The 72,089-nt window shown below is 40.0% G+C and overlaps 1 long non-coding RNA gene across 1 annotated transcript; it reads right to left on the reverse strand.

Moving 5' to 3' along the window:
- Positions 1-13,549: 13,549 nt before the first annotated feature.
- LOC129057682 (uncharacterized) lies at positions 13,550-45,827 on the reverse strand. Its single transcript, XR_010136214.1, has 4 exons — positions 45,673-45,827; positions 45,193-45,310; positions 18,746-18,803; positions 13,550-14,560 (listed from the first exon to the last, which is right to left on the reverse strand). It is a non-coding gene; the product is annotated as an uncharacterized LOC129057682 (long non-coding RNA).
- Between the last annotated feature and the right edge of the window lie 26,262 nt (positions 45,828-72,089).

A 72,089-nucleotide genomic window follows, 5' to 3' on the forward strand; every position in this document is an offset into this window, starting at 1 on the left:
CTTAGGTCAAATGTTCTCTCTCCATAGAGGACTTCCCTGATTATCCTATGCAAAGTAGCATGCTTTGTCACTCTCTATCCACTTACCCTGCTTAATTTTTCTTCATAGAACTCATTTTTACTCCATAATGATATACACATATAGCCTTAACCTATACATATGTTTCTTCTTTCATTATTCACTTCTCCCACTGAAATGTGAGCTCCATGAAAGCAGGGACTTTTTCTGGTTTTTAAATATTCTGTGTAGAACAGTATTTCTAGAATGAGTAAACAGATGAATAAAGGAATAAAATACATGTTAAACTGAAATTTTTACTATGTATTTTCCTAAATTATTAGCACGAAGTTTTCCTTGAATAAAATTCTGGTATTTTCCCCCAAGTGATTACAACACAAACACATTCATCTTTGAAAACTCATGCCTCAGTTTGCAACAAGCCTTTACAGACAAAGGCTGACCAACAGGAGCTGCTGGTTGTAGCTGTGCTGGAGGGGTGGTAGTGCTTAAGCAAGGTGTGGTATGTGACCTAAAACATGGGACATTCATGGCTACTGTGATCACTCATCCGTTTATTCTGCAAACACTACTTGAGTACCCTGTATGTGCTGAGGCTTCCACTAGTCACTGGGGAGACACAGATGATCAATACTCCCTACACATTCACTGTCCCCATGGGGCTTACAGTCTGATTGTTTCCTTCAGAATCTTGGGTACAAAGTGGAATGAAATTTCTGGGTTTCTGTACCCACAGCCACACACATACTTGTGTCAGTCAAAGGGCCAAGGCTGAAGCTACTTTTGCTTTTTGCATTTGGAGAAAATAAAATCCCACTTTATCTCTCCCTCCCCCACCGCCCACCAAAGCATGCTAATAGCACACATGCACTTAACTTCTCTCATGGCCACACTTGATGCATGTCCCCATTCATTAAAAACAAATTCCTCCCGTACCCTTGCCAGTGAGGGACCACCAAGGACATTGCGGGGTGGAGGGTCACACTGAAACTGCCGTGGAAGGACCCTAAACCCCTATCAGACATCCTGACTCCCAGGCCGGCACACACACACACCATGCCCATGACCCGTCTCCGGCTCAGGACTGGCCAGAGCTCTGTGGAAACCCGAGCTAAGTGAGGACAGCCCCCCTCCAGGTGATCCACTTCTTTCCCCCCCCCTCCTTTTTTTTCCATGGTTTCTGACACTTCTTGGCCCCACCATCATTTTCCATTTAGTTGCGGGCAGTCTTCTTATCTTCAAAATGTTTTTCTTCACTTGCAGAGGGAAGCCTACTTCTGAATCAAGTCGTTGGTTTTCTGTGTGTGCAGGGAACCTCTGCCAGGAGCCCAGCTGCTTTCGGACCCTTGCCACCCAGCCTCAGCTTGCATTTCCGAGTTTCCGCTACGGGAATAGATTCCTTGGAAGGAGGCTTGCTTCTTTTGGGCCGTGAGACCTTTTTTTTTCTGCGAGGGAAGACAGAGTGAGAAAGCCCAGGGGATGGCTGGCTCGGAGGTTCCATGAAAAAGGTTCTTCAGGGCTGGCTTGAACGCTGTTTTTGTGTGACAGAAGAATCCCTCAGTTTTTCGGGTTTTGGCCAAGGCCCCCTGCTTCTTCGTGAGATGTTGATGAATTTGTGCCTGGCTCCTCTCTTACGATTACCTCTGTGTTTACACGGTACCGACTCGGAGTCGCTGCTGTATCTTGAATGCTCATTCAAGGAGAGTAACTCAAGGGCTGACAGCTGGTGAGGTCATTCCGCAGTCTAGCCAGGGCCCGTGTGCCATTACAATGAAGTAATAATGTATTTATAACACACCTAACCACTGATGGCTTCTATTGCTGTGGCTTTCCCTCTGCGTTTGCACAGATGTTTTTTGAGAACTCAAGAATTGGCCTCCAGAAACAACCTCCTAGCAAACAAACTCTGCTTGTTGACTCTGGCGGGTGCTTATAACGAGAGTTGTTAGCACTCGGGATTTATGTTTCAAATATCATTTTAATTTCTCAGGCAGCATTTTTACCACAAGATGTTAATTCACTGGTGCACTTGAGTCCCATAGCTTCTCTCTCTCCCACTTTCTCTCTCTCTCACTCGAGTGTGCACTCTCTCTCTTAATGAAAATATGGACTTGGTTTCTAAGGAAATATTCTCAGTGCCTGATTCATCGAAACACAGTGCATTCATTTTCCATGGAATTTACTCTGAAATGTCATACTCTTTTTATTTGATAAATTATGTACCTTTGTGATTCATTAAGCCCCTCTTCTTATTCCCGAGTAGCACCCTCTTCATCATGCCCAAGGTCTATGCAATTAGTCCCCACAGGGGCAGTTAGTCTTTCTGAGAGGCACAAGCTGCTTTTAACATTTGTCAGAAAACATGGGAAAGCATTTAAAGATGACGGCGCACACACTAGGTTGACATCTAGAGGGGATTCCTATGAGAACTGTTATGTCAATTTTGTAAACCTTAATGTTTCCTGATAGAGGTGAGTTAGAGATAACATTCCAGCTGATTCCATGATTAGCATTCCAGATATTTTAAAAAAAATAAAAACAGTTGGGGACTTCTGTTCAGAATATCTCCTGTTTTTCCTTTCTTCTCTTTCCTCTCCTGCAATCTCCATGCATTTTATCTTTGCTGCTTCATCATCTGGCTGAAATCCTCTCAGAAGACATTGCATTAAGTAAAGGCATTCCCATTGGCTCACACACCTCCTCCCAAACCCCAGTGCAAGAGTACATATTTCTAAATTCACAAACATCATTCCTGTTTTTTCACCAGCCCTGAAACAGGTGATATCAACTCTGGGATTTAAGACACGACAGTAAAAGCCCTTCTTCTCTCTCTCATCCCCTAAGTCCTCCATAATCCACTAGAACTGGCTTCTAAAAAACGGATACATAATATTTTACATATTTATGGGGTACATGTGATATTTTGTTACACACATAGAATGTGTAATGTTAAGTCAGAGCATCTGGGGTATCCATTGCCTTGTGTCATTTTGTCATTTCTATGTGATGGGAACATTTCAGATTCTCTCTTTTAGCTACTTTGAAATACACGATACATTTTGCTAACTGTAGTCATCTGACTCTGCTATGGAACATTTTGACATACGGTTTCTCCATTGATGCCTCCCAGTGGAGTTGTCCTCCATTGACAACTCTGAAGCTTTTGCTTCATCCTCCCTAGACCCTTAGACTACATCCTCCACAAACTTTCTCCCCCTTTAGTTTCTGTTACCGTCCCCATGCTGGCTCCCCTCCCATTTCTCTCATCACTCTGCTCTTTTGTCCCCTGGTAAATCTTGGGGGCTGCCTTCTGCCTGCACAGCACTATGCTGTGTTGTCTTTTCCAACACCCCCTGCCCATGGTTCCCACAGCATTTTTGGTTCCAGCTCGGACCTTCACTTCCAGCTGCTAAACCTGCTCACATCTGGGTGCCTGGGAAGGGATGGATTTCATATCCACTGCTGGACATGTCCTTTCTTCTCCTGGGGTAAGTTCTGGCTGAGCTAATGTTCCTACCATTCTGCAGGAGGCTCAACTAGCAATCTTAGTGTCATGGCGGTCATCTCCTCTGCTTTTGCCCCTGCCTGCCTTGCAGACTCCTTCACTGAGTCTTGTTGACTCTTCCTTATTACTGTATTACCTTGGCATTTCTAAAACATACACTTGCTGGGCACCAGCCCTGGGGATTGTGACTGAGTTTGTCTGGGGTGGGGCCAGGCCTTTCTCTGGCTTTTGCTGAAGCTCTGAGGGGATTTGGAGACACAGTTGGGTAGAGAGCAATGCTGGTGACCCTGACTCCTCTTCTCCATCCGCCGGAGAGGCTGGCCCTCATACCCACCACCTGGCCTTGCCCCTGCCTCCCTGACTTCCTCCTTCCAACCAGACACCCTACTGCAGCAGAGGTTCCAGTCTACACTCCTTATCGTGATTGGTCATTTCCTTTTTTTTTTAGTGTTTCCTGCCTTTCTCCTTCCCAGTGCCTTTTCCACAGCAAGGAAGGTGCCCTACTCTTTTCTGGGCCCCATGGATCTTTCTTGCAGTACAGACATTGGAGCTGGAGTAATTATTCCAAGTCTGGTTCCAAAGCCAGCTCTCTTACCTACTGGGGGAAGCCCATCTTGGCCAGGGACACTCCCTTCCCCATGTCGCCACAGCACTGTGCATCACCCTTGCCCCAGGCCTGGCACTTACTGGGTGCCTGCTCCTCTCCCCTCCACACACAAGGAGGGGTTCCTAATGGGCAGAGCCTGCATCCCTCTGCTCATCTCGCTCCTCCCAGTGCCTGTCTGGCACCCAGTACTTATACAGTTCATGATAGACAAATGGACAACAGTTTTCTCAGAGACGTATGTAGTGTTGCTTTAAGATAAGGGATTAGGGTAGAGTTTTCAACACAAATCACTTAGAAATAATGAACACCTTTTTCCTTTGGTAGGAACTCCCCTGCTTTAATAGCATACTCAGTCCACAGTAACTATGGTGTCTATGCTGTTTCCTATGGGAGTCACACTGGTGTGGGACACAGACAAGGGCTCAGAGACAACAGAGTGCAAATACCAGCCCTACTCTTCCCTGCCATGTGACCCTGAGCCAGGCATTTCGCATCTTTGTGCCTTAGCACCGTCTGAAAAATGATTAATTATACCTACTTCACAGGGTCAGAGTGTGAATGAAACAGGATAACCTACAAGAAACACTTGGCCTGGAGAGGACACCTCACAAATGTCATTTTACCTTTCCTGTCTAGGAGCGAGGGTGCATTTTACTCAGTCTAGGGGTCCCCAAAGGCCAGTCCTCAACTCCCAGAGCTGACCTGTCTGCTTTCTCTTGCTTTGTTCAGCCTCTCACCACTTCTGCCATCACTCTCTCCTTCCTTCAGAGCTGTGTGTGTGGCAGTAAAGCCATAAATGGATGGCACAATTTGGAGTTAGAATGTTTTAGTAACTGTCTGACCTCAGAGAAATTACTTCATCAGTGGAGACCTCAGCTTTCTCTTCTGCAAAATTGGATAATAATAATACCCATCTCACAGTTTTATAGTGGGGACTTTATGATGTAATACACATAGGGTATTTAGTATGGTGCCTGACACAGAAGGGCTTAGTGTCTACAGCTGTTAATATTAGGAAAAAGGGCCGGGCATGGTGGCTCACTCCTGTAATCCCAGAACTTTGGGAGGCTGAGGCAGGCAGATGACTTGAGGCCAGGAGTTCGAGACTAGCCTGGCCAACATGGTGAAACCCCGTCTCTACTTAAAAAACAAAAAAATTAGCCGGGCATGATGGTGGGCACCTGTAATCCCAGCTACTCAAGAGGCTGAGGCAGGAGAATCATTTTAACCTGGGAGGCAGAGGTTGAAGGATGACAAGAGTGTTATGAAGTCCTAACCAAGTATCAATATTTTGGAGCATAATCAAGAAAAGATATTCCTCTTCCAGTGAGATTTCTTTTTAGGTTGTTGCTCAGTACACTGGAGTTTCCATTTCACCACCTTAAACCTCTGCCATTTTGGTAAGTTTTCAATGGGCTATGCAATGTAATGTAATTAATTATAGGATTTAATATAATTATACTTACATAATTAATTTAATAATCCAATTCAATTTCAATTGTCCTTTTTTTTTAATGCATTGAGTGTGCACCTCCTCATTCAAGCCATTGCCTTAGGCTCCTAGGAAAGAAGTTGGCTTTTTGCCTTTCTTTAGTGTTTTAGAAAACAGGAGGGGAGAGCCCTTAAGGTGTTGCTGGGTCACCTCCCTTCTTAGATAATTCACATTTGAGGCTGCAAAGTAGCTTGTGTTTCTGACTCAATTCCTTCACTGGGTGTTCCTACCTACGGGAAAAAAAAAAAAAACCAGAGCCAAGGTCTAGAGGTGGTCTGGGTGAAGTTTGAATGTCTGGGCTTGGTGGTAACGCCTACATAAGCCACAGTAATCTTCTCCTCTCCATGTAGACAAAGGCCATGTTGCTTGGGCCATTCTCTGTAAGATTTGAGATCCTGGAAAATTATTTTCAACTCAATATAGCATAGTAGAGTCTTGTGTTGTACTCATAGAGACCCAGTTTTCTCTTCTGCACAAAAGCTTAATAAACAGGGCCAGTCCCAGAGATATAAACAGGACATACAACCAGGAGTGAAGACATGCATGTGCCTCTCATGGACCTCAACTACTAAAGTTTTATTTACATAGATTAGAAATTTGCGGGGTTTCTATCTCAAGGGAGGGTGATTTTCTAATAGATGTTGTGGAGTGAAGAAGACAAAACACATACAAAACCTGCTGGTTATTGGAAACACAGAAAACAATCATTCTTGACGTTTTGACAGTAGATGCGGCATATTTATTTCTGTATCAGAAACTCTGCTTTAAAAAGAGTAAGCAAAGTTTATGATTTCATAGTAATGGAAGGATTACTCAGTAATCACTGAAAGTGATGACATGGAAGAAAGGTGGGCCCAGACTCTTAGAACACATTACACCACATTGCATGTTGAACAACCCCCACCCCCAAATCCCATCTTTTTTTTTTTTTTTAAAGCTGTGGGTTATTTTGTCCCTTAGATGGGGGTGAATTTGAAGTTGGAATATTTTTCTTCCTGATTCCTGTTTCTCTGAAGGAGCAATCAGGCCTTGCTTTTGTCATTAGTAGGGTCTAAAGCTTGTGTAACACTGCTACCTATTGGAAGAGAATCTTCTGTGTTCCAGAAGACTAAGGACACCCAGAAGTCTGGAGGATGGTTTATGGATTCTATCATTGTGAAGACTATTTTAAATATTTACCATGTTTCTAGCACTGTGATTAAATAGTTGTCAGTAAAAAGGACTATTCAGTCAAGGTAACCGAATCACTCAGAGACGTCTAATGATGTCTCATTTCTTCTCATTTATGCATCTGTGGATGAGCTTGCATTTAGCTGATTTATGCTCACTTTAGCTGAGCTTGGCTTCAAACTGCTGACTAGGTCAAGGTCTACTCTACTTGGCTCTGATCTATCTTAGTCCAGTTGTTACCCAAGGCACACAAGAACAAGTAGAACTAGGCAAGCCTACTTTGTGTCTATGCTTGGAGTCACATCTGTTAACATCCCATTGGCCAAGGAAGTAACAATGTCAAGGCCAAAGCTAAGTGGATGTAACACCACCCATTACGAGACCAAAGCAAGTCACAGGGTGAGGAATGGGGGTGGGGGAAGAGGAAGGGAGTGAACATTTGCTGGACAATAAGCTAAACTACCGGAATAAAACATTTATTTTGTATGTAGGTCAAGGCATTAAACCTTATTTAGTTATTTTAGTTAAATTGTATCTGAGCATAGGGAAAATTTATTACCTTAAATAATTTGCATTGTGAATCTTTAGGGAGAGGAGCATAAGAATTGGAGACAGAAGACCATATCCTAAGTCTGCAGCTTACTGAGAAGGTAAAATCTGTAGACAAGTGGGTTAACCACCCTGAGCCTCAGCCTCCCCATTATAAATGCAGACAATCCTTTAGGCTGCATCCCAGTATTTCCATGAGGATAAAGGGAAATAATGATGGAGGAAGTACTTTGACAACTGTAAATTGCTACTCAAATTATCAGTTTTTGTTCTAATTAACAGAATGTAAAACCCCTTAAAAGCCAAAATATTGCTCATGCTTTTTACATAGGGAAATGGGAGCTGGTCTCTGGTTGGAGAACTCAGGTTTGAATCTTGACTCCATCAATTATTTGGTCTTTATAAATCTCAGTTTCTTTCTGTGTAAAACAGGGATCATAATATCAGCTATATTCACTCCCAATGTTTGGGGTGCAAAGGATCGAAAACACTTCATAAAATGTAGAGTGTCATGCTATATGTAATGGGAGCTCAGAGCTTCATCATTAGTGACATTGATGCTTGTTGTCTGAATGGGGGAGTCACAAAGAATTGCAGGTTCAAAGTAGTTATTCTTTACATGCAAATGTGGGTTTGGAAGGAGAAGTGGTTTTTGAGATAAAAGTTTAAAGAGAACTGTCTTATAAATCTAATTAAAACTCTGGTGCTTGGCTGAAACTCTAGACCAATACTCTAAAACAGTACTTTCTTTCTTGAATCAAAGATTGTCAATCTGAGAAAGACTTTACAATTTACCTTCAATTGTGAAGGTACAACCCCTTCAATTTTACAAATGTGGCAAGTGAGGCTCATAGAGTTTAAACCACATGTGAAAGAAAGAGAAATCCAGTGATGGAAAGGGCAGCTTTTGGTGGAAAGTTGAAGGCTGAGATTCTCCTCTGGAGAAAGGTGAATATTGGGGCCACAGAAGTGTCAAGGGGTCTGTTGTGTAGGCACCTTCATGCAGAGAACTCGGGTTATTTCAACTGGCTTTTCTTTGGATTTCCATCAACTCTTGAGTTTAAACCAGGGAACTGAACCAAAATCAGGGAGATGAGGCTAGTGGTAAAGAGTTTGAGAAGACAGATTTACAATCCCAGTTCGGCTACTTACAGTGGAGCAATGCCACCTTGAGAAGGTTACTAAGCCTGTGTGTATCTGGGTTTTCTTGTCTGTGTAATAAGGATGAGCCTAAGTGTCTAGGAGTGTTCAGCATCGGCTTGAAGTATGGCGTGGCCACATGCACCTGTAACCTTTGTGTCAGTCCTGGCACTTCTGAAGGAAGAACAGAAATGAATGATGGGGCACTGTTTTTGGAGTAAGATGATGGGCTGGCTGGGGCCCCAGAGTGGACCATATATGTGATGATTCTGCATCTTAAGGAGCTTGTTCTAGGTTCTCAACTTAGCTCTCTTGGGCTGCCTCTAAATACTGAAACATTGAGACTACACTCGAGACTAAGCACATAACAATTGCTGGGGCTGGAGTCCAGGTGACAGCATCTTCTAACCCCCATGTGCACACAGGGCTGAGGACCACTGTTCCAGTGCAACAGGGGGCTTCGTCTCATGGGCCAGGTTAACATAGTGGCAGGAGCACAGGACTTTGGAATTAGATATATCTGGCTTTGGATCTTGGCTCTGCTGCCTGCTGGCTGTGGACCTTGGGCCTCAATTTCTTTCTTTCTTTTCTCTTTTCTTTTCTTTCTTTCTTTTCTTTTTTATTTATTTATTTATTTATTTATTTTTTGAGACAGGGTCTTGCCCTGTAGCTTAAGCCAAAGTGCAGCAGTGTGATCTCAGCTAACTGCAGCCTCTGCTCCCTTGGCTTAAGTGATCCTTCCTGAGTAGCTGGGACTACAGGGTGTAGTGTGCACCACTACACCCAGCTAACCTTTCTTTCTTTTTTCTTTCTTTCTTTCCTTCTTTCTTTCCTTTCTTTCTTTCCTTTCTTTCTTTCTTTCTTTCTTTCTTTCTTTCTTTCTTTCTTTCTTTCTTTCTTTCTTTCTTTCTTTCTTTCTTTCTCTCTTTCTCTCTTTCTTTCTTTTTCTTTCTTTATTTTGGTAGAGATGGGGTTTCACCATGTTGCCTGGGCTGGTCTCAAACTCTACGGCTCAAACAATTTTCCCTTCTCAGCCTCCCAAAGTGTTTGGATTACAGGTGTGATCCATTGTGCCCAGCTTCAATTTCTTAATCTCTAAAAGGGGACTACGACTCTTACTTCACAAGGCTGTTGCAAAGATGAAACCAAATAACAAATGTAACGTAATTGGCATATAATGAGTATTCACAATATGGTAGCTATTGTTATTAAAAGAGGCCGTCTCAGAGCAAACGGTCCATTTAATTTGTCTCCGCTGTACTCTCAGCCATATTACCTGGTTTTATTTCCTACATATCACATAAGAGGATCTGGAATCATTTTACTCACTTATTTATTGTTGGGCACTATCATGGCAGAGATCTTGTCTGTCCTCCATGTTCCCTCTGGGTTTCCTCTAAGTTCCCAGCACCTATAACAGTGCCTGCTATACAATAGGCCTTCTTATAAATACTGGATCGAAAGTATGAATACAGGAATCTTATCTCCCTTTGGAAAGTCTGATTCAAACCATTTCCCTTCCTGTTCAATTGCAAGTTTTAAATGATTGAGTCCCCTTTAAAAGAGATGATTGATTGCAACTGTAGAAAAAAAATCTAGAAACATGGTTAGTGGCATAGCATCATTCTGGAAGGAGTTCTGGGGGACGGTTGGTTTCAGTGAACCCTTCTCATTTTGCTGCCCTGGAGGCTGGAGAGAGCACACCTGCTTTTCTTTTTTTTCTGATTGATTGCAAGACAGGGAGATTTGAAAAAGGCTCCTCTCCCTGCAAAATGAACTCCATCCCAGGTCACTGGGAGCAGGAAGGAAGAAGCACACATTGTTTTTTTCCTTCCCTCTATATTGTCCGCCTGTCCCCTCAGGAGCCTGCCTAGGAGTCCATCTGTATCAAACATTCACTTACCTTTTGTTAACCCTTGAACTTTCCATAGCAAACAAGACTCCTAAGGAGGAAGACAGGCATCCAGGTAGTTTGTTGTAATACTTAAATGCTGACAAGTTTGCACTTGTTAGTAAACTCAGGTAGGTTACTTTTGTAGTCAATTTAACCACCCTCCACTACCCCCCCCCCCCAGTTCTGGGGAAGTCAAGACTATTGAATAATTACACTTTGAAGGTGGCTTCCATCCTTAGACTGGCAGTCTATGTGGTAGGCCCTGGTGCCTGGCTCAAACTCTAGACTGAAACTTTAAAACAGCACTTTCTTTTCTTGAATCAAAGGTTGTCAGTCTGACAAAGACTTCGAAATTTACCTTGTGAAGTACAACCCCCTCGATTTTACAAACGTGGAAGTTGAGGCTTATAGAGTTTAAACCACATGTGCACACTATCCTATCTGGTTACTGTGGACCCAAGACTGGAACCTCAGTATCTCAGATCCTGGCTCACTCAGTTGTCTACAAGCCCACATTCTGTCCTCTGCATTGACAAAGAAAGGAGCACAGAGGAACAATCACGTTTGATTTCTTGACTGCAACAGAGTGAGTAGAGGGCCTGGACCACCTAAAAGTTGAAGCTATAAAGTGGAGAGAAAGGACAAAGGTTTGAGCAAAGCAAACTGCTCCGATGTGTGAGTGTCTGAACCTTGAAGTGAATTTCCGGTCCACTAGAGCAGCAGAGAGTCTTTTTTTCCCTTTCTCCCTAACGAACATTCTAGGCTGTGTGCGAAAACATAGTTTATTGCTGTTATTTCTTTCTCTGTTGCCTAGAGCCATACTTGGGTATAGAGAGTTTGTACTTGTCAGAAATTTAATAGAACCTTTAATATTTCATTTGGGTGAATCTGTGAAGGGTGGGACACGAACAAGGGTGTGATAAAGATAATGTGAATTTAACCCACCTGTGTTCACTATCTGAGTTTTACTTTCTTTGCATCACACTTACACATATATTTGCTGGTTTGTCAGGTCAGTAATTTCTTCTGGATAAAAAATACATTGTATCCTTTGTTACCTATGCATTATTTAGCGTGAGGAAGTTGTTCAGTTTCATGCTCTAGAATCATTTTTATTTACTAAGCCACCATGGAGAACATTGAAACAGAGGCTCATAGACAGTGGAAATTTCACAGTCACACAGCAATTTGTCATCCTAGTCAACCTAGAAGTCAACCTGATTAAATATATATTTATGGCTGGGTACGGTGGCTCACGCCTGTAATCCCAACAATTTGGGAGGCTGAGGCAGGCAGATAGCGTGAGCTCAGAAGTTCAAGACCAGCCTGGACAATATGGTGAAATGTTGTCTCTATAAAAATACAAAAATTAGCTAGGCATGGTGGCACACGCCTGTAATTCCAGCTACTCAGGTGGCTGAGGTGGGAGGATTGCTTGAGTCCAGGAGTTGGAATTTGCAGTGAGCCGAGATCATGCCACTGCACTCCAGCCTGGGTGACAGAGTGAGACTCCGTCTCAAAACAAAAACAGAACAAGCAAACAAACAAAAAACCCCACCAAAACTATATTGAACAAGGAGTTCCACTGAATCATACTGATTTGGAGTCTATCAGAAAGGGAAATTTTGTTAGTAAATTGTCTTTTTTCCTGGAATGAAATTATCCTATGATCTCTGTAATTCTTAGAATACACAAATAACTAAAATTGACTCAAGAATAGCAGTAAAAGAAAATAGAATCATAAATAAGGAATAAATTCAAAAATGCTGTCAAAGAATTGCTTTCGAAAGAGACATCAGCTCAGATTATTATTCCAAGTGATTTTTTTTCAAAGTTTTAATGAAAATTCCCATTATATATGAACTGTTCTAAAGCAAGGGGAAAAAAGCCATTGCAATTGATCTTTCAAGGCTAGTGCATTTCTGATACCAAAACCTAACATAAACAATAAAAAAAGAAAGCCACAAATCAATCTCACTCATGAACTCGTGAATAGTGAGAAGTAATAATTCTAAATAAAACTTTAGTAAATTGAATCTAGTCGTGTATTAAAGATTGATTCACTATGAACAAACACAGCTTATTAAACAAATTAAAATTGTTTTACTATAGAAATTTACTAATATAATAGTTCAAAGAAGAGGAAATATGACAAGGTGTATAGATCCTGAAAAACATTTGCTGAAATTGAATATTCATTAATAATTCTTAGAAATCATAGATTCCTAAGCATCTATGAATAGAGAAAAATTTCCTCAATTTTGTATGGAAACTCTAACACAAACCAAAAGACAATGCCATTCGGGAGAATAATAAAATGGGAAAGGCATTATTACTAATATCAGGAACAAGAGAGGAGACCGATCATCACCACTGATATTTAATATTGTTCTGGAAATTCTGGCAAATGAAATTGATGATGAAGAATGAATAAATGTATTAGAAAGGAATATAAGAGGTATCACTATTGTGAGTTATAGAAATGTCTACCAAAAACAAATAAGCAATTTCCAAATACGTTAAATAAAATTGCATTATAGTAAAAATTGCAAATATTGCATTTGTAATATAGATGCTTAGAAAATATTCAGCAAAAAGGTTATATTCACAATAATAACAACAAAATAAAAATTACCTAGGAATAAATTTATGAGATAATTTGGATCTATTTGGGAAAAAAATACTATAAAACCTCACTGAGTTTCCTAAAATGAATATTAATAAATAAAATGGTACCCTATCTATATCTATTTGTTGATTCAATATTATAAAATTTAAATTTCCTCAAATTAACACATAAGCTTAATGAAATTACAAAAAGAACACAAATTATAATTCTCATTTTATTTTGGATGCAAGATTTGATAAAATAAATCTAAAATTTATCTGAAAGAATAAATGAATAAAAATTCTCAGGAAATTTTGTAAAAAATGTAACAGGAGAATATTTGTGTTGTTCAATATTAAAATACTTTAATTCTAAAACGAGAAAAGTTTTTCTAATATATGAATTGACAAACAGATTTCTGGAAGGAAATTAAGTATTTAAAAATAATATTTGAGAAAAGGTAGCATTTCAAGTGAATAGAAAAAGAAAAATGTTTTTTCCACAAAACGGTTCTCAGATAGTAGATTAACTATTTGAAAAAAATTCCAAAAGGAATAATAATTTGATTATCTTTAAAGAACAATCATTTAATTTGGATCACAGATATAAATGTAAGAGATAAAAATTATAAAACTTTTAGAAGAAAACAGGCATAACTCTTCACGACCTTGGATTAGGCAATGGTTTCTTAGATATGACACCAAAAGCATAAGCAACAAGAGAAAAAGGTAAATAAAATGCCCTTCATCAAAATTTAAAATTTTCATGTTTTAAAAGACATCATGAAAGCGTAGGAATGCAATCCATAGCATGGAAAAAGCATTTGCAAATTACGTATCGGATCAGACTTGTATTAAGAATATGTAAATTATGTTAAGTGAAATAAACCAGCGCAGAAAGACAAACATCACATGTTCTCACTTACTTGTAAGATCTAAAAATCAAAACAATTGAACTAATGGATAGAGAGTAGAAGGATGGTCACCAGAGGCTGGGAAGGGTACTGGGGGGATTGAGGGGAGGTGGCTAATGGATAAAGAAAAATAGAAAGAATGAATAAGACCTACTATTCGATAGCACAACAGGGTGACCATAGTCCATGATAACTTAATTGTACACATTAAAACAACCAAGAGTGTAATTGGATTGTTTGTAATACAAAGTATAAATGCTTGAGGGGACAGATACTCCATTCTCCATGATGTGATTATTACGCATTGCATGCCTGTATCAAAATATCTCATGTACCCCATAAATATATACACCTATTATGTCCCTACAAAAATTATAAATTTTTAAAATAGAATATGTAAAGAACTCATTCAATTCAACAACAAAAAGGCAAGTAATCCAATTTAAAAATGGGTAAAGGGTTTGAATAAACCTTTCTCAGAAGAATGTATACAAATGGTCAATAAACACATAGAAGATGCTCAGTAAGATTAGTCATTAAGGAAATAAATGCCAGGTGTGGTGGCTTACACGTGTTATCTCAACACTTTGGGAGGCTGAGGCAGGTAGATCACTTGAGTTCAGGCATTCAAGACTATCCCAGGCAACATGGCAAAGCCACATCTCTACAAAAAAACACACAGAAAATTAGCTGGGTGTGATGGTGAGTGCCTGTGGTCGCAGCTACTCAGGAGGCTGAGGTGGGAGGATCACTTGAGCCCAGGAGGTCAAGGTTGTAGTGAGCCATTATTGCACCACTGCACTCCAGCCGGGGTGACAGAGAGAGATCCTGTTTCAAAAACCAAAAAAAGGGAAACAAAATGAAGAACACAATGAGATACCACTTCATACCCACTAAGATGGGTACAATATAAAAAGTATAATACTGTATAAAGATGAACAACAAGTATTGGTGAAAATGTGGGTAAACTGGAACACTGCTGGTGAAAATGTAAAACGGTGTAATCACTTTGGAATACAACTTGGCAGTTCCTCAAAAAATTAAACATGGAATACCATGTGCCCTAGAAATTCCACTCCTGTGTATATAGGCAAGAGAATTGAAAACATGCTCACACAAAACCTTGTGCAAGAATCTTCACAGTGGTATTATTAATAATAGCCAAAATGGAAACAACCCAAATGTCCATCCAATGATGAGTAGAGAAACAAAATGTGATCATATCCATACAATGGAATATCATTGAACTATAAATAGGAATGAAGTACTGACCTATGCTCTGATATGGTTTGGATATTTGCCCCTTCCAAATCTCACGTTGAAATATGATCCCCAGTGTTAGAAGGGGGCCTAATGGGAGGTGTTTGGGTCATGGGGGCAGATTCTTCATGGATGGCTTGGTGCCCTCCCCACAGTAGTGCATTCAAGAGAGATCTGGTTGTTAAAGAGTCTGGTGCCCCTCCTTCTCTCTGTCTTGCTCCCTTTCCTGCCGTATGACATGCCAGTTTCCCTTGCCTTCCACCATCAGTGAAAGCTTCCTGAGACCCTCACCAGAAATAGATGCCGGGGTCATGCTTCTTGTACACCCTGCAGAACTATGAGCCAAATAAACCTCTTTTCTTTATAAATTGCCCATCCTTAGGTATTCCTTTACAATAATGCAAAAGGACACATGCTACAACATGGATGAAGCTTGAAAACAATATACTAGGTGAAAGAAGCCAGACACAAAAGGACAAACTGTGTGCAATTTCCCTTGTATGGAACATTTCAAATCAGAATATCTGAATATAGAGAAAATAATTTAGTGGCTGCTGGGGGATAGGCAGAAAGGGGGATGAGGAATGACCCTTAATGGGTACAGGGTTTATTTTGGGTATTGATGAAAATTTTCTGAAATTAGACAGTGGTGATGGTTGCACAACTCTGAATATATTAAAAACTACATAAAAATTGCATGCTTTAAAGGAGTGAATTTTTGGTATGCAAGTTTTATTTCAATAAAGCTGTAATTTAAAAAATATTATACAAAATACATCACTTTTAGTGAATCAAAAGAAAGATAATAGTATTGACAATTATTTGTACATGCTGTTCCTTGGAGTTCTTGAGGAGGATATTCTCCCACATATATCAATAACAATAAAAATATTTGTATCCTTTCACCTAACATTGATATGTAATATTCTATACAGTTAAATGATTACACCTCCCCCACCCCACATTTAGTATACATGTATTCATTGAAAAACTGGAAATATGGTTTTTGCAATGGAAATTAGTTAAGCATTTTTGCATATAGCTCCATGCTAGAACTTCATGTGATCACTGAACTCATATTGTAAAAGAATATTTAGAAAACTGGCTAGCCATACGTAGGAAGCTGAAACTGGATCCCTTCCTTACACCTTATACAAAAATTAATTCAAGATGGATTAAAGACTTAAACATTAGACCTAAAACCATAAAAACCGTAGAAGAAAACCTAGGCATTACCATTCAGGACATAGGCATGGGCAAGGTCTTCATGTCTAAAACACCAAAAGCAATGGCAACAAAAGCCAAAATTGACAAATGGGATCTCATTAAACTAAAGAGCTTCTGCACAGCAAAAGAAACTACCATCAGAGTGAACAGGCAACCTACAAAATGGGAGAAAATTTTCACAACCTACTCATCTGACAAAGGGCTAATATCCAGAATCTACAATGAACTCCAACAAATTTACAAGAAAAAAACAAACAACCCCATCAAAAAGTGGGCAAAGGATATGAACAGACACTTCTCAAAAGAAGACATTTATGCAGCCAAAAAACACATGAAAAAATTCTCATCATCCCTGGCCATCAGAGAAATGCAAATCAAAACCACAATGAGATACCATCTCACACCAGTTAGAATGACCATCATTAAAAAGTCAGGAAACAACAGGTGCTGGAGAGGATGTGGAGAAATAGGAACACTTTTACACTGTTGGTGGGACTGTAAACTGGTTCAACCATTGTGGAAGACAGTGTGGCGATTCCTCAGGGATCTAGACCTAGAAATACCATTTGACCCAGCCATCCCATTACTGGGTATATACCCAAAGGACTATAAATCATGCTGCTATAAAGACACATGCACACGTATGTTTATTGTGGCACTATTCACAATAGCAGAGACTTAGAACCAACCCAAATGTCCAACAATGATAGGCTGGATTAAGAAAATGTGGCATATATACACCATGGAATACTATGCAGCCATAAAAAAGTGACGAGTTCATGTCCTTTGTAGGGACATGGATGAAATTGGAAATCATCATTCTCAGTAAACTATCGCAAGGATAAAAAACCAAACACCGCATGTTCTCACTCATAGATGGGAATTGAACAATGAGAACACATGGACACAGGAAGGGGAACATCACACTCTGGGGACTGTTGTGAGGTGGGGGGAGGGGGGAGGGATAGCATTAGGAGATATACCTAATGCTAAATGACGAGTTAATGGGTGCAGCACACCAGCATGGCACATGTATACATATGTAACTAAACTGCACATTATGCACATGTACCCTAAAACTTAAAGTATAATAATAAAAAAAAGAATATTTAATGACTCTGTAAAATGCTTGTGATATAATGTTCAGTGAAAAAAAGCAACATACAGAACTTTCTGAATGTAGATCCTTATTTGTAAAAGAGAGATAGCCATTAATAGACAGAGGAGAGAGAGAAAAGAAAAATGAAATTAGTCACTCCACAATTGATAAATTCATCTTGCAAAATGTGAAACTTAGAAATGGGCAAAATAAAGTATTCTAGGCATAGTCTGTGTCACACAACAGAGAAGGACTGTTAGATGCCATGTTTCAGACTTGGTATTCCACTCACTGTGCCTATTATTGAACTTCTTTTTCCAACTTTATTCTATTCAGTTCAATTAAACAAATATTTACTAAGTACCTACTAGATGGATGGAAGACCTTGTTCTAGGTGCCATAGCAGAAGCACAGATGAATAAGTAAGTAGATAAGACAGAGAGAAGCATTGATCAAGCTGGGTAAGAAGACAAGATAAGAGTACGGAGATGGGCTCAGGGTTAAGGATAAGATTGAGGGTGCAGGTGCAGCTGTTGTGAGAAAAAGGAAGAATGGAAAGATGGTGTTGCTGTGGTCATTTGAAACATTTCTGAAGGACAATGAGACCATTATTATAGCCCACCTGTAGCTGAAATGGAGAAATGGAGAAATGGCTGGTGGAGCAGCCCAGGTGAAGCTACTTTTAGAGTCTTGCACTTGGAGGCTGAAGTCATGGGGATGAAAACAAGAGATGAACTAGGAAGAAAGGCTGAGCCTGGCGTATGGTGGGTATTTAATAAATACTTACTGAATGAAGGAATGAACTACAAGTGTAGAAAATAAAAGGTACAACAGGAGATAAATTATAAATCAGTCACATGGATCTTTTAGAAGAAAATTTGTTGAGGGACAGGGAAGGCCCAAAGAGCTAGAAGTGGCAGTAGTGAGCTAAATGCATCCAAACCCTGTCCTCAGTTTCTGGGCCTGAAGAAGAGGTAGAAAGGGATTTTCCCACTGGAAAGTTTTGCCAAGGAATGATACAGTTAAAGGTATGTTGAGTGAGGCTGTAGGGAAAAGCCTTAGAGGAAATACTGGAGATGGAGGCCTGCCATGGGGCCCTAGGGAAGGACTTTGATCCAGATTGGTCAGAAAAGGTGGGGGTGAAGGGCTGCAGGGAGGAGCAGTGAGAGGATAGGAGGGAGATGGAGCTGGGAAAACAGGCTAAGTAAGCCTGTATGCAGGAAGAGGGTCAAAGAAAGAGAACTAAAGTCAATTCTCACTTACCTTGATCCGCCTCCTAACCCAGAGCTTGCCTAGTTAGATGAGACCTCTTAGACGCCATCTGCAGTGAGAATGGAATAAGATGACCGATTATGACATGATTTTTGTCTTTAATGCACACACACATGCAGTAAGTGACATTTCTAGGTGAATAATTAAATAATCTCAGGTCCTAGAGATAATTATGCAGACATATCCAGTACACAGAGAGGTAAAGAAGTAACTTGCCTACAATTTCTCAATGATAGAGCTAAGACTTAAATCTAGGTCTCATGACTCCTTGACCAATGCTTAAAATAAAATAATTAAATTTCTAAATACATTTTTTTCAGATAATTGTTGAAAATGTCATGTTGGAGAGTGTAAAACATATTATTGAAACCAATATGGGTTGCATTTCTCAGTTTCCTTCAATTTACCATATTTTGTACTATCATAGGAGCAGACTAGGGTCTTAAAAGACACTTTAATAGTTGTTATAATATAATACTGCTTACTACCTAATACCCTGTTCTAGGCTATGTGTTGAAAAATTGATTTTGTGATAATTCTTTCCTGTGTCTAATCAGGTCGATAAATTAAACTTATAGTTCTGTTATTCTAGGTCATTCTTTTTTTCTCTAAAAAGAGTGTTAGCCATTGGCCCTTCCCAGATATTACTCTCAAGCTTGCATTTGCCAATTCAGAATCTGATATCTGAAGCTCCTTGCTGCACATAGATGATTTCCCTTCCACAACCCTGGTTGCTATTATTGCCTTTGTTATTTCCAAAGACAGTGTGCCATGATAACAATTTGGTTGGGAACTGTATTTAATATGCCAGGAAATCCCATTCTTTCAATGATTTTCAAATTTTCTTCAGGGTTATCTATAATAAAAATAAGGTTTCCAGACCACGCACATCAAAAATGAAACATTATTATTTAGAACATGTGTTTGGTTTAAAAAAAAATCTGGGGTGATTTCAGTACAAATCCTGCTACTGTAATTTCCTATTTAAACTAAACAGATGAGTTCTCCTTTTCAAATACGCCACTCAATTTCAGCCCTGCCCTGGTCCCAAGAAATGGGGAAAAGAAGTATCTATCTACCTTTTGAAATATGTGCCAACCATATCCCTGGCCCCTTGATATGGTGTTTCCAAAGAGTGTTACTTCAACCTGGAGCGGCTATCAGCACCAGTGACTAATTAATGGATTATTTACTAAAGTTCTTTTCCTTTCTTCTCTCCTTCTGAAAAAGATGCAGAGGACAAGTGAAGAAAAGCCAGACATGTGTATTCCATTTGAAATCCATGATTAAAAAGCTTAAAAATTCAAACCAACATAAAAAACTGTTTTATTTTAATACTCTGGAAGGTTTCAGTGAACTCCATTATTTTCACTCACTATTTGCTTGAATAATTTAGGCAAGAAAGCTAAATTATACATAAAGTGTACAGTTAGAAGAAAAAGTTCATGCACAGCCCTAGGCTATAGCCTTCCCCTAATGATGTCTGAAGTCAGTGAAAAGAACTCGTTAGACTGAGAGTAATTTCTCAGGGTTTAATTTTTTTTTTCTTAAAGCAATAATGTTCTTATAAAAATCTGACAAATAATACACTAAAAGAAAGCCACAAAAGAGTCTCCAGTTAAGGCCTTAGCCCCTGTAAGCTTTCATTTAATTTCATATATAAAAGTTGGCTTTCCATACACCACAATAGATGATTGTTGGCAGCCTCGAGTGATCTGATTCAACAAGGAAAATATATGTCTTGATTGAATCGAATTGCTATTCGGCCCCATCAGAATTCTGAAGCTACAGAGTTAAAAGAAGATGCTTCATGCTAAGAGACAAACCCGAATCCACTGTGGAAAGAGGATCAGCACCCACTCAGTGCACCATCATTTGAACAAGTGGTTGCCACTTGGTAGGGTATTGTACTTAAGGAGCTCCACATATCATTAAAGATTTATGGATTCACTAAAATGTCCACATTCCCTTTAAGCATAACAACAGAGACCCTGGCTGCCGCAAGATGACAGGAATATCAAAATGGTACCATTGTCACCTTTGATTTCTGAGTTGCCTTTGTTCTTTCCTTAAAGTTACACAATTGTAGAATTTGAAGAATCCGGTTCCACCCCTTCATTTTATAGATGAAGAACCTGAGACCCAGAGAGGTGAAATGATGAGCTCAAGGCTACACAGCTAATGTGTTTGCTCATTCATTTCCAAATGTTTATATATTTAGAGAGAGAGAGAGACAGAAAATAATTCCAAGTGGAAAGAACACCATATGTAAAGGTGAAAAGGTAGAAACTGGCATGATGCCTTGGGGAACAAGAGGTGCTGATTATTGTCTGGTCATATTCCCTGTCCCCATGCCCCACCCCCTATCTCCCAAGACACTTCTAAGCAAATCTACACCAAGGCAGCCTAAGGTGGCAGGTGAGAGCACAGATTACTTGAGATTGAATCCTGGCTCTGCCTTGTAATAGCTGTAAGGTCTTAGACAGTTCACTTGCCTCTCTCTGATTTATTTTGTCTAACAGTAAAATGGTGGTGGTAATAATAGAACCTACTTCTTAGGGTTGTTTTGAAGATCACATGGGTAATAATGCATCTAAAGTGTTTACAAACAATGTCCAGCACATAAAAGTTACATGAACATTTGTTGTTTTATTAATATTAATGGGCAATAAACTCTTACACATGAATTAGGTCTCCTGTCCATAGCTGATGAGACAAGGGGTGGGCAGTTGACCCAGGTGGACCAGCTGTCAGGTAGCCAATGTTCTACAACTTGTGTGGCCTCAATTTGAAAGGATAAATTGGGCCATCAGAGTGGGACCATCAGGAATTATGAAATGGGCAACCAAGGCCTTGGGCCAATTAACCAAGAGGCTGAGAAAAGCAAATGATTAAAAAGACTCAGGGCTACAATAGATAATAGGGTCCTAAGTGGAAAATGAAGTTACGAAGTTTTGAGGAAGCCAATTGGTTGAGGTAGGAGAACGGGGCATGTGTGGGTGCATACTCATGTGTGCATGTGTATACACATACACACACACACACACACTCAGTTCCTGAAAACTTTCTATGTTTAATCCAATTCCATGGGTAAACAACTCTCACTAAACCTTCTTTTCTTAGAGGTAACTGGAGTGAATCTCAGGCTTTTACAGTCAGAAGAAACTGCCAAATACTAACAGACAGTTCTGCCAGGTAAATGTCATGAGTCCCAGGGAGAAGGATAGAGGATGACACTGGGATATAGGCAGAGGCCAATTGTGAAATGCCTGGAACGCCAAACTGTGTTGAATATTTCTCCTGAAAGCCACTGGAGGTAACTGAAGGATTTAAACCAGTGAGGCATGTCTGATCAGATGCCACCAGTTCTGTAAGATTCCCCAGGCAACCATGCGGAGAGTAAATATGAAGGGCAAAAATGACTAGAGGAGGAAGGACAGTAAAGGGGCTTTGGGCATAATCTAGGCTAAAACTGATCAGAACCTGAACTAGGGAAATCATGGTAGAAATGGAAAGAAATAGACAGATAAGAAAAATGTTAAGAAACTGGCACTTGCCATGGGGCACGAGGAAGCAGCTGGAGTCCAGGCAAGATATTTGACTTGAATGTTTGGACAGATGAACTGAGAAACATAGTTTGTGGATAGACACTGAGAGGCTTGCCTTTGCCTATACTGAGTTTGAGGTACCTGTTGAAAATTCAAGTGTAGATGTTCTGTTGCACTTGGATATGTAGTTACAGAGCTCAGCAAAGTATCTGGAATGACCAGTTGAGGAGCTTACAGGATGAAAGTGGTAGTTGAAGCTAAGTGTTTGGCTGCTGTCTTTCAGCATGATTGTCAGGGTGAGAAGAGAGGGCTAGGTTTATGGTTTGGGGAACACCAGCATGTATGGTGCCAACAGAGGAGTCTCTGCAAGAGTCCAAAATCTAACGGACAGAAAGATGGAGGACATCCAGGAGAGGGTATAAGAGCGAGGAGGACTTAGGAACCAAGAGGGGAGGAAATGTTAGGGTAGAAAGAATGATCAGCAATGTCAAGTGTGGAAGAAAGTTTATATAAGTTAAGGGCACAAAACCAATCATTGAATGTAGCAGCATGAAGGTCATTTGAGACCTAAGCTTAAAGAGTGTGAACAAGATTAAGATGACAATAGCTTAAAGTATTAAGAGGAAGGAAAGTAAAGGGAAAGTATGTATGTTCCAGCTGTAAAAGAAAAGAAGGTGAAGAGAATGTGGGGTCAAATAAAGATTAATCGTTTGTTTGTTTGTTTGTTTCATGTAGAATAGCTTTGACACTATGAACTGAGAAGAGACATGTTGATGAACTCAGAAAAGGAAAGTTAGTGACACAGAAAAGGGAGGCCTGTTGGAGCCAGGTGTCTGCTGGGGAGGCAGGAGAATACAAGATCCCAGGCACAGGTGGAGGGATTAGCCTTGAACAGGATGAGGGACAATGCTTCCATGGAAACAGCAGGAAAGGATGGAGACCAGTAAAGATGTTTCTAGGTGAGGATTCTGCAAGTTGAGGGAGTTGGTGTTTGAGGGAGCTGTTTTTCTCAGTGAGGTAGGATGCAAGAGCATTTGCTGACAATGAGAGGAAAAGCTACAGTGTAAGGAGTTTGAAGAGAAAATAAAATGTTAGGAAAAAGTGCACCACAAGGGCAAAGAGAGGGATGGAGCAGGAACTCATGGAATTGCCAGGCCATTGAAGAGCCCATTGAGTTTGAAAACCATTGCTATATGAAGGCACCAGTTCACGTGGTAGTTAGACTTTCCTAGCAGTAGTCCACATCCCAAGGTGTAGGAGCAGAGAAATGAAAAGACTGGAGGATGCAGGACGGGTTGGATGGAAAAGCTAAAGTGATGGTAAAAGGAAGATGGACGAACTTAGATTTTAAAGAGGTAGAAATGAGTCAAGAGGGAGATCTGAGTTTAGGAGGCAAAGGGGAGGGTTTGGCCTGGAAGATTTGGTGGGAGGAGGTGAAAAGGTGGTAGTTATGAGAGGAGAAAACTGGTGACAAATAGAAAGACAGGAGTTTGTTGTCAGCATGTGGGATACAAGAGTTTAAGATTTTAGAAATAAAATAGTAAATTGTTGCCAAAACCAAGACCAAAGGCAAGTCCCCTGACTCAGTCATAGAATTTCTTTTCCTGGAATGTCTCTGGCTTCTCTGAAGAGACCTAGTGCCATAACTGAAGGCCAAACTTGCTATAGGCTGGCATGAACATTTGCCAAGGTAATTTATCCTCTTTTGTCACTGGGGTTCCAACTGAGGCTGGAAAAGCTTGAGAAAGTTTAATCACACCGTTCTTCAGAGTCTATCGTAGACACTAATAACTTGCTGTGTGATATTAGCAGTTTTACATCTTACACTGGAATCATTTTGTCACACTAGTTTAACATTACCATCATGTAGCTTAGTATTAGTGTGATACAGAAGTAAAATTACATGTGCACTTTTCATATTGTTATATTGAAATCCAGTATGTATATGACACTAATACTATTCAAATTCCGTAAAATATACAGTTCCTAATATAAAGACATTTTAATGTTATGTTAGAATAAGAATGCAGATCAGTACACTTCCAGAGCTAAGCAGTGGGGGAGAAAGGACTAAAGGGCTTAACATTTATGAGCCTTAGGGAAAGCAGTCTAAAGATGGGCTTCATGCCTGACATCCCAAACCCAACCTTGCCTTAGCGGGCAATCAGGGCAGTACTCATTGGCCAGTTGTGTAAGAATACAAGTCAGCAAACTTTCTCTCTAATGGGTCAGTTTGTAAATATTTTTGGCTTTGAGGACCATTTGGTCCCTGTAGCAAATTCTCAAGTTGGCCACTGTAGGACAAAAGCAACCACAGACAATATGTAAACACGAGTCTGGCTGTGTGTGATCAAACTCTACTGATGGACACTAAAATTTGAATTTCATATAATTTTAATATAATGAAATAATATTCTTAAAATTTTGTTTCAAATATTAAAAAATGCAAAAACTACTCTTAGTCTGTGGGCCATACAAAAACAAATGGAGGATGAGATTTTGTACACAATAGTTCATTGACCCTAGGTAAGCAGATTATAAATCTGCACGAGCCCTAAATCAGGATTCCCTGGCAAGCCCTAGTGGGTTCAAGTCCTCTTGCAGAACTTACCTATGCTAGTACATACATTCGTAAACTGACCTTGATACAAAGGAGACGTATTTTGTCTTCTCTGTATTTTAACTTTCCTCATCTTCCACCCACAGAGAGCTGGCTTTGGTCAGCCGTCACAGTGGCAGTGCTCTGATGCCTGGCCAGAGCATCAGAGAAGGTGTGCCATGACCTTATTTGTCAAAAAGGAAAGAAAATAATTCTTAAGTTCGGACCAAGTCTTTGGATGCCCTTCCCTTTATATTTAATAGCAAAATATTTATTCCCAAGTGGAAGGCCAAAATTATGATAGTAAATGCAATAGATACCTCTATGAAAATGTCACATGGTGATCAACATTTCTTTGGTAGCACTTTTGCTTTTGCACGTAACCTTGTGGCACCTTTCCAGCAATTTTTGGCTTGGGGCTTCTTTGGTTGGTGCTGACTGCCTCAAATTTCCAAGTCCATTTGTCTCCCCATCCCTTTTCTTAGAACGAAATACAGTAATACTAGAGTTAAACATCTATCCTCACAGGAAAGAGCCCTTTTGAAACCTCAGAATACGTCTTAAATCCTTTCTCTGCACTTTCTCATGGCAGCCTTTGAGTGAGGCTTTCTGAATATTGAATAGTCTTGCTAGTGGTTGCTTGCTGCAAAACATGCACAATCATGGAGGATGAGGTTACCTGCTGCCCTTGAGGCCATAGTTTATTCAACATTTAACACCTAAGTAACTCAGAATTGATCAATTTCAGGCTCTATTCTTGCCAACACCCATTTGATCAGAACCTGCCAACAGCATGGATTTATTTTTAATTAAAAGAAGAAAATTCAGAAGTGGGAGTAGAGGTAGGACTTACTTATAAGCCATGCCCATTTTTCCATATATACTGTCTTTAGGAATAGGATGGTTCTACTCCCAAATACTTCATTGGGTAAACTTCCAAATAGCCCATGAAATGTGATTATTGATACTTTCTCATAATTAAAAAAAGTTTTATGTAACAAAAATGTTCTCCAGAAGTAAGGCACATTTTCTACCCCAAAGATGGCCAATACTTCACTACAACTCTACCCACATAAACTCAGGGCAGTTACTGCTCCTCCAACAAGTGTAACTTTCTATCTGAACCTGGTTGTGCCCATTAAATTCTTCCCAAACAACCACTGCAAGCAGCCTCTAGCAATTGGTCAAGCTTGGCTCAGATGACACTTCTTTAATCTCTGCACTATATTTAAAAAACAATTTTGTCATTCCCTGTAATCATAAGAACAACTTCCAAAACATGTAATGTTTATTTATGCAGTGATACACTAAGCACAAAGATTGGAGTCCTATAATTTTTATCTCATGCCACAAAGCTTCTATTACTGGAAGACTTTCATGGAAGAGTCTCTCTTGTGGAAAAGAATGATTTCATAGCTTAGCGCTAAAATGACCTAGAGCTTTTTCTGGGACTCAACCTTACATAAATAGTAATAACTGTACAAAAACATATACATACATGATATTCATAATACCATTGTTTATGATAGCAAAAAGTAGGAAACAACCTAACTGGACAAAAATAAGGAAATGGTTAATCAACATGGTAATTCCATATACTGTAATATTATACAGCCATTAAAATGAGAAAAAACAATGTGCATTGACCTAAAAAAAAATACATTGATACAATCTCATTAAGAATGTATGTGCACGTGTAAATGTGTTCCTATACACAGATATGTTGGTATAACTCTATCAAAGGGAAAGACTGAAAAGATCACGTAAAACTATAAATAGTGGCTAAGTTATTCCTGGAGTCCAGGATAAAGGAAATTTCACTACATAATTTTTATGATTTTTGAAAAAGCAGTGTGTGGGTGTGTCCATTTGTAAAGATTATACTGTTAAGATGTGTGCCTTCCAATGTACATACATGTTATGTATTATTTTATTAAAATAATAATAATAATAATTACATGGTAATGGGGAATAAGTAGATATATAGATGATAGAAGAATGACAGAATGATGATAATTATTGAACCCAGGGTGGATACAAGGGGGTTCATTGACTTATACAGTTTATGTTGTATATGTTTGACATTTTCTACTATAAAAGTATTTATTTTTCTTTTTAAAAAGGTGGGATTTTACAAAGCCCTGGAGATTATCCTTTGGGACCCGGTAACAAAGACTTATTTGAGATGTAGCCATTAAAACTAAAGTCTCAAACAAACAAGCAAATAAAAATTATTAAAATAGCCAACAGACAACATCAGTTTACCCAGATCATTTCAATGTCACCACCGCAAGGTTATTTCATGTTTCCTCATCCAAACCTTTAAGGAAGACATACAAACACAGACAAGCCCAAATATCAGCAATATTTCAATACATTGTTTTTAACTTGCATATAATTTAAAACTGTTATTTGCTTTCAGTTAGGAGTCATGTAGCAGGCTTCAAGTTGGATTCAAGACCTTTTGACTCCATTGTGAAGCGACATTGTGTAACGTACCTTATCTATGCTCCATCAGAGAACTGAACTACTCTCCCCATCATCTTGTCTTTTTACTTAGATTGAGTATGGAAGGATAGAGATGAACCTAAAAGATTTTTGAGTAACTTAAAGGACCTAAGTGAGATTCAAATATATGTCAGAAGGAAGCCTGGACTTAGGCCATCCAGAGCACTTCAACAATGGCAAAAAGGAGGGGACTGGGGCTCCTGGAGGGTGAAGTGTGAGGAACCACAGTAGGGGGAAGATAAGGCAACAAGGAGGGAGGAAAGGCCATGGGCCTTACCCTATTGTCCCGCCTCTCTCTTTCTTCACATGGCTACCTGCAGTCCAGCCATCACAGACATAACCCTGCTCCCTTCCCGTGATGAGGCAGAGTAGGCGCCAGGAGTGCTGGTGTGAGATGGAAGCTCTAGCAACAAGGAAGCTAGTTATAGGAGCATCATAACCACAGCAGTGGATCTGGAATCACATTGTTTTCCTGCTTAAGCCTTGATTTTAAGACAAGAACTTATTATGGAAGGTAGGAAAGATTTATTGCCATCTCATGTTCCTAAACATGCAATAGGACGAAAGCGTAAGATCCCTAACGAAGAAAGATTTACAATTTCTGATCATTCCAGAGGAGGGTGATGCAATACTTCCAACATCCTGCAGGGCCCCAGGACACTGAATTCTTCCTGTTTATCCTGGAAAGGGAATATATTTCTGGTAGTAGTAGGTTTTGTCCAAGGTTTCAACCATGTGTTGTTGCCCCAGGCTGTCCTGGAAAGCTGGAAATTGGAGCCATTCTCTATGGAGCCAATTGGTTGTGGCCTGATCCTCACTAAGGATGGTCAAGCTTTGAGAGGGGAGGTTCCCCACTTACTAAAAACCCACTCATGCTTTGAAAACATACAGCGTAAAGAATAGGCTGACCATAGGACCCTGTTTGCCTGGGATGATCCTGGGAATTTAGGTACTGACTAGTTATTAATAGTACCCTTTCATTTTAACTAGCAAATTAGATAATACATTATATGGTCACCCTAACTGAATGTTGCTACATTCCAAGTCTAACTTTTGTGCCTAAATTCTTACTGTTGTATCATCATCAAATCACAATTTCCTACTTCATATTCAAAGCATATGATCTTCAGCTACTTTAGGGGACAATCTGTTCCAAAGTGACATTTGCCTGGGGCAACAGGCCAACCAAGGTGAAGAGGGCCATACTATCTGAAGAAGAAAGTTGGGTGAAGCATGCGGAAAGGTACATTCAACTCTGGGTCAGGGGACAGAAAAGCCTTCTCAAAGAAAATGTTTTGAGTAGAGGAGGAAGAGCATTGCAGGCAGAGGGGACAGTAAAGCAAATGCTCAGAGGAGAGAAATAGCATTTAAACTTTTGGGGAATTAAAAGATGATGAAAATGGCTGAAGTGTAAGAAGCAAGCTGGATGGATGGGCCCTAAGAAAAAAGGCTGGAGGGAGATGGGGGTTCTAGATCACATGGGGCCGTTGGTGCTCTGCTAGGGAGTTTCAACTTTATCTTATAGTGCTTTGGAACTCATACCTGGCTAGTCTTCAGAAAACCTGGAAAGTGTTTTAAATTCAGACTTACTCCAAACCAAAGGTGAAAACATTTTTATACAATTAAGAAAACTATAAATATGAATTGGATATTAGTTACATTAAGACACTATCATAACATTTACAGGGATCAAATGATACAATGTCTAGGATTTGCCTTGAAATTCTCCAGCAGGAAAAAAAGGGGAGAGTAAAGATCCTGTAAAAAAAAAAGTGGGGGTACGTATAAGGAAATGTTGGGCAGTAAAGAGATTATTGAAGTTGAAGAATAACAGTAAGGGGATTGATTTTTTATATTTTCCACCTTTGAGTGTGTTTAGAAATGTTCATAATCAGAAGTTAAAAATGCGTATTCCTTGGGTCTCATCTTAGACCTACCTAACCAGAATCTTGAAGTAATAGGATGGAATTTTAGAAAAATTCCCTCTGGTCACTTGGTAGATGTTGGATTGAGGGGTGGTGGGTGACAGACTGAAGGCAGGGGGACTAACTGGAAAGCCACAACAATTTTCCAGGAGAGAGACAATGAAAGGTTGAACCTAGGCAGTGGATGTGAGAGAGAAGGATAGACCTGAGATGAATCCTGGAGTTTCATAAACAAGACCTCATGTCTGATTAGATGGAGAAGATGAGGTTGACATTGACTGTTTAGTGACCGAATGAATGGTGCCATTACTGAGATGGGAAATATAGAAGGAGCAGATATGAATAATGAAAACTAGAGAATTCAGCTTCAGCTTTTTCCAGAGATTAAAAATATGGAATCTCCTCTATTAATATAGTTTCAATTTTTGCCAAATTTCTTATTTATTAAAATTACTTCAAGATGTGAAGTCTATGCAAATAATACATTTTCTCTGCTCTATATTCCAGGACTATGTCTCCATTCAGGGTTTTCAGCAGGTCTGCCTTTGAATTCATGTGACTTGATTCACTATTTACAAAGGCATATACCCTCAAGGTTTCCAGCATCTCCTGTGTCTCTTGCATTTTCCTCTCTGCCTTTCCCCAGTATCCTACCAAGTCCTGTCATTAGAGAACAAGCAACAGGCCAAGTACAGGGTCTTCTCTTCCCTTGAAAGTGTGGAGGCATGTGTAAACACTCCCAGCGGCTCAGACCCCAAGATCAGCCACATCTGTGCTTTCAGCATTTTTGTCTTTTTTCCAGTCATTTCCTTTTTTCAGTTGTAAGAATTTGAGCCTGAGACATGACATCTTTTAGGAAATCCAGTTAAACCCCATGCTTTCTAACAACTAGATTTAGATTTGCCCAAGGGACATGAGGAAGTGGCCTGCGAGTTCCTTCTGTGTTGGGAACCTCTCTGGAGACCCGAGTCTTTCCTATAATCTCCACGGGCTCTTTGCAGAAAGCCGTATTTCTTCCAAGTCTTTATTTTCATCCCTGTCTGAACCTGCCTTCATCTTCCTAATGGCTAATTAAAAAATTACAACCAAGAGCATTAAATAGTAAACCCCTTCCCTGCTGTTCTCTGTTTAATTTCTGAGGCCCCAAGCAAAATGTCTTTAAAAGAATCAGAAAGAGCCACCTTTCTGCTTGCAAACTACATGATAAACAGCATCCTCGTGGGGAGAGGCCTTTATTCTAATAGGTAGCCCTTTAATACGGGATGTGCTTGGGCATTACTTACATCTTATTCCAGAAAAATAAAGATTAGCGGGCCACATTCTCCCCAACGTCATGACTTTTCACTTGTGTGTGTTAAAATAATTTTGGTGTGTGTGTGTGTGTGCATGCGTATGTGTTTATTCTTCCCTTGGTGCTTGCTCATTCCATTCTACGCTAAAGCAACTACGAGTTTTAAAACTCAGAATTATTATTTTTTTTCATATGACCTAGGAGCCTGAGCTTGATGAAAATTTCTCCCCATTCATGATATGCACACTTAAGCTGATGCTCGATTTCATTTGCAAAGAGATCTTGGAAGGCAGCGTCTAAATAATAATCAACATAGTGCTCTAGTTGGATTTGTTTATACATTGTCTTAACACTTTATTACATATTTTAATAGAACAGGAGTTTAAAAGCTGAAATCAGACATAGTCAGCTTGGCCTATTCTAGATTATTCTTCATCAATTGTTTTTTCTTGTGATTATACAGTTTTACTTTATCATCCCTTTGATAACAATTTCTGCATGAAAATTGACTTTATATTTCATTTTTCCCGTCTGTTATCTTAGCAGCATTCATACGCAAACACCCTTTGTGCTGCACTGGTAATATAACTGATCAGGCGAAGCTGTGCCATAAGAAATCAAAACCATAATAATGTCTTTGGGTTTTGCATTTTAAATACTGCGTTCATTGTTGCGCTGAGGTTTCTGATCCCTTTCCAGACATTATGGAGATTACCTTTGGTAATGCCTATTTCATTGTACTTTGATATAAAATAATGTGTGTCATAAATCATCTGAGTGACTGTCATTAAACAGAAAAGCGCCTACTTATGATATGTAACAATTTGCTTTTCTAATTTGAAGAAGATTGAAGCATTTTAATTATGGAAGGTCTTTGCAAATGAGACTGGAATTCAATATAAAATTGTATTCCTTGTGGAATTGTTGGTTAGAAATAATCAAATCCTTATTCATTAATTTTACATTTTTTTTTGCAAGCACTAAATAAAAACATTCTTAGGAGGGGTTTTCCTAACGAAAGCCCCATACTTTTGTTACCATTAATCTGAGAAAAAGTTGTGTTCACATATTTAAGAAAAAGGCACAAAAGAATCGTTGTTACTAGGAATTAATTAGCAATTGTGAATTTGAAAAAAGTAGATTTAAAATTGGGAGGTCATTGTCTAAAAAGTTGAGAAAAGATGAAGAAGGGGCATAAAATAGAAAGGGTGGGGGGAGAGAGCCATTTAAAATTATTGGTGTGTTTCATAGTTTTAAGATTGCTTTCATTTGGAAGAGAATGGGGGTTTGGAGATTTCCCAGTGAAGAACAATTGAAAATTATTGGAGCCCTCCTCTTTAAAGGTGATCAGAGCTCTGAACATGGACATTGCAGTGAGATTTAAAATTATGAGAGCTCTTCAAATTGTTTAAAACATTGATTTTTTATAAAATGGATTTCCACATTTTATTTCTTCAGTGACTAGGTAATTACAGCTGCCTAGAATCTGAGATACTTTATTCTGAAACTAGTATTTTCTCTCTCGTTCCTTCCCTTTTCTTTCCTTCTGCATTTTTTTTTCTCCTTAATAAGTTTTCTAGTTTCCCTTGCTTCTGGGATAGACACATCATTCTTTGTTCTTGCTCACAAATCACTCTGTGACCAAGGAACCAGGAAGTTATTAGGGGTGAGGGGAAGGTCAGGTCGAAAATTCAGATTGATCTAACCTATTCTCACAAAACAGCACTTTGCCTACCTTACACCTAAAGCAAAGCACCAATGCCAGCTACTGCAATATGACTTTTAATAATGCTTCATGAAAGAAAAGACTTCAGCAGCTTTTACAGTAAGTGTGATAATGATTCATAGGAACTACGAAGTTGTCACTAGTAAGTATTTAGTTACAGTTACATTTGCCCATACACATCATTCCAAGTACACTTTTTTCCTTCTTCCCTCCTGTTTCTCCTTTCTGTCTTCTCTTCTTTTGTCTCTTGTCAATACAGACAGTTGAAAAGGAAATTCCATAATTCAGTGTGGAGACTGATGAAATTGGAAAGTGGATCCTTTAGTTGGGAACTCTAGATGTTGTTCTTCCCATGTGTTAGAAATTGGTCTTGTGTAAACACACACACACACACACACACACAGAGAGTCTTGTGCAAACTAACAGGGGATGTGATCAGAGATAATTAATTCAAGAACTCTAGTTTATATAGCAAATTCTGTCTTTCTCTCCATTCGTAAAAAAATTCTCTCCCCTTGCTCCATTGTCCTCTCTGTTGCTTATGATATTTGGTAATGGGCAGGAAGAGGGTTCCATGTGTTTTGTACAAAGCTGTATCAAAGTGAATTGAACATAGTATTAGGTCTTTGTCAGCCTCAACTCACACCTGCCATACACAAGGTTTGTTGGCCTTTCATGCACATCATAACTTGAGTCTAAATCTAAAGGAACAGGGAAGGCAATAGAGCAAAGCTATCCAGATGTTGCTCAGTATGTGCGATTGTAAATTTTAAAAGTACCAGCTTTCCATCCAGATTTTAGTGCATTGGGAACTATATGAAAATTCCAAGACATACTGGTTTATTGAAATGTCTGGCCATTTCTATATGAACTTTGGAACAGATGTACTGAGGTTGGCAATAAAACTGTGATAATAAGGAACATTTCCACATCAACTCACTAAACTACTAATCTATAATGAGGGGCAAGACTCAGCAGTGGAGGAGAGTGGATTTTCATGATTATCATTATTTGTAACACAGTGTCAATGATGCAAATTCATCCTTGACTTTAGTTTTGTTCAAGATTTCAGGGGATTGAGGCTGACATGTACATGGTCTGCTTTATTCCAAAATAAACTGACAATTGAATTTCAGTTTTACTTTTTAAAATCAACAATAATAACATAGAAATATGCTACATGTCTTTGAATTTATCCTTATAAAAGTTATCATTGTACCATTATATGTGATACCCCTAAGAAACTCAAATCAAGTGCTTGGAGATCCTTAGAATTTAGAAGTCTGAGTCTAATTGATTCTCAGGGTCTATGCAGAGAGTAGAGGTTTGCACTCCAAAAGCGGGGGGCTTGGTCTGGGTGTGCCTGTGGTGTGACCACTGCCTTTACAGCTCACACCTCTAGATGGAGAAGAAGGTATGCTGTCTTGCTGCCTTCTCATTCTTAGTCACAACCCAGCTCATTGACTCCTCCATTTGAGAACATTCCAGGATGCAGTTCCAGGAAGGGGATCCCTGGGGTTAAGGTTAAACCATTTGTATCCCTTTCAGGGATTTGCATAACTGTGCAATTAGAGCTTTGGAACTAATGTAGGTCCCCTAAATTCCTGAAGATTTCACCCAAGAAGACTGACTATTGATCAGTCGAGACTACAGCTCATGAAATAAAAGGAAAATATACACAAACAAAAACAAAAATGAAATGTGACTTACTTGGTACTATATGGCTTTTTAATTCTTTCTCAGCCCCTTTTCTACTAACCTGTGGTACTTAGACACTGGATTTTTTTAAATGAATAATTTTACTCTCCGATGCTACCAGGAAGACTTCAGAAGCAAAGAAAGCATTATGCGGTGGGGAAAAAAAGGAAGCGGAGGCAGATTTATAAATGACACAGGCCATTTCCACATGAGAGCTACCTGAAGAACAGGGCTTCAGGGCTATTGACAAGCAAACGAGCATGTCACAGAGCATGCTTAAAGCCCAAGTACTGAGGCATCCTCCTACTCAGCCTCTTTATTTGGTCGCATTTGGGAAATATTAAAGCTAGTAGGGTCTTATTTACTCTTCTCTGGAATTTTAAAAATTATTTTTTCTACCATGACCCAGTTTTCCCACAGCAAGTTTTGCTTATTTCTCTTTTTAACTGTAACATGGATCTTATCGATCGCCTCATATATTTCCCTGTTACTTGTTTTGAGAGTCCTGAAACCCTAGGAAAACAGACAAATGACCAACAACAGAAGGAATCAATAGAAGTGAAAGGAGAAAATGTATGTGACCACTATTTGTGGAGAAAATCAGCTCTGTTTTCTCGGAGCAGGACCTCTTAGAGTCAGAGAGGGGCCTAGGCAACTTCCTTCATTGTTGTTGTTTTTTGGTCTGTTTTGTTGTTTTGTTTTTCTTTTGAAATCTTTGGTATAGTAAAAAGCAAGCATGGTGAAAACATGGGTGAAAAAACTGTTAAATATTTCCAATATTTACATTTAACAAACTAATAATTGTAAAACACACAGAAATACAACGACCATATGTTTAAGTTCATTTAAAGAGAAGATCAAAAGTCCAAATTGGAGGCTTTTGTGAATGTGAGCCCTGGGACAAATGGCTCCTTGCCAACCTCTTCTGACAGCCCAGCTCCAAGCCCCAGATATGTGTCTGCCCCCAAGTATGTGATGTATATCTTAAACATCCATTTCAAGGTAAAATGTGAGCATAATCAATATGATGGCCCAGATACCTCACTTTGTGCATGGGTAGTCATGAAGCTTCAAGAAGTAGTAGTTTCCTTCTTCCTTCTGTCATTTTTTCATTTAATTTAGACCTGAACCTGGAAGATGGTCTTAGGGCAGGCTTTGTCAATGGTGAGTAAAGTGAAGTAAAATTCTCCTTGCCTTGTGAATGCTGGTCTGTGAGAAGAGAAAATGTGGTCTGGCAGGAAAGGGTGGATCACCTGCCTCTGTGACAGTATGCTGCTGTTACACTGTCACAGAAAACAAGAAGAGATGCAGGAGCTCTGAGCTACCTGGTAGTCCACAGGCTTTATTCAGCCATCCTGTTTCCTTGACCAGATATTGCCAACTGGGAATAGCAGCATTGATGAACTTCATTTTGTCAGCTTTATTCCTGTTGTAAATCTAATTTTTATTATGAAAAATTTCAAATATATACAATAACAGAGAGATTAATATAATTAATATATTAATTATTATTAGAGAAAATAATATAATAATGAAAATTCTGTGGAAATGCAAAATATATAAATAAAATAAAATACCTAAGAATACATTTAACCAAAGAGGTAAAAGATATCTACAAGGAAAACTACAAAATACTGAAGAAACAAACGACGCACACACGAAGAAAAACATCCCATGCTCATGAGTTAGAAGAATTAATAATATTAAAATGATCATACTGCACAAAGCAACCTATATATTCAACGTAATCCCTATCAAAATATGGATGTTATTTTCTGCAGAAATAGAAAAAAATACTAAAATTCATATGGAACCAAAAAAGAGCCTAAGTAGCCCAAGCAATACTCAGCAAAAAGAACAAAGCTGACGGCATCATATTACGTTACCTAAAATTATACTACAAGGCTATAGTAACCAAAACAGCATGATGCTTATATAAAAATAGACACATAGATCAATAGAATATAATAGATAACTCAGAAATAAAGCCACATATCTACTGCCAACTGATCTCTGATAAAGTTGACAAAAATGTACACTGAGGAAAGGACACCCTTTTCAATAAACGGTGCTGGGAAAATTGGATTGCCATATGCAGAATAAAACTAGACCCTTAACTTTCACCGTATGCAAAAGTCAACTCAAGGTGGATTAAAGACTTAAATGTGAGACCTGAAACTGTAAAAATACTAGAAGAAAACCTAGGGAAAACTCTTCTGAACATTCGTCTCATCAAAGAATTCGTGACTAAGCCCTCAAAAGCACAAGCAACAAAAACAAAAATAGACAAATAGGACTTATTAAACTAAAAAGCTTCTGCATAGCAAAAGAAATAATCAACAGAGTGAACAGATAACCCGCAGAATGAGAGAAAATATTTTAAAACTATGCATACAATAGGCCACTAATACCCAGAATTTACAAGGAGCTCAAATAACTCAGTTACAACAACCAAAGCACAAATAACCCCATTAAACAGTGTGCAAAGGACATGAATACACCATTTTTTAAATGGAGACATACAGATGGTCAAAAAGCCTATGCAAAAAATGCTCAAAATCACTAATCATCAGAGAAATGCAAATTAAAATCACAATGAGATAGCTCACACCAATCAGAATGGCTATTATTAAAAAGTCAAAAAATAACAGATGTCAGCGAAGATGTGGAGAAAAGGGAACACTTATACACTGTTGGGGGGAGTGTAAATTAGCACAACTGCTATGAAAAAAATCTAGAGATTTCTCAAAGAACTAAAAACAGAACTACCATTCTATCCAGCAATCCCACTACTGGTTATCTACTCAAAGGAAAAGAAATCACTGTATCAAGAAAAATGCTGCACTTGTATGTTTATCACAGTACTATTCACAATTGCAAAGACAGGGAATCAACCTAACTGTCCATCAACAGATGATTGGATGAAGAAAATTGCGTGTGTGTGTGTGTGTGTAATGTATATGTATATATGGTGTGTATAAATATATATGATACACACACACACACACACACACACACACAGCCATAAAAAGAAGCAAGTCATGTCTTTGCAGCAACATGGATTGAAATGGAGGCTGATATCTTAAGTGAACTAAAAGAGAGTCAAATACCACACATTCTCACTTCTTTAAGTGGGAGCTATATAATGTATACGTGTGGATATTGAGTGTGGAATAACAGACATTGGAGGCTTGAAAGGGTGGGAGAGTGGGACAGCGGTGAGGGATGAGAAGTTACCTAATGGGTACAATGTACATTATTTGACTGATAGCTCAAACTTCACCATTACACAGTATATCCAGGTAACTAAACTGCACTTGTACCCCTTACATTTATATAAATTATAAAAAAAACTAAGACAGCCTTTGGTTTACACCTGTGCATTCATGCAACTAAACCTCATACATCTGCACCCAGAAGACTTCATAAGTGCTTTTGAATCAAGAAAACTGTATTTATTGCCATGGAAAGGAAGATTCAAAGTGAACAAAGTTAGAATGACTTACCCCTAAATTGCTGTTTTTCTCATTCTTAATTTAAGGCTTGTAGGTAGCATAAACATGTTGGTTGACAACTAGTTGCAAAGAGGGAAACACTGTTGGCTAAATACAGAATAATGTATGCTGCTTTTAGCTACCTGCTTTAAGAGAAGTGTGTGTGTGTGTGTGTGTGTGTGTTTCTGTGTGTGTCTGTATCTGTCTGTGTAGAAATGGGAAGAAAAACTAAGTTGGAGAAACAGAAATACCTCAAGAAAAGTGAAATTGCAAGAGAAATCCTAGATAAGACAGGGCACATTCAGAAACGAGGCTTTTCTTACTATTATCAATGATAATGTCAAGTCTAGGGCACAACAGGGCATTTAACAGGGTCATTGATGTATCCCATTTTGTAGAGGGAAGTCATTCAGCTCTGGGTCCAAGTTTTCCTTTAATATTATTACCATGTGATATGGTTTCTAGTTAAAAACTTGTGCCAAAAATGAAGCAGGCCTGACTTGGTACTGAGAACATTTATTTATGTTCTGTAAGTGCCAGTGTTTACTAAATAGAATGACAAGGTTACAGGCAGCTTTGGTGGTGACTGGGAATGTGATATCTACTTTTGGGCTTCACCACCTGTAGCTGAAGGCTCTGGCTTTGGTGACATTACCCACTCTCTACATGTTTCAGCTTGCCCACCTGTGAGACCCTAAAGACAATGCTTGATTTCTAGAAGTATAGGTGCTGATATGGTTTGTATGTTTGTCCCTTCCAAATCTCATGTTGAAATATGATCCTCAGTGTTGGAGGTGGGGCCTGGTGGAAGGTATTAACTTACGGTGGCAGATTGCTCATGAGCGACTTAGCGCCATCCCCTTGGTGATGAGTGAGTGTTCGCTCTGGTAGTACACAGGAGATCTGGTTGTTTAAGAGTCTGGGAACTCCCCTTCTCTCTCCTCCTCCCTCTCTTACTCCCTCTTTTCCCTTAAACTTTGCCATGATCATAAGCTTCTTGAGGCCCTCACCAGAAGCAGATGGCAGCACTGTGCTTAGTATGCAGCCTGAAGAACCAGGAGCCAATTCAACCTATTTTCTTCATAAATTTCTCAGCCTCAGGCATTTCTTTATAGAAATGCAAAAATGGACTAATAAATACAGGTACCAAGAGAGTTGAAAGGAAAGGGTGATGGGTGATTGTGAATTCTTATTTTCCAACCTCAACATTTTGTAAAGTCTTTTGGGGTCCTTGAGAAAAAAAATGTTCATTTGGTGGCTCATCCACTGGAGGCTCCAGAGGCTGGGCTAGCCTCCACGGGCATCTGACCTGTGCAATTGCATAGGGTCCCATGCTTGCTAATACACTGCTGCCACCATCTTGAAATTCTTAATTTTTGAACAATAGGTTCTGCTTTTTTATTTTGCACTGGGTCTCACAAGTCCAGTAGCCATTCCTGTCCAGAGGCTCTTCGGGGACAAGCCACTATTCATGTGACAGCATGACCATCTTACCAAGAGAGTTTCTGTATTGCCTTCCTCATGTCTGGGGCTCCCCTTAAAGACTGAGGAAAAGAATGAGTACCTGTTGTCTTCATCCGTTTGTACTGCTATAATAATATATCTTAGACTGAGTCATTTATAAACAACAGACATTTATTGCTCATAGTTCTAGAGGCCAGAAGGTCTGAAATCAAGGCCTCAGTAGATTCAGTGTCTAGTGAGGGCTCATTCTCTGCATCAAAGATCTCACCTTCTAGCTGTGTCCTCACATAGCAAAAAGGCCATAGTGCTAACAAGTTTCCCCACACCTCTTTTATAAAGGCACTAATCCCATTTACCTCCCAAAGGCTGCACTGCTTAATGCCATCATCTTGGAGTCTAAGTTTTAACACCAGGGCACAAACATTTAGATCATAGCACTAGTTTTTAGGAGATTTTGAAATCCCACATCATACATGAGGAAAGTTAAGTTCCAAAAACTCTGAGAATAAGGCTTGAGGTCAAGTGGACCTCTGAGAAGCTCTCCAAGAAATATCTACTAGAAATATAAAAGGCAGATCTCCTATAGATGGTCATTTCTTTCTGCCATGCTGACATTTCCAGGGTTCATCTTTTTCTCTCTGTTGCATCATTTCTCTGTGTCAAGTATGATTCAAGTTCAACAATGCTTTTACAGTCTTTGAAAGTATTCCATTTTGTAATATTATTGTGTTTTGTTGGCTAGAGTTTGATTGCATCTAATAAGAGAAAGCATTTCTTATTTTATGATTTCTTCTAAAATTTGGGTTTCCACTCATTTTACTTTCCAATGAACAGCAGTGTGCGTTTGTTAATATTTGCCTCCTAAGAGCTCATAGGCCTTGGGGTGGTAACTAAATGTTTGAATAACATGGAAGTTCAAGAATCTCTGTAATTTTAGTTACTTCTAAAAGTGTCCAGAGATGGAATACCACCTATATTTAAGACTTTAAAAAAAGAAAACCTGTACATCTGAGAAAAATGGATTTCAGCCTCAGGAAACAGCTGGCGAGGAGCCTGGGTTAGCCTGACCTGGCCGGAGGTGCACATGGTCTGCAATGGAAGATGTGAGTGGGTGAGCCGGGCCAAAGCCGAGGTCTCCTATGGAATCTACATTTTTATAAATTCTACAAGGATGTCATAAAATCTATTAAGTCTTTGAGTCTGATAGCTCTTCTCTACTTTTCCTCAGTCTACAAAATACCTGTGTTTGTAAATTGCCAGAGGGGTTTTTACTTATTTCTTGTTGTATAGGAAGCAAGACTTCCAATATCATAAAAATCCCTTTTAAATGGTTTCTACCTGGAGAACAGACACAGAGTGGGGGTTCTGTCAGTTCACAACTTGTACAGTACTTGATATATGTTACAGCTGGAAGAGGTAAAACATGATGTCCCTATTTTTGTTCCTGCTCCAGTCTGGTACCAGTTGAAAGAGGTACTGTATAGAAGTCAGTGGACGGAAATCAAAGCAACAGCTTTGAGAATGAGGCTTAGGTCCATGGACGATTGTGCTTGCTAACATTTTACGTCTGCATTAGAGTCATACTCATAGGTAGAGTATGACTCTACCTGTGTTGGGGCCACCCCGCAGGGCATGAAGAAAAGGATGGTGGGCACCTTGGCAGGTAGTTAGCTTCTCAGGAGAGAACCAGGAAGTGCTGGGTCATTCCTGCTCTCCAACTCACTACTCTGAAAAAGCAATGGAGAGACACTAAGAAAGTAATTCTAACTGTGCAAATTCCTCTACATGAACACATGAGGAGTAAGGAATAAGCATCCCCCAAACAATAAATAAAAGAAAATAGTTATTTCTTTTGAGTTTAACATATGATGATTTCAGAAAATAAAATATTACAAATTAATATTCTAATAATTGAGAAACTTTCTTTAAATGCCCAAAATAAATTTCTTGGAGAACATTTACTAGCTCAAAAAATGTTTTCAGGCCGGGTGTGGTGGCTTATGCCTGTAATCCCAGCACTTTGGGAGGCTGAGGCGGGTGGATCACGAGGTCTGGAGATCAAGACCATCCTGGCTAACATGGTGAAACCCCGTCTCTACTAAAAATATTAAAAAAAAAATTAGCCAGGCATGGTGGTGGGTGCCTGTAGTCCCAGCTACTCGCACCCGGGAGAATGGCATGAACCCGGGAGGCGGAGCTTGCAGTGAGCTGAGATCGTGCCACTGTACTCCAACCTGGGCGACAGACCGAGACTCTGCCTCAAAAAAAAAAAAAAAAAAAAAATTCAGTCATTTAAGGAGGGAAAAAAGTTTACTTTCAAGAACTTTTAAAGTTACTTTAATAGCGTGTAAAACAATGGGTATGTTGATAACATTTTTTGTGTGTGAAAATTTCCATTAGAACATCTACATGGCTAGACTAGTAGACTTGTTCAAGATTCTATACATTCTTGGAAGTAGAGATTGGCATTTCTTTAAGAGTCTCTAACTCATGAACATAATGGCAATGAATCCAAAGAGGATTCCCCTACGCCTCCCCATCTGGCTGAATTCAAGTTGCTTCACCACTTCAGCAATTCTAGGCCGGAAGCGCAGGGAGAGAAAGATGGCTACACTAGGGCCTCTCAGGGCTGTTGTCACTGGGCTGCCTGGCCTTCAGCGGGGCTTGTCTTCATTCTCCATCCCTTCCTTCACAAAATCATTCATTTGGGGGAAGCACTAAGAGACTTGGGAGAAGGAAGTCCTGCCAGGATGGGCTGGAGATTCTGCCCAATTAAGACTGGCTTGTGCAGGAACCCATTAGGATAATACGAAACCCAGCAGTGCCCAGGAGTAGAATTCAGTTCTGGTTTGAGTTAAGCTGGGTCTGAGATTCCCTTCCTCTCCACAGTACATTTGCAAACATTAAAAACTAAACTGGGCCTCTTATTTCAAGGTTAAAGCTTTATGGTGTTATGGGACAAGGAAGAAGATAATTCAGTTAGGGAGTAACACAATCGCCTTTGATAAATGGCATTTTTAGGTCCTCTTGGATGCAGAAAAAGGATATTGGATGAGGACAGAGTGGTCTTCCTGATGAATTTATTCTCAAAGTTTGCCACTGTCGTGCTGGGAAAGAAGGGCACCTGATAACTGGGCTGTCTATCCGCTTAGGTTATCTCTGTTGGAACACAAGAGAGTGCTTTTGCCTGGCTGGAGAGGGTAGCAGCCTCTCTTTTGAATGATTTATTAAAATGACGATGATTATTGTTGGATTATTACAGTTGTCCATTGGCAGGGCTATAGTTAAAAATTTGGCAGTGTTTGTATAATAAATGACTATTTTTACAGCTCAGCTATAAAAGTTTACTTAGGTCTGAAATATGATATACAAGCCCTTCATCCGGGAATGCTTTCCTTTCAAATAGAATTTTAAAAAATGGTTAATAAAACTGGTCTGTCTAATTTTCCTGAGTTATATGAATATTTTGGAAAAACAGAAATGTATCATTTGTAAAGACTTTCTAACATTTTTTCTCAGTTGGCCTTGAGTTTAAACAAGATGCTATAAAAAATTGAAATTATTTAAGCTAAGCTTGGATGAATTGAGTAGAAATGATATTATGCACAGGGATAGACTGAAAAAAATAGAGAAGCAGGCAGTCTTTCTATTTAACTTTAAAAACTCTATCTTTGGCTCAGTAGTAGAAGCCCTTTGGAACAATTACCACTGTGCATTTTCATTATGCATTTTATACCTCTAAGTACATAATCACCTGCTCATGTCTATCTGATAAATAATGAGACTTTTTATTTCACATTTGCATTGTTAATTACAGTATATTACAGAAGTAAGATTCCAGGCATCTGTTATTAATAGAATGTAATTTTTTTAAATAACAAGGGCACTTTAAATAGACAAAGAGAAAGCACCTTTTATTATTGGAGGCCACCCAGATTTGTTGTTAGCTTTTTTTTGTTTGGACTTTAAGGTAGATGAGGCAAGAGTGGAGGGAAAATGTAGCCTGAATTGAAGCTATCAGGATAAAATTATATTTGTTATTACTTGTGATTTATAGTCTGGCAAGAGTTTATGTCTGTATTCTTGAGAAAGCAGTCACAAGTTTTGTAAATGCAAAAGCAATAAGAATATCTTTCCCAGGCGTGGTGGCTCACACCTATAATCCTAGCACTCTAGGAGGCTGAGGCAGGTGGATTGCTTGAGCCCAAGGGGTTAGAGACCAGCCTGGACAACACAATGAAACCCTGTCTCTACAAAACACAACAAAAAATTAGCCAGGTGTGGTGGTGTGTGCCTGTATTCCCAGCTACCCAGGAGGCTGAGATGGGAGAATCACCTGAGTGGGAGGTCAAGGTTGCCGTGAACCATGATTGTACCACTGCACTCCAGCCTGAGCAACTGAGTGAGACCCTGTCCTCCCCACCCGCCTAAAATATATATATGTCTTTAGGTTGAGAAGATGAAAAATACAACCCATGAATTCCTTCGTAGTGTATGACAGCCTCTGATCACAATATGAGGGCCCAGTTGGAAAAGAAAATTCTAGGGGTCTCAGAATCATTATCTTCAATACCCAAAAATAGTTCTGAGCAGACTTTACCCTCTCTTTCCACTTCCCTACCTGGGGTCTGGTTGAGAGGAGATGTGGTGAGAAAGATAACAGAATAAAATTCTGGGAGCCTGGGTATTTTTCATCTGCCCATTTCCATAACCACCTGGGTGATGGTTAGACTTGCTGAATCAGTGAGGGCTACTGACACTGCCCTTCCAACTCCAGAGGGCCACACTGAGAATCAGAGTGCAGTGAAAGCACTGTGAAAAGCAGATCCATGACAAAAATGCAAATACTCAAGTGCTGACTACGCTTTGGGAAGGGCTTGTGCAGGTCAGTGTTTGCTGCCTATTCTTTTTGGCAATAGATTTTACAGCTTCGTCAGTCACTACAATCAGGATATAGAACAGTTCTAGCACGGAAAAAACTCCCACAAGTTACCCCTTAAAAATCACACTCTTCATCTAACTCCATCCTGATCCATCATTATAAGTTTGTCACTTTGAGAATGTAAATAGAATCACACAGCCCATAACCCCTGGAGATCGGTTTTCCTCTCAGCATAATGCCCTTGAGATTCATCCAAGTCATTGCATGTATCAATACTTTATTCCTTTTCAGTGCTAAGGAACATTTCATTGTACAAATGCAATGCTGTTTGTTTATTCATTCACTCATCAAAGGACCTTTGGGTCGTTTTGGCTATTGCAAATGAAGTTGCTGTGAGCATTTGTGTACAGGTTTTTGTAGAAACATAAATTTTGATTTCCTTAGGCAAAATATGCAAAAGTGTGATTGCTGGTTCATATGGTAAGTATATGTTTAACTGTATACAAAACTGACAAACTTCCAGAGTAACTGTGCCATCTTACATTCCTACCAGTGATGTCTGAAAAATCTAGTTGTTCTGCATCCACACCAGCATTTGATATCAGTATTTTTACTTTAGCCATTTTAATAGGTGTATAGTGCTAATATGTCCTTGTAGTTTTAATCTGCATTTTTCTACTGGCTAATGATGTTGAACATTTTTTGATGTATTATTTACCATCCATATGTCCTCTTTAGTGAAATGTCTGTTCAAGTCATTTGCCCATTTTCTAGTAGAAAATAGGCTTTTAAAGAAGCTTTTCTTTATATTGTGACTATATTCTGCCTATAGTATGTTCATGAGAAGATGTAGTAATAAAGTAAATTGCTTTCCAACTATTGTGAATGTTGACCATGCTGAGATGGCCCACAAATCAGGACTCATGAGAAAAAATATCATGTCATTTTCTCTAATACTTCTTCTCTTGGTTCCATATTTCATTTCTATATTCTAGAAATATATTTTTCTTTTTCTTTTTTTTTTTTTTTTTTTACCAGGGACAGGAAAATATCACTGATTTAGAAAGATGAAGGGAATAGAGACAGTAGAGTCAGAATCCCTCAAGGGAAAATACACACAAAAAGATGTTCCTGAAGAAATGTAGGCTGGGTGTGGTGGCTCACAACTGTAATCCCAGCACTTCGGAAGCCTGAGGTGGGAGGATCGCCTGAGTCCAGGAGTTTGAGACCAGCCTGGGCAACACAGTGAGACCCCATCTCCACAAAAACTTTTAAAAAATTAGTCAGGGGTGGTGGCACATACCTGTAGTCCCAGCTACTTGAAAGGCTGCGGTGGGAAGATTGCTTGAGACCAGGAGGACAAGGCTTCAGTGAGCTGTGATGGCGCCATTGTGCTCCAACCTGGGTGACAGGGTGAGACCCTGTCTCAAAAAAAGAAAAAAAGAGGCTGTGAGGAGCCAAGATGGCCAAATAGGAACAGCTCTGGTCTACAGCTCCCAGCGCGAGCGACGCAGAAGACGGGTGATTTCTGCATTTCCATCTGAGGTACCGTGTTCATCTCACTAGGGAGTGCCAGACAGTGGGCGCAGGTCAGTGGGTGAGTGCACCGTGCGCCAGCCGAAGCAGGGGCGAGGCATTGCCTCACTCGGGAAGCGCAAGGGGTCAGGGAGTTCCCTTTCCAGGGGTGACAGACGGCACCTGGAAAATCAGGCCACTCCCACCCGAATACTGTGCTTTTCCGACAGGCTTAGGAAACGGTGCCCCAGGAGAGTATAGCCCGCACCTGGCTCAGAGGGTCCTACGCCCACGGAGTCTCGCTGATCGCTAGCACAGCAGTCTGAGATCAAACAGCAAGTCGGCAGCGAGGCTGGGGGAGGGGCGCCCGCCATTGCCCAGGCTCGCTTAGGTAAACAAAGCAGCCTGGAAGCTTGAACTGGGTGGAGCCCACCACAGCTCAAGGAGGCCTGCCTGCCTCTGTAGGCTCCACCTCTGGGGGCAGGGCACAGACAAACAAAAAGACAGCAGTAACCTCTGCAGACTTAAATGTCCCTGTCTGACAGCTGTGAGGAGAGCAGTGGTTCTCCCAGCATGCAACTGGAGATCTGAGAACGGGCTGACTGCCTCCTCAAGTGGGTCCCTGACCCCTGACCCCCGAGCAGCCTAACTGGGAGGCACCCCCCAGCAGGGGCAGACTGACACCTCACACGGCTGGCCAGGTACTCCAACAGACCTGCAGCTGAGGGTCCTGTCTGTTAGACGGAAAACTAACAGAAAGGACATCCACACCAAAAACCAATCTGTACATCACCATCATCAAAGACCAAAAGTAGATAAAACCACAAAGATGGGGAAAAAACAGAGCAGAAAAACTGGAAACTCTAAAAACCAGAGTACCTCTCCTCCTCCAAAGGAATGCAGTTCCTCACCAGCAACGGAACAAAGCTGGATGGAGAATGACTTTGACGAGCTGAGAGAAGAAGGCTTCAGACGATCAAATTACTCCGAGCTACGGGAGGATATTCAAACCAAAGGCAAAGAAGTTGAAAACTTTGAAAAAAATTTAGAAGAATGTACAACTAGAATAACTAATACAGAGAAGTGCTTAAAGGAGCTGATGGAGCTGAAAACCAAGGCTCGAGAACTACGTGAAGAATGCAGAAGCCTCAGGAGCCGATGCGATCAAATGGAAGAAAGGGTATCAGCCCTGGAAGATGAAATGAATGAAATGAAGTGAGAAGGGAAGTTTAGAGAAAAAAGAATAAAAAGAAATGAGCAAAGCCTCCAAGAAATGTGGGACTATGTGAAAAGACCAAATCTACGTCTGATTGGTGTACCTGAAAGTGACGGGGAGAATGGAAACAAGTTGGAAAACACTCTGCAGGATATTATCCAGGAGAACTTCCCCAATCTAGCAAGGCAGGCCAACATTCAGATTCAGGAAATACAGAGAACGCCACAAAGATACTCCTCGAGAAGAGCAACTCCAAGACACATAATTGTCAGATTCACCAAAGTTGAAATGAAGGAAAAAATGTTAAGGGCAGCCAGAGAGAAAGGTCGGGTTACCATCAAAGGGAAGCCCATCAGACTAACAGCGGATCTCTCGGCAGAAACCCTACAAGCCAGAAGAGAGTGGGGGCCAATATTCAACATTCTTAAAGAAAAGAATTTTCAACCCAGAATTTCATATCCTGCCAAACTAAGCTTCATAAGTGAAGGAGAAATAAAATACTTTACAGACAAGCAAATGCTGAGAGATTTTGTCACCACCAGGCCTGCCCTAAAAGAGCTCCTGAAGGAAGCGCTAAACATGGAAAGGCACAACCGGTACCAGCCACTGCAAAATCATACCGAAATGTAAAGACCATCGAGACTAGGAAGAGACTGCATCAACTAACGAGCAAAATAACCAGCTAACATCATAATGACAGGATCAGATTCACACATAACAATATTAACTTTAAATGTAAATGGACTAAATGCTCCAATTAAAAGACACAGACTGGCAAATTGGATAAAGACTCAAGACTCATCAGTGTGCTGTATTCAGGAAACCCATCTCACGTGCAGAGACACATATAGGCTCAAAATAAAAGGATGGAGGAAGATCTACCAAGCAAATGGAAAACAAAAAAAGGCAGGGGTTGCAATCCTAGTCTCTGATAAAACAGACTTTAAACCAACAAAGATCAAACGAGACAAAGAAGGCCATTACATAATGGTAAAGGGATTAATTCAACAAGAAGAGCTAACTATCCTAAATATATATGCACCCAATACAGGAGCACCCAGATTCATAAAGCAAGTCCTAAGTGACCTATAAAGAGACTTAGACTCCCACACATTAATAATGGGAGACTTTAACACCCCACTGTCAATATTACACAGATCAACGAAACAGAAAGTCAACAAGGATACCCAGGAATTGAACTCAGCTCTGCACCAAGCCAACCTAATAGACATCTACAGAACTCTCCACTCCAAATCAACAGAATATACATTTTTTTCAGCACCACACCACACCTATTCCAAAATTGACCATATACTTGGAAGTAAAGCTCTCCTCAATAAATGTAAAAGAACAGAAATTATAACACACTATCTCTCAGATCACAGTGCAATCAAGCCAGAACTCAGGATTAAGAATCTCACTCAAAACCGCTCAACTACGTGGAAACTGAACAGCCTGCCCCTGAATGACTACTGGGTACATAACGAAATGAAGGCAGAAATAAAGATGTTCTTTGAAACCAACGAGAACCAAGACACAACATACCAGAATCTCTGGGATGCATTCAAAGCAGTATGTAGAGGGAAATTTATAACACTAGATGCCCACGAGAGAAAGCAGGAAAGATCCAAAACTGACACCCTAACATCACAATTAAAAGAACTAGAAAAGCAAGAGCAAACACATTCAAAAGCTAGCAGAAGGCAAGAAATAACTAAAATCAGAGCAGAACTGAAGGAAATAGAGACACAAAAAACCCTTCAAAAAATAAATGAATCCAGGAGCTGGTTTTTTGAAAGGATCAACAAAATTGATAGACCGCTAGCAAGATTAATAAAGAAAAAGAGAGAAGAATCAAATAGATGCAATAAAAAATGATAAAGGGGATATCACCACCGATCCCACAGAAATACAAACTACCATCAGAGAATATTACAAACACCTCTATGCAAATAAACTAGAAAATCTAGAAGAAATGGATAAATTCCTCAACACATACACCCTCCCAAGACTAAACCAGGAAGAAGTTGAATCTGAATAGACCAATAACAGGAGCTGAAATTGTGGCAATAATCAATAGCTTACCAACCAAAAAAAGTCCAGGACCAGATGGGTTCACAGCCGAATTCTACCAGAAGTACAAGGAGGAGCTGGTACCATTCCTTCTGAAAATATTCCAATCAATAGAAAAAGAAGGAATCCTCCCTAACTCATTTTATGAGGCCAGCATCATCCTGATACCAAAGCCTGGCAGAGACACAACAAAAAAAGAGAATTTTAGACCAATATCCTTGATGAACATTGATGCAAAAATCCTCAATAAAATATTGGCAAACAGAATCCAGCAGCACATCAAAAAGCTTATCCACCATGATCAAGTGGGCTTCATCCCTGGGATGCAAGGCTGGTTCAATATACGCAAATCAATAAATGTAATCCAGCATATAAACAGAACCAAAGTCAAAAACTACATGATTATCTCAATAGATGCAGAAAAGGCCTTTGACAAAATTCAACATCCCTTCATGCTAAAAACTCTCAATAAATTAGGTATTGACGGGACGTATCTCAAAATAATAAGAGCTATTTATGACAAACCCACAGCCAATATCATACTGAATGGGCAAAAACTGGAAGCATTCCCTTTGAAAACTGGCACAAGACAGGGATGCCCTCTCTCACCACTTCTATTCAACATAGTGTTGGAAGTTCTGGCCAGGGCAATTAGGCAAGAGAAGGAAATCAAGGGTATTCAATTAGGAAAAGAGGAAGTCAAATTGTCCCTGTTTGCAGATGACATGATAGTATATCTAGAAAACCCCATTGTCTCAGCCCAAAATCTCCTTAAGCTGATAAGCAACTTCAGCAAAGTCTCAGGATACAAAATCAATGTACAAAAATCACAAGCATTCTTATACATCAATAACAGAGAAACAGACAGCCAAATCATGAGTGAACTCCCATTCACAATTGCTTCAAAGACAATAAAATACCTAGGAATCCAACTTACAAGGGATGTGAAGGACCTCTTCAAGGAGAACTACAAACCACTGCTCAAGGAAATAAAAGAGGATACATACAAATGGAAGAACATTCCATGCTCATGGGTAGGAAGAATCAATATCATGAAAATGGCCATCCTTCCCAAGGTAATTTACAGATTCAATGCCATCCCCATCAAGTTACCAATGACTTTCTTCACAGAACTGGAAAAAACTACTTTAAAGTTCATATGGAACCAAAAAAGAGCCTGCATCGCCAAGTCAATCCTAAGCCAAAAGAACAAAGCTGGAGGCATCACGCTACCTGACTTCAAACTATACTACAAGGCTACAGTAACCAAAACAGCATGGTACTGGTACCAAAACAGAGATATAGATCAATGGAACAGAACAGAGCCATCAGAAATAATGCCACATATCTACAACTATCTGATCTTTGACAAACCTGACAAAAACAAGAAATGGGGAAAGGATTCCCTATTTAATAAATGGTGCTGGGAAAACTGGCTAGCCATATGTAGAAAGCTGAAACTGGATCCCTTCCTTACACCTTATACAAAAATCAATTCAAGGTGGATTAAAGACTTAAATGTTAGACCTAAAACTATAAAAACCCTAGAAGAAAACCTAGGCAATACCATTCAGGACATAGGCATGGGCAAGGACTTCATGTCTAAAACACCAAAAGCAATGGCAACAAAAGCCAAAATTGACAAATGGGATCTAATTAAACTAAAGAGCTTCTGCACAGCAAAGGAAACTACCATCAGAGTGAACAGGCAACCTACAAAATGGGAGAAAATTTTCGCAACCTACTCATCTGACAAAGGGCTAATATCCAGAATCTACAATGAACTCCAACAAATTTACAAGAAAAAAACAAACAACCCATCAAAAAGTGGGCGAAGGACATGAACAGACTCTTCTCAAAAGAAGACATTTATGCAGCCAAAAAACACATGAAGAAATGCTCACCATCACTGGCCATCAGAGAAATGCAAATCAAAACCACAATGAGATACCATCTCACACCAGTTAGAATGGCAATCATTAAAAAGTCAGGAAACAACAGGTGCTGGAGAGGATGTGGAGAAATAGGAACACTTTTACACTGTTGGTGGGACTGTAAACTAGTTCAACCCTTGTGGACGTCAGTGTGGCAATTCCTCAGGGATCTAGAACTAGAAATTCCATTCGACCCAGCCATCCCATTACTGGGTATATACTCAAAGGACTATAAATCATGCTGCTATAAAGACACATGCACACATATGTTTATTGCAGCATTATTCACAATAGCAAAGACTTGGAACCAACCCAAATGTCCAACAATGATAGACTGGATTAAGAAAATGTGGCACATATACACCATGGAATACTATGCAGCCATAAAAAAAGATGAGTTCACGTCCTTTGTAGGGACATGGATGAAATTGGAAATCATCATTCTCAGTAAACTATCGCAAGAACAAAAAACCAAACACCGCATATTCTCACTCAGAGGTGGGAATTGAACAATGAGAACACATGGACACAGGAAGGGGAACATCACACTTCGGGGACTGTTGTGGGATGGGGGGAGGGGGGAGGGATAGCATTGGGAGATATACCTAATGCTAGATGACGAGTTGGTGGGTGCAGCGCACCAGCATGGCACATGTATACATATGTAACTTACCTGCACGTTGCGCACAGGTACCATAGAGCCTAAAGTATAATAATAATAATAATAATAATAATAATAATAATAATAATAATAAAAAGAAAAAAAGAAATGTAGCTAAATTAGAAGTCTGACTCTTATCGAGAAATCAAGAAAATTTTATGTATATTAAATACAATTTGATGGTTGATTTAGAGGATGATTATCATTAAAAAATAAAATGAGAATTGAGAATTTACCAGAAAAAAAAGAGGAATATTTCATTAGGCTTTAGTGTGTGTTCAAAATGTTACTTGACTTGCAAAGCTTTACTTTTCCAGGGCTGCATTTTTTTTCTTAAGCAAGATACATTTGAAAATTTCTAGGAAAGTGCATTTAAAACTTTTATGTGTGTAAATACTAAGAAGCAAATTAAGGTGATCTATGTAAAACAAACATTATGAACTTTGAAAATCTAATCAAAGCACACATCTCCTTTAATAGAGAAGAAAATATGTAAATTAAGAAGTTGAAAGGGTATTGAAAGAAATTTGATATGAGGAATATTTATTTTGAAAGACTTTTATATTGGAATTTCTTCATTTTAAAGCTACCTCCATTAGACCTGGGCATCTGGGGTCCCTGCTTTGGATCCCAAACTTAAGAAACCCTCCTTTGGCTCAAGTCCAGGTGCTTCCCCCACTTCAAGGGGAGGGTTCTAAGGGGTCAAGAGGCAGCCCACCTGGAGCTTGTACTCTACCATCTCCCTTCAGGTACATCTCAGGTACCAGGAACCTAGAATTTGTTGCCTAGAGGGACTGAGCCTACTCCCACACCTGCATGGGCCTCTTCCCTAGCACCTCTTTCATCTTCCTCAAGACTGACCACGCTTCTGGTGGGCTCATGCTAGGCCCAAGGGGTAGCAAGGGTGGCTGTTTTGTGGGGTGTGGCTGTGGACTTAGATTGCATTGTGTGCTGGGGTTCTCATTCATGCATGTGATGTTTTTCCTTTCAGGAAGAGAGCCAGGGATGGGAGGAGAGGGAGGCAGGCCTCAGTTTGGGGTGGGAGTTGGGGAGGTGGGGAGCATTTGTGGTCTAGCCCAGGCTCAGGCCTGCTTGTAAGAACAACCCTGAAAGTTTTCAGAAGAAATATATTTTAAACTACTCAAAATTCACCTATGCCATAGCTGAAATAGTTTCCTTTTTTAATGAATGTGGTGCATTTCACATGTTAACAGAGATACTCTTTCTGACAACTCCTATAATACTTAGTCTGTACTGTGCAGTTTATAATTTAATTGTATTTTTGTTATATGTGCATGTTATTTTATTTTGTCTCTAACTATTATAGAGTGTAAGTCCCTAGAGATAGTAAATAAGACTTATGCCTCTGTGGTGTGTACCTACCATGACTAGCAGAATTTTGAATGCAGAGTAGGTAATAAATACTTGGTACTTGATTGATAAACCTATAATGCCCTATAAATATGTTAAACAACACTTAGGCTAACAATTTGAAAACATGAAGTTGTGGAGAAAAAGAAGCAGTTTCTCAGGTATAAAAGAAAATAATACAAAATTTGGGAAGGGCATATAAAGACAAAGGAAGGTATTTGAGCATCTGACTTAGGATTGAACCAGAAAAAGGAGTTTTGAAAGACATTTCCCCTTCTCCATGTCCCATTATCACCAAAGAGTCCTTAGGAATGGACAGGCAGACCTGGGGAGGATCTGCTAGACAGGGCTGGTTTTGGCTGTGAAAACAGTGGTAAAGCAAGGGATTTGAGTAGCTCCATTGCTTAAAAGCAAGCAACTTACTATGCCCAAGTCAACGATGTATAAGTAGAATGGTTTTAGGTGTGATATAAGAGGATTGCATGTTAGGGAATCTGCTTTTGCTCTTAAGGCACAATCTCCCTCTGCCTTTCCACTTATGCTGACACTACTATGTCTTCCCATAAAAAATATCAACAAAAATCAGTTTATTCTTCTTTTGTTAATAAAAATTAGTTTATTCTTCTCTTATTAAACTTAATAAGTTTCTCTTAACTTTTCTAAGGTTGATAGCATGGATGCCTTGATAGTTAAAGGCTTTAATTTGTTGTATAATGTAGTGTAATTTGATTTGAGATTAGACTACACTCCTTGCTGACTGCCAGTATATCCAGGTCTACTCTGAGGATAGCGCCACACTTTCTATAAAACAGAGGAACTCAATATGTGGTCCTGGGACTACAAGGATCCCCCAGACTCTTTAGGAGGTCTTCAGAGTCTATACTACTTTATAATAAAACAAATATGTTATTTGTCTTCTCAGTTTCATTCTCTCATGAGTATACAATAGAGTCTTCTAAAGGCTACGTGGCGTGATGACTTCATCACACTGACAGATAATGGACTGCTTACATGTGTATTTTGGGTCTTAGAGAGTTCTCAGTCTTAATTTCTAATCTAGAAAATATTAATATTATTTTCAATGGCAAAAACCACAATTACTTTTGCACCAATCTAATATAACCCATGTAAATAAAATTTATTTGGGATTTTCAATTTTAGGAGTGTCAAAAGCGTCCTGAGAGCAAAATGTTTTGAGAACTGCTGCCTCAAAGACATGAATGACCACCTGTATCTCCAATTAATCTTTAAGCATACCAAAGTTCAGGAGAAAGTCATAGAGATGATTAAAAGCCAGAAAGTAAGATTTACCAGGACAAGTGGAAGGAATTGGGATTGATCAGCCCAGAGAAGAGAAGTTGGAGAGATGCCTTAATAATGATCTTCAGGTATGTGAAGGGTTGGCTTTCAGAACAAGAAGAAATTGGCCTAAAGTGCAGTGTGTGAGATTTAAGCTACAGATAAAGGGAGACTCTCTGACAGGGGTTGTTAAACAGCCAAGTGGGTAACTGACTGGGCTTGTGGAATCTCCCCCTCTGGAGGTCTTTTAAAACGGGATAGATTTCCATCTGTCTGAGATGATTTAAATGGAGGGCTGGGCCGGATGATGTCTTGGGCTCTCCTTCCAGCCCCTTGGTTCTATAATTAACTTGGTAAAAGGGGCTGTGGTAATTTGTCGTGAAGGGTTTAGACAGGAATGTGCTTGCCAATCTTGGGATAGGTCTTGTGTGGGAAAACCAGAGGTTTTGCTTCATGGCTAGTGACAATTCCCACATCATCCAGGAAAATAACTGAAACCTGGAGCAATCAATTTCAGGTCAGATTTAAAGGGATTGGGCCCTCTATTCCTGCTGAATCTTCCTCACTGTCGAGGAACAATAAGAAAAATAATTTAGTAGATTGATTTTAGTCAAATGCACCTTGGACATTTTTAAGTATTAGATGTAGGTATTTTGGTCATGGAATGCTGATAGCTTTAAAGGAAAAAGAAAATAAAATTCAATCTTTAATTTCATTTAAAAAAATCAGAAAATCTGAATGGAAAGTAAGAGAAAAATGCTGGCCATGAACATACTCTTTCCATTTTACTTTGTGTGGGTGCTTTATTTTCTCTTGCAAAGCTGGTGAAATTTCATTGCTTCCAGTCTTTAGAGCCATTTTGCATGTTGGAGATTAGAGGTTTGAAGTTTCCCTACACTGGGTCAGAGATCCAGAGAATCAGCCAAATTCCAAGGTAGTTTGTTTCCTTTGCTTATCACTTGAATTTCAATGAGTAATGTCCCTGGGCCAAAACAAGAAGGAAAGAATGCAAATTTGCTAGGGTTCCTTTTGGATCCTGACATTAGGGACAACACAGTGGAAATCAGTGGAACCATCTAGGATAATGAGCTAGATTAGAGAATATAAATCAGATTTTATCTAAATGTATACCCAATCACCAAGGTCTCTGTTGACACTTAAAAAATATTTGGATCACATATTATCTTGGCTTGGGCTGATTGATAGAAAGCAGAGAAAGAAGTTAGTGAAGGCCCCCTTGGGTGCTTTTAGAGACTGCAGGGAAGTTTGATCAGATATCATTCAGGAAAACAACCCTGGCAGATAGCAGATAACCCCACTGTGGGAAATGGTTACTAGGCTCTATCTATCTCCAAAAGATTCCAAGAGGCTACTGACCTCTCTTTTGACAAAGTCTTGGTGTTGAATGAGATGGGAAGACCAAGCCTGGGGCAACAGGGTAAATAAGCATTCCCTCCCAGAGAAGAGGAAAGTGGGGGAATTTAATGGAAGGTTTAAACCTAAAGCCTCTTTGATTTTTAACATCCATATCATGCAAATGTTCAATTAAAAGAAAGCACCTTGATGTTGAAGAAAGAGAATGAGAAAGAGAGAGAGAGATAGAGGAAGAGGAGGAATTCCTTTTTTGAAAAACAAACAGTTAACCTAGCAAAGCATGTTTTCCAAAATATACCTAGTAAAATATCACAGATAGAATTTTAAAATGAGTTGGACAATGTCCTCATTTCTTCTAGCCATGCTTGCAGCTAAACTATCTAAAATAGTGAAGGTAAAAAACCAGCTCATAACTTTTGTGACTTAGGAATAAAATCATTTTCTTCTTGAGTAGAGCAAACTTGTGATCATGAAGATATGAATTTGTCTTTGTGACTAGAAAAGGGAGACGCAGCTGGTTTGCTTGTTGTTTTGTTGTTTAGGTTTTTGTTGTTGTTGTTGTTTTGTTTTGTTTTAGCCCCATTCTAAGCCAGTCAAGGGCAGCCTCTGCTAGAAGCTATGCATCTATCTTAAGGAACTTGACAATTTGGCACTTTGCCTCCTCTTCATTTATCCAGATGGTTCTTCAAGCAGTTACCTCTGCCTTTGTTCTGCACTCCCGTCTCCCCGAGTTGTCTTCCAACCAAAGTTTTACTCATTTTCTAAGACAGCTGTCACATCACTGTAGCCTCCAGATCTCCCAGAGCCCCAGCATACTATCTATTTCCTGCATCACTCTACCCTAACTACTACTCTTTACCAAGTACTAGAATTATTTGTGTACATGTCTATCCTTGTCACTTAATTGCATGCTCCCATAGGGCAAGGGCAAAGTTATTTTTTTTTTTCAGATCTAAGCCTTATATCTAGTAGTTGCTTAATTAATGTTTTCTACCGAGAGTTGCCTTTGATTTTAACATAGCTTTTTCAGAAAAAGAAAATGACTCAGATGCCACTAGTGCATCTCACCTCTAGAAGTATGTTTACTACCATTAAATAATCAGAAAACAATGTAATTGATGCATTCAAAAATAGAAGTGATGGGGAAACCCATTTCTACATACATATTTATTCAAACAATTATAATCCAACATGACAGTGACTGAAAGAATACATGTATGTACACTTATTTATGTATGAATGCCATTTCATATCTACATTTTAGTTTTTCAGTCACAAACCACAGAAGGTCAAGAACCACTATAACTGAACAAAACGTTTGAAATGTTAGATTAAAATCCTTAGTGAATAATGTCCCGATTTTAATATGGGAGATATAACAAGGAGGAATAGAATAAATAAAACGATCACTCTGACTCTTCCTAACATAATTTTCTTATTTTTGTAAAAATTCTGTGCTTCACAAGGCTGGCATATTTTTGAAATTTTTATACTCATAGTTACCTACTGAAAAATAAGTAAAGATAACATCTGAAAAGTAATATAGTCACTGGTTTCCTTATTTTACCGCTGTTCTTTAGGTGAGGAGAGTTACAAATTATTTTCAAGGGAAGAATATGAGATTTCCACAGATGGATACTTTCCAGTACAAATGTAAACTGCAGAGCAAATAACTTTTTCTTTTCATGAGAAATGGTCTCTGTAGTTTTAAAGCAGAGTTTAAAATGATAAGAAACATAGAAAACATTTTGAATAATTACTGTTGGCAGACACATAATCACGTTTAATTTTCTCCATTGCCCGTGTACTTCTTATTTTCTTCCTTTCTGATTCCTCAATTAAATTCCTTTGTGGAATCAGATTTCAAACGTGAATTAATTTCTGCTTTGTGTAAATTTGGGTGTGTGAGAATGTGTGTGAGTGCATGTGACATCAGATTTTTTTAAAGCTTCTTTTGAGATATTTGTTTTTTATAAAATTTACTTTACTTGGTTGTATAGATTTTTTTTCTAGTTAGGCGCAGAAATCAATTATTCCATTATTAAGTTTTAATGCATGGAACCAGACACTCAGAGCCGGTCCCATAGACTGGCATTTTCAGAACTAGGACTGAATCTTGGGTTATTTCCTTAATTTTACTTCAAAAATATATTTCACATTGATTTGCTTAGTTTTCAGCAAATTCATGCCCTTTGTAGCAACTGTATTGATCATGATATTAGTGAAAAGTACAGAAACTGTGATCTAGAGAACATGTGTTCTAGAAAGATTGACTTAAAAGCATTGCTCATTGTATCCTTTAGTTCTCCAGAAGGTTCTCAGGAGAAGCACTTTCAACCTCGATATGAGTGGGATTCTCAATGGAGAATGGATTCCAAGTTGGTTTAGACCACAATGAAGTGTGTTGAAAGCCATTAGCAATTAAGAGCATGGCTCTGTGCTGATTTACTTTATGGTATATTTCATGCCGCTCATGCACAGTAGGTAATACACACGGATTCAGCATAAATTTAATTTTGCACATTAAGTAAAGTGCAATAGATAAATTATGGCTGAAGAGGAGCCACCAGCTGCTGTAGCCACTTCAACTAATGGACCCCGGAGGTGCCTGAGCACATCGGTTGTGTCGAACCACTAATGCATCCTGGATATCTTCATGTATACATTTGCTATGTGGAGCCAGGAGTAGCCTTCTGGCTCTCCGGGAGGGGCTGGGAAAGGAACTAGTCCAGCTTCCTGGGGCTGAGCTCCTCCCTGGGGCTCTCAAGAGTACTTTGCCATGCCTGGCCTCATTCAAGGTCTTGGTGGAAGGGTCCTAGACAGGATTTTCCCATGACCTGGGGAAATGAGAAGGAGGGAGAGGAACCCCCAAACATCCCTCCCCTGGCTTAGTTGAAGGATCCAGAGTCTATGTGAAATGGGAATTCCGCTGAGGATTCAGAAATCGGAAAGGATGCATTACTGCAAAGATGGCTGAATTAGAGGTGCTGGGGGAACACTTACTTTTGAATTTCCTGGCATCCTCAGACCTCATTTCTCAACCTTAATGTTCACTTTATGTCATTTTTTTGTATTTAATATATCTATGTCCCACACAGGGAATTGAAGCAGAACACTCTGAGGGCTTTAAGGAAGAAAACAGATCTCCTCTCTGGGCAGAATTCATTCCTGCAGCCAGGAATGGTGATGACATGCTTTAAGTTATTTGTGATGAGTAAGCAGTTACAAGTTCCACTGGAAAAGGGGCTCTGATTGTTTTCATCCAAACTCTGATAATGGAAGCTTCATCCTCTCAGCCATCCCCTACTGGGGCCCCCATGACTGCACCTGTTACAGGCTTGTCCTCTTTCCCAGGAAGCGGAGAGGAATACCTCGTCGGCACCTGTCATCGTGTCCTCTTGCCCATTGAAAGCACCATGCAAGGCCTGGCTTTCTGCAAATAGTTCATTTACCAGACCCTTATTCTGGGGCGAATGGACTTTACTGGCAGCTGCTGTATCTTAGGAAAGGAAACCCAAACACGCTGAGTTCTGTGAAAGGGCAGACTGGACAATCAAAGGGCAATGACGTTAACAACTTACCAGGTGCCAGACTCTGTTCCAAGTCCTTTACTTGCATCTTATTATCTAAGTTCTCATGGAAACCCTATTGTCATTTGCATTTTGCAGAGGAGCAAACTGAGGTTCTGAAACTGAAGTTACTTGCCCAAGGGCAGTTGCAGCCCACCAGAAGCTGAGCCAGTGTTCAAGTCCAGATTGCTGGATTTAGGGCACATGTTCTTCACCATCACATTATTCTGTCTTAAACTGTACTTTAGTATACTTTGCCTTTGAGTTGTGATTTTTTTTCTTGCAAAAAAGCATATATTTTCAACTCATTTGTTTTTCATAGCTAAAGCAGGTTCGCTTTGTCTTTAAATGAAAACATTCTCTTGAATGGAAACTAAAGGATGCTCTTCACATAGCAAGCCTATTCATGATGAATCATTTCTGTTCACTCTGACGTTGCAGAGGACGATTCTCAGGTAGGAAGAGAGAGACACTTCTATTACCCATTAGTTAGCTGACTGGTTTACAGAGATCAGCTTCACCACAGAGGTTTCAAATGTTTCTTCTAAAAGAAGAACATGAGCCACCAGAGTAATGGATTGCTGGTTCCTTGGAGGTCCTTCCTTGGACTCAGTTAGAGGAGAGGGATCAGGAGGGACCTTTCCAGTGGGGCACTGGAGCCAGTTGGCACCAGCTTGTGAGAGCCCTTCGTGTACACCTCTTTCCAATTCTGTGTCTGGTGACGTCATGTTAGTAGCTTGACACTGGCCATGGTAGGAGTATGTTTACCGCAGAAATTTGCAAGCACTAGAAATCAGAGCTTTGTTTTTTGGAGAATCCGTTGTGAAACATTTACCAGAACACCATCAGGCTCATCCCCCGTGGCCTAATGGGCCTTCAGGACTGTTCTGGGTACTTGGTAGTTCTTGTTCCACTCTCTTTTCAGTCCAGAACTTTAAAGGGGAGAAAAAAAATCCCATCATCAACACAAAAGTATCACATATAAAGTATGATTCATGTGGTTGGGTTTCAGCAATGTTGAGATTGGGCAGTATTTATTAGGAGAAATAAAAGATTTCGCAATATTAATAATAATGTTTAAGTCTAACACAGAGGGTGGCTGTATGGTGATAGTTTCCCAAAATGTTTTCCTAAATACACCCATGTCCTACACAGGACAGAGAAGCACATTCAAAACATTTTAATGTAGAAAAAAGATGCATGTCATTTGGCAATGATTATTGCTGTGGACAGAAATGTTCTTCACCAATAATTGTTTCTACATCATATCCATTTTGCAGTATATTGGGCATTAGAGTCTCAGGGTTCTACAATTAACTAAAATTCCCTATAGGCTCCAGACACATCATTTAACCCATTTGCACTTAGGTAGCCTGGCTCACATTGTGTTTCACTTAGGGTTCTGTGGTTGTAGGCAACAGAACTTAAGCAGAAAAGAAATTTACTGGTTGATTATTGGATGGCTCAAAGAACTGATAGGAAGGTCGGAGAACCAGGCTCTGAGAGGGACTGGAACCAGGGCATTAGCACTAACCAGTCACTTTCTTGGTTGTGCACAACCACTGGGAAGGAAGAAGCCACAGTCATTTGTCTCCTCTTGCTATTGCATAGCCTGTTTAAGATTCAATGTCCTGCGGGGGGGACAAAGTCAGATTGGGCCAGGTGGGAGCTTGGGAGGGACAGGGACATAGAATCTTCACTTAAAACAAGGGAAAGGCAACTCCCCAAAACAGAATCAGGATGCATTACCAAAATATTGAAAAACAGACACAGTATGGTCAACCTCCTCCTCCTTATTACCACAACAGCATTCACTGCAGAGGATGAGAAATCATTGTCTGCTTCCCAGCAAATAATTGGTAAAGCGTTTTGAGCTGCTATTGTGAAGTTCTGAACACCTAAATTATTGATGAGTCATGTAGTCTTGAGCAAGTTTTTGTTTTTACCTTGAAACTAAAAAGTCTGAGTCAAATTTATGCTTCATGTATGGAAGTCTACGAGCTTATAGTAGCTCCATTGCTGGTTCCATTTTATATTTTTATGCTGGTGTTTTCTTCTTTGCTTTATGTCCACTTCTAATTTATGTAATGTTGCTAAACTTTATACATCCTCCTAAGCTGCCTAGGATCCTTCCAACAAGGCAGTCTATGAATAAATAGATGCATACAATCATTTCTTAGGATTCTTTTCTAATTTTAATGTCCTATTGTTCTCATTCAGAAAAATCAGATATTTGAGTGAACACAATATATTCTTTTAAACTCAAATATAATATTAGATCGCCCTGTCTTGATTGATACCTACTCCAACACAGAGCTGCTTTTTAAATCTCTTTACTTAAATTCACATGCAGAGGAAAGCAATGCCATAGAAGAGGAATGGTAATTATTTCCCTAGAGAACAATAATTTTGCAATAAATTTCAAAAACAGCACGATTTAGCAAATTAAGCTTAGAGCCAAGGATATTAAATAGAGTTAACTTTGTAGAAATAAATTCTGATACCACAGGCTTCAAACATTACTTTAAATGTGTTCATTTTGAAAAAAACCTAGTGAAAGGGCCCTGAAGGCCTAGGTTTGGGATGTTGGATTTTGTTTTTAAGGGTGGGAAGAGTGAAATTTTTTTACACCAGGCAAGATATAATGAATGTATGTGTATATGTGCACTTTATTTTGATATTAATAGACTGCTGAGTAAGCAATATTGATAGCAACACCACCTTCAAAGGAAACTTGTACTTTCCAGCCATGCTTCTGTGCTTTGGCAACTCCATATGGAAACAGTATTCCTTTGATCCTATATTTAGTACTGATATTGTTTATGTTTAAATGTTAAAAATAACTCTTTAAAGCAACATCTCCTAAAGTTAATTAGAAAGGCACATTCTCACCTTTTAGAAGAGTTTAAAAGAAATCTTGGGCCACCTTTGCTTGGCGTACACTTAGCTGCAATGCCTGGGAGGCTTGAAGTGAGTGGCAATTCCTTATAAAAACCTTCCCTTTCAATGCTCTCCTCTATTCATGTGCTCTAGCCTGTTGAATTGCTACTTTGACTTCTTTTTTCTTTTCTTGGCCAGTATTTACTCAAAGGAATCATCAGAACATGGATCTTAAAAAAGAAGAAGAAGAAAACGGAGAAATGAAAAAAAAAAAAAAAAAAGACACACCACCAGCACACGTGAACTCACATCCCTATCTAGCAATCATCTAGCTACTGATCAATCAGTTTACCTCTCCATGTATCTAATACATGCTGTCTTTTTCTCTGCTTTAATCTGGAGGAATAATTCACAAATGGAAATTCAGAAACTGGCCCTCTCTTGCTTAAGTTAGATGCATTCTTCTTAAAGTGCTGATGTTGGTCTATTGTCAGACTACAGTGCACTCTCTCATTAATATTAACCATTTCCTCTAAAGAGTTTTGCCCTTTGACTCTCTCTGTTTTAAGGAGCCATTATTTTTATAGTTGTTTCTAAGTCACCATCAAAGAATTCTAAGATCTTTGAAGCACAAACATACAGGAAATCAACATTATCAGTTCCCTGGCCTCTGCTGGTAGTGTGAAGTAATTTTTGAAACTTGGAAATATTACGTTCGGGTCCATCTATCTAAGTGGAAGTAAATTCTGCCCTAGAAATGTATTTCACTGAAGAGTTGGGCATATGGTTGCCAATGTTGCTCTGATACCGTACTGGTGGTTATGAGAAAAGCCTATCTAAATGACTATATGTGTCTGTGCACCTGTGTTGCTATAGATAACATATGTTCTAGAAAACTGAGACTGTGTAACTGTGTGTGGCTACCTCAATCTAATGTAGTTGAGAATAAAAAATTTCTTCTTAATCTATTTATTGGTTGGTAGTCAGGCTAGTTGCTGATAGGTGGGGATGGGGAAGGCTCATACTGTTTTGCTTTTGTTTGGCTTTCTGGTAATAATGGTAAATAGGTGACTGTGTGGCTTAGTAATCAGAGATAATTATTCATAAAAGTGTCCGGTTGAATGCTTTCTTTGATTGCTGCTGATCAATCAAATCTCTTTAGTCTAACCCTGGACTTTAAACCCAAACTCACTCCAAAATTGCTTCTACAATACCACATGAGGCAGATCTGTGATCTTGCCAAACCACCTGAAAAGAATTATTTTTCTTGCACACAAAAAATAATCGTCAGTTCTTTAAAGTGCAGACTGTAGAAGTCTTGAATAATTAAAACCTTTTCTACACCTTGGTAGCACTCCCAAAGGTTAAATATGTTTCTGTTCTAACATCTACAGGATAATTATGGGAAAGGGAATGAGTTTCTTCTGTGAAAAGACATGGAAACCAAGTAGTTATTTGTGCCTGCAAATCCTTTTGGGTCTAAAGAATCAGCAAGATAATAAATTGTTTTGCTAAAAACAGGAAGTTTGGCAAAGATGCAAAAGTACAGCTAAACTTTGGCCAGGCAACCCAAAACATTGTGTTCTTCTTTGAAAGTATTTCCAGCAAGAAAAAAGTGGAGTGCCTGGAATACATAGTTTAAGAAACAGTGAAGGCATCTGGCAACATGAAATGCTTGCCAAACTTGTGGTTGTGCTGTGCTTGCTGATGGAAAGATGTGCCAGTTTACAGTGACGTATGTCATGCACAGCTGGAAACCCATGCATAAATAAGACCCCAAGTGCTGTGAAGACCGAAAAATTTGAGCAAATGTTTCCCTTTTCTCTCCCTTCATCGAATCTGTAAAAAATATTAAATACAAGGATGGATTTGGAGTTTAGATAGGGAAAAAGCCAACTTCAGATTTCTCAGGGAAACCTGTTTCTGGGCAGGAGCATTCAATCAGTCAGACACATTCTGGAAGTTGTTAGTTTCCCCTCCCCCTTCCCCTGAAATTCTTTATCCTCATTGTTGCCAGCTTTATTAATATGACTGTGATTATGTGGCATCTGTTTTGGACATAGCCGATTGGACTGTAATTTCCACTTTGGTTCATCAGTCTGGAAAGACTTCAAAATGTGAGCCAAAAAAATATATATAAAGAAATTAACCCAGGACGTCTGAGAAGATGGGTATTGTGCTTCTGTCAGTTCAAACTGCAGGGAACCCTGGGATGTCTTGATTGGAGGAGAATGTGCTGGAGAAGGGGAGCTTCTCAGACTCGCAGGGCCTCTTCCAGCTGTCTAGGGCAATGGGACTCCTTTTGTTCTTGTTCTATACTGGGTGATTTGGCTTGCAGTTTTGAACTTAGGATTCCAGGAGGGGAACTCCCAATTTTAGTTCTTATTTGGAACTGGAAGCAATGGTCCATCTCTGTCGGTTTCTCCTCTGAGTAGTGGGAGAAGGATGCAGAGCATCTAGAAGTCAGGGATGCATTGGCACCTGCACCCAGAGCCAGGAGCAAGCGCAGAAGCAATCGGCCCCTTGCTTATTTCTCGAGCTGGGCTTTCTTCTCTGGTCACTGTTTTCTCTCTGCCTACTCTTAGATGCTTGGTTTAACCTTTGAGGCACCTCTTGATTATAATTTCCAACTATTTTCTTTTGGGGGGAAAAACAGTGAGGTGGCCCGCAGCCTAGTGCAGTGATGGAGTGAGAATGCGGATGGTCAGTAAGTCCTAATAACAGTAATTTCCTCAAAGACATGTTGAGAAGCACAGATGAGTGGATGTAAGTAAGGCCTGGGCTACAATCTTGGACTGAGCTGCTCCATATGTGATCGACAAATGCTGGCTGTTATGGGGATGGGGAGAGCCACAGTGTGATTTCCCCCCAGCAGCCAGGGAGGAATGCTCTTGCTTTTTTTCCAGCATAAATTTGTTCTTTTTAGGGATAAATGTTCTGAGATTGTCATATTTAAAAAACACAAAAATATATTATCTTTATTTGTTGATTATAAAATAATTGAATATTTATTTTAGAGAATTTGAGGGAGAAATGACACATAAGAATAACCTTTCATTTACTACCTAGAAATAACTACTACCCATAGGTCACCATAGTTCCTTCCAGTCTTTTTTCTATGATTTTGTTTTGAATTATTAAATTGAAACACTGTCATATACCCTACGCATTTTACCATATGTTATTTTATAAACATTTTCCCACTTCATTAAGTATTATCTTTTAAGTGCCTAAAAATGTTATTTTAAAGGGCTTATAAGATTCTATTTTATGGATAGTCTTATTGAGATGAAAGTTTTTCCTCTTTTTAAAAACGTCATGGTCAACATCTTTGTCTGCATTTGTATTTCCTTAGGACAGAATTATTGGATTAAAAAGAAGTATTTTTTAGAACTCTTGATAAGTGATGGTTATGCTTTTTAAATTACGAGAGATTTACTTTCCTTAGAAAGGGTGGAGTGAGAATCAGGGAACACTGGCCAAAGCTGACTGGGAGTCAAAGTGGCTATATTTACTATATCTATACTACATCTGTGTATCTCTACCCTATATATATATCTGTACCCTAGTGTGTGTATAGATATATACATTTAGTGTGTAGATATAGTGTGTGTGTGTATACATGTATATTGAATAAGGAAAAAGGGGAGGAAAATTCTGCTTCTTTCCCACTCCTACCCCACTCACCTTGGATTGGTTTTGATCTCCAGTGGGAAGGAGTAAGTCTAGAAGATGAAGGAGGTGCCTTTAGGGCTGACTTAGTGATTCAGTGGGCATAAGGAATACTGCCTGGGAGACCGACCAGACTAGAGGAGGAGCTGGGTGGAGGAGACAGCTGTTCTTGCCATTTTTGCCTGGAGCCTCACTCCACGCTTGCCCCTTGAGGACTGACAGCTTAGGCTGCTCCAGCAAACAGCATCGTGCCTAGGCATGACTGTTTTCACGGTTAGCGGCTGGCAATAGTGAAAACTGCGAAACTTCTTTGGCGGCTTGAGAATGGAGTTCCAGAAAAGAAGGAAGCTGGTGCAGTAAGAAATGCATAGAGCAGATGCCAGGGGTGAAAGCTCCCAGCAGGTTGGCATACTAGTGCTTATAAGATAACCCTGGCCCCAAAACAAAACTTATTAGGGTTGTTGCAGAAACTGGGCTTCCTGTTCAAGCCTGTGGTGACTTTCACTAGTGAGAGGTGGGTTTAACCGCTAGTGTGACTTTGTGCCCACAGCCTAGCTGAGCTGGGGGTTGTTGGCTTTTATATATGCAGGGCCCTATTCAATGAAGTGTAAAAAATGGAGCAGGAGCTGAGAAAAAGGGGAAAATGTGATTAAAGGGGAAAAAAAGAAGCCATGCAAATCTAAAGAAACCAGAGCCTGGAGCCAAGAGTGTTTATTTAGAGTTATGGAATGTGCAGGCAAAAAGGAACAATAAAGGTCTTCTACTGCAATCCTAGTTTTGCACAGGAGGCAGCTGTGACCTGGAGGAGTTGTCGCTTCCTCCAGGTCATGTGTGAGTCAGTCTGATCCAGCCGAGAAGCACATCAGGCAGGGCTCCTTCCACTACCTCACTCTGCCTCTCTTCCTCCACGCCTTTAAGCCTCTGGGTGCCTTTAGTGAGGGGTCAGTGCTTACTGGTTGGTCCCCAGGGAAACCTCTCAGGAAGGGGCTTCAGTGTTAGGTGAGTGCTCTCCTGCCTGGGTTTAGGATCCCCCAGGGAGCTTCCCGCAGTCGTGATGCCCAAGCCGTACCCAAGACCACTGAGATGTGAATCTCTGAGAATGGAACCCTGCCTTCAGCATGGTGTTGAGCTCCCCAGGGGATTCCAGTGGCAGCCAGGGTCCAGAACACGTCAGAGGCACACCACTGTGCTCAGCGGCGGGGTCCTGGGGCCTGGTTTCTATATAGATTTGATGGCTTTGTGACCGGTACCACTGGCCTGTCTGTTAAACAGTGATTACAGTTTATCTTTTCAAAGTCAGTGGGCTGGACCTACTGCTTTCTGAAGTACCTCTCAATTCTAGAACCTGAAAGTCCAAGTAAAAAGAAATAAACATTGTACTAGAATAGCGCCTTTTTTTTTTTTTTTTTTTTTTTCTTTTTGAGCTGGAGTCTCCCTCTGATGCTCAGGCTGGAGTGCAGTGGTGTGATCTCGGCTCACTGCAACCTCCGCCTCCCAGGTTCAAGCAATTCTCCTGCCTCGGCCTTCTGAGAAGCTTGGACTACAAGCACTCGCCACCACGCCCTGCTAAATTTTTTGTATTTTTAGTAGAGATGGGGTTTCACCATGTTGGTCAGGCTGGTCTGGAACTCCAGACCTCAAATGATCTGCCTGCCTTGGCCTCCCAAAGTGCTGGGATTACAGGCGTGAGCCACCACGCCCTACCTAGAAGAGCTTTAATTAAGCACACCTTTTCTTTATCTTGTCATTCTTTCTCTTGACTTTTCTGCCTCAAAGATTCCCAGAACCTCTTCATAACTCCTCAAAGAAAAAGAAATGAAAGTGTATTGGATTGCCTTGAAATCACTGTAAAGCTAAACAGCTCTCTGGCATTTTGGGTTGACTGTGGCGTGGGGCCCTTACTCACTTGGGAGAGAGCACTCCTTGCTCTCAGGGTTCTCAACAAGCCCCGTCACGCTGCCCACAGCCTCACAAGACCTGGTTTTGGAAACACCAGCGTAATGCTTATGAAGTCACACCCTATGAGATTTGGTCTTGAAGTGTTACGGCTGAAAGAACACAGTCCATGCAATCAGGAGTAATTTCAAAATAAATCAAGCCCTCGACTTGAACTTCTCAAATGCCGTGTGTGGATGGAAAACTTGGGCCCCCACACTTCTCACATGTTCCCTTTTTCCCCCCAATCCATTGCTCCTGCATTCTGGGACTGCTTTCCAAAAACCCTCCTCCAGAGTACAGTAGTCCAAGAATCTCCTCTCAGAAGGCAGGACCGACTACACAGGGCTGAAGGAGGCAAACACCCTCAAGGCTGAGTGTGCGGAATTACCTTGTAGATGCCAAGGGGAGGAAAAGGTGAGGGCACACATGTGCTAGTTATTGTTATCCCTTTATACAGAAACCCCTGTGAGGCTGTTTAAGCTCCAGACAGGTCATGATTGGGAGTTTTGGGGTGCTGCAGAGAGACCAGGATGGGGAGAGTGTGTATGGGTGTTGGCTGTTTGGAAGCAGAGAGCTGCCCGGGGTGACATCTTGAAATTCTGTGCTACTGGGGACTCCTCTTCCCCTCACTTTTCATGTATAGAAAGTTTATTTGGCAGCATCTCACCTTGGGCTCTCAAAGTAGAATATCACTGTCTTCAAACACAGCTGGCTATAAAATCCAAGTTCCATTAGGCTCACTGACTACAGTTTTTTTGGTGAAGACTTTAGAAACAAAGGCTGGGTGAACTTGGTTTAATGTTTCCTGAAAGCAGGAAGAGAGTTCTTTTTTCCTGGTTTATTTATTGCACAAATTTTCTTGTTCTTTTACTTTGGCACTTGGGGTCAAGGCTAAGTTGCCCCAGAGAAAGCTCCATTGCCATGACGTCATTTTATGGACAGAAAGTTCCATTCTCCTCCTCTGCAAGTGTTGTAGCCTGACATGGGGCCAGGCTAGGAAGAATGCTGCGAGCCCTCTTTGGAGTGACATGGGCTGTATGGATCATCAGCAGACATACTTTATGTAAAGGAGAAGGAGCTGTTGAAGCACCTTGAAAACCTACTGAATTGCTGAGCAGAAGAGTATGTACTAAAGCAGATCCTAAGAATACTAATTATTCAGATATGGACACTGAGCCATTGGTGCCTATTTTATTCACTCTATGTGCATGTGTGTGTGTGTGTGTGTGTGTGTGTGTGTGTGTATGTGTGTTTTACATTGCCAGGGATTTGCTCTTCTCCCTGTCCCACTGAAAGTATGTTGGGCTGAACCCCATTCACCTCAATAGGGAAGGTACTAGGTTCAAGAGGCCGAAGAGAAGACGTGGGGCCAGCAAACGAGACATGAGGTTTTACTAGGGGCTTACATACAGAGGAGAGAGTCCAGTGGCAGCTGGCTGGATAATGTATCCACCTTACCTACGATCCAGTGGCAGCAGGCTGGACAAGATAGCTGTGTGGCCCAATGGCAGCGGGCTGGACAGGAAAACTGCAGCCACTGGCAAACAGCATGCAGTTTATATAGCTTTTTCACTTGACACCCTCCCCTTAACCACCTACACCTGGCGACCTTCATCCAACCCAAAACTCAGGGCCTCAATTCCCTGTGTGGCCTATCTTCCATCGGACAGGTGGGAGACTCAGATGTTCCTTATAAACAAGGAATGAATCTCTGGGTTGGCCACTCTCAGATCCCTGAGCTCAGGGCACACATTCAGGTACATCTGCTATGCAGGCTCATTTTAAGGGTTTGCTTAAGTTATGCTATCTAGTGCATTTACCCACCATAGCAGCCTCAGCATTGGGGGAGGAATCCCAGGATTTGGAAAATTATTTATGGAGGCCCAAAGCCAGTGGCCACAGGGACTGAAGGGACCAGGAAATTGTTATCCCAGAAAGACCTGTTTTCTATTAGGCAAATCTCTCAGTGAAATGGGGGAAAAGATAGGTTTCAGAGCCAGAATGATCTGGGCTCATGTGATTCATTACACCTGTACATTTGGGCCTCTAAGTTTTTGCATCCGTATAAGATGCTGTTGTGCTGGATCCCTGTTGAGTTTAACAGGGATGACACCATGTTCAAGAGGCCAAACACATAGAGCCAGCAAAAGAGACATAGGGTTTATTGAGGGGACTTACATACAGGGTGGTTCAGTGGCAGCAGGCTGGACAGAACAATCGCTCCCATTTGTAAAAAGCATGCAGTTTATGTAGCATTTTCACTTAGCACTCTCCCCATAGCAACCTCCCCCTGGCAACCTTCATTTAACCCAAAACAAAGGGCCTTGATCTCCTGTACAACCTGCATTCCAAGGGATAGGCCAGCAGTTCAGATGTTCCTCATAGATAGAAAATGAATCTCTGGGTTGGCCACTCCTGGATTCCTTAGCTCAAGACTCTGAACACACATTCTTCTCAGACCATAGGGTCATTTTCAGGGTGTGCTTAAGGGAAGTTATTGCTGTCAGGTGTGTCTGGCATACAGGTTAATAATTCTCAGGTAATGCCAAAGTCTTTGCTGTCAGGTGCATCTGCCATCCAGATGCATATTACTGATTTTTCCTGCCTTATTTAATCATTGGAGGAGTAAATAAGAAAACATTCCTAGTATGTCTGGCATGGTGCCTGGCTCATAGTAGATGCACAATAAACTCCACATTTCCTCCTTCCTCAAATACACATAGACACACACCTGGAATAATACTTCAAGGGAGTTTTTTCAAAGAATCCATTACTTTTGTTCGAGGCACCAGTTCCTAGCCAGCAGAGATGAGTCTACAGAGCTGAGCTCTTTCCAAAATATGGATGAATGTTTAATCTCTAAATAAATAAACGAGTGTTAGTTGCTTTCATTTTGGGGGAGCTAAGGAAGTGAAAAGCTTATTCCTGCCCTCACTGAGTGCAGAGTGAAGCTGGGAAGATAAGTTGCATGCAGTGTCACATTCAGAGATGAGGTATAAAGACATTCGAGTCTTGTCACTGTCTGGTTTAATTATTAAGCCTCCCAAATATGCCATCAACCACTCAAAGGCATCTAGTTCCTACTCTCCTCTTGCATGGGTCCATGCGTAGCCCCTGTCTCTCTCCATGTCACTTGGCAGCTGGTAGTAACATCACCATTATAGCTCTTCCCTCAGACACCCCACACCAGTCCCACTACCGGCTCAGTTCTGACTCCCCAGCTGCTCCTGGTTTTGCTATAGCCAATCCCTGAAGAGGCTGGGACTGAGGATTCCACCCTGCAAGGGCTCCAGGGCTCTGGCTGCTCCACTGAGCACTGTCATTTTCCCTTTCCCCCAAGAAGAAGATGCTACAGGGAGCATCTGTTTCAACTATCCTTAAACAGTGATGTTAGTGATTACCAGCTCAGACTTTGGAGCCAGAATGGGTGAGTTCAAATCCTACTTCTTTCACCTCTTAACTTATGACTTTCAATAAATTAATAGTGAAGCCTCAGTTGCCATGTCTGGAAAACTGGAGCTAATAAGTTTGTAACCTCCTCATTTTGAGGACCAAGTGAGATGATCTACACTTAGTGTAGCACATAGGCTATTAGGAAATGTTTTCTGTTATTACACAACAGTTGCAGTTTTGGGGTGTTAAGTGTGTGCTTGATTTATTGCCAGAGTCAAGGTCAGTGGTCTTCTTTCACCTGACCTTCCTCTCCAACTCTCTCTGTGTCCCAAGATGGGACATAGGATTTTCAACTCAGCCCTGCATTTGCTACTTTTCTCCTTCTGGAATCCCTTCCTTTCTTACCAAGGCTTTGCCATAGCTCTCAAATTCCTATGTTAGTTGGAGACTCTTAATCCTAGCATCTAGGAATCCTACTATCAGGCTTAAAATATTCAACATTGTTTCTTCTAAATAGCTTGGGGTCTTTCACACAGCTAAGGAGCTAGTGGAGGCTGCTTGACACTTCAGAGGTTCAAAATGGATGCAAAGGTCAGGCTCCCTTGAGACCTTTACTGAAGCCAACAAGGGGAGCCATTTGGTCACAAGAATGATGCAAATGATAAATGCTCTTGGAGTTTTTAGCTCAGAGAAAGCTTTTGACTCTGTAAGGTGGATACCAATTTATAACCATCAAGAGCTTGACCTACATCAGCTGTGGCCTCAGAGGAATGACTCTTGGTTGCTATTTTCTAATTATAAAATGAGCATACCTGGGAATGATGATTCTGACTAGAGAAATCTTCAAACATGGGCTACAAGGCAACTCTTTGCACTGAATCCCAGATGGGGAAGAACAGAGGGCAGGGATAGGAAGAATTTGGCAATTCCACAGAGAATTAGAAATGTCAGTCAGAAAAAGGGCAAAGAATTCCCAGAAAAACAAAGAGAACAAAAGTGGAGAAGAATGAAATGGAGAGCAGAGGAGTAAGAGGACAGAGAGGAAAGAACAATGAAAAAACCAAAGCGGCTATTTAACATAATGAAGAAAGGTGAATCCAAGATTGCAGAAGAAAGCTTGTTCAGATCTCTTAGATTAAGCAACTTCAATCAGTTGCAAAGCACAACGAGCATCTTAAAAGCATCTTGTCTCAAGTGGTTTTGTTTTTGGTTTTTGACACTTAGCAGTAGTTTTTAACACTGAACTAAAGCATATAGGCAAACATATATGCAGAGCATAACCATCCTAGAAATGACATCACAGGC

The sequence above is a fragment of the Pongo abelii genome, chromosome 12 (assembly GCF_028885655.2).
Source record: "Pongo abelii isolate AG06213 chromosome 12, NHGRI_mPonAbe1-v2.0_pri, whole genome shotgun sequence".
NCBI lineage: Eukaryota > Metazoa > Chordata > Mammalia > Primates > Hominidae > Pongo > Pongo abelii.